This window comes from Dermochelys coriacea, chromosome 2 (genome assembly GCF_009764565.3).
Source record: "Dermochelys coriacea isolate rDerCor1 chromosome 2, rDerCor1.pri.v4, whole genome shotgun sequence".
In the NCBI taxonomy this organism is placed as follows: Eukaryota; Metazoa; Chordata; order Testudines; family Dermochelyidae; genus Dermochelys; species Dermochelys coriacea.
In genome coordinates this window covers 39,325,358-39,397,446 of record NC_050069.1, presented here as the reverse complement: position 1 = coordinate 39,397,446, position 72,089 = coordinate 39,325,358, and the positions used below count along the sequence as shown (strand labels likewise).

Genomic DNA, 72,089 nt, shown 5'->3' with positions numbered 1-72,089 from the left:
CTTGGTTGGGTCAGCAAAGATTGGGACTGGAGCATGAGTTAGGCAATTAATGATTTCTCGAAAAGCCCTTTCACATCTCTTGTTGCATCATGATCCAAAGGGCTCTAAGGGGCCATAGTGTCTCTGCTCAGGAGACCTTGGGGACCTCCCCTTACTCTTGGTCTTAGACTTGTTCTTGCTGGATAGGTATCCCCTGGTAAGATCATTGAGAAGTTTTACGATGGTAGCATAATTCTTCACAAGCCTGCTATAGTAGCCACTAAATCCAAGAACTAAAGTTCGGCTGTTTAGTCAATACACATCTGGATTTTCCCGTTCTTTTTACGGATCACCAAAAGGGGTGAGGTGTATGGGTTGTGGGATCTGTAATGATGCCATTCACAATCAGCTCCTGAAGATGATGTCACACATCTTCCATCCCTGAAAGAGCAATCTTCCTAGATCTCTCCCTGAAGGGTTGGGAGTCTTGTAGACTGCTGTTGTGTTCCACTCCTTTTGCATATTCCACGTCCCACTCATGCAGTGAGAATACCTTTCACAAAGCTTCTTACTCAGGCGATCCTTCCACTCCTCGGACAATGGCGAATCTCCAAAGTCAAACTTTGCAGGATCCACTGCCGGAACTTGAGTTTCACACTGGGGTCTCACAATGGTTTTGGGCTCAAAGAGGTCTACTATCTTCTGTCCTTGCTTCACAACAACATCACAGCTTGTTTCATTAGCAATCAGTATAATCACCTTTTCCTGGGCTTCAGAGGTAGGGTTATGACTCCACTAGGGACCAGCACTCCTTTAGAGAGCTCTCCATCAGCCAGCTGCTCTATCATTGCTAATGCCCCTTTACTGCCTTTCAGCCAGGTACTCATGACAAGCATTTCTCGCTCCATCCTTGCAGGCACTACTAAGGGCATACATCAGTGCTCCCATTGGTAGCTCAGAGATCTCCTTGTCAGTGCTCTTGATTTTTCTGTAGGCTTCAGCACAAAGTGTATGGATCATCGGGGTGTTAAGGTATTGGTCCCCATCTCGTTGTCTGCAGTAATCTGCGAGTACCTTGAAGAGACCGGAGTTGGTCCCTGTCAGCACAGACACATCAGAGATTCCTTTAGGGTTGGGGCATGTTAAGGCAGCTGTGTCTACCTCTTCTCTTACCCCGGCAACCTCCTCTGGAAATTCCAGGTGCACTATGATGTACCCTTGGTAGGGGTATTCATCCATGCTGAGGCCACACAGACCAAGGCTGGTCAGTGGCTGTATAGCAGGTGCCTAAGCATCCGTTGATAGAATGACTGAAATATAATAGTCACTTGAGATCCAGTGTCAAGCACTGCATTACATTCTGCCCTTTGAGCCTCACCGTGACGTCTGCTCAAGGCCCTATCAGTCCTGATGGGATCCCAGCTGGACAGTCTTTTCCAGGGGAGCCTTCAAGTCCTGTGGGCCTGTGTAGTAGTAGGATTTTATGTTTGTATTTTGGATAATTTAGAATGAAGGATATAATAATATAGCATGTATTAAGTGTATTGATGTATGATTTGATCATATCCTGCCAACCACCCTTTTTGAATAGCAGAAAGGAATGACCTAAGGGGCCATTGGTAGGAACGCATCAGACAGGCTGCCTGTGTCTGAATTGATGTTAAGGCAGGAACAAACCAGAACAGTCCTTATGGCTGATTATGATCACCTTTTGTTTTAGGATAAGTTTTAATTACAGTATTTGCTATAAGATCTTGTTTCTTATCTGCATTGCAAATGAAGTTGTGTAAGGATCCTTTGTAATCCCTTTAGTAACCATATAACTCTTTCTAAAATGTAATCCTGTCTGAAATTCTTTGTAAAATTGTTTGGTGTCAGTAAAGGATGTGCTCATGGTTAAGGCTGAGTGTGAAAGCCATCACAAATGTCCAGATGGTCAAGAAGAAGTGAGAGACTTGGAGAGACCACAGGAAACAATCAGAAAACATGCATTGTATCTGATACTAAGCGAGTTAGCAACATTGACAACCACTCCCTGTAGATGAGACAACAAATAAAAGATAACAGCGGAAAACCCCAAGATTAACACCATTTAAGGACTAACGATTACAAAATGACATTGCAAAATCCACAGACTAAAATGGGAATTTACAAGTATAAAGCTGGGGTGTTTTGCCATAGAACTTTGGGTTCAGTCCTGCAAAGCCTTAGAGTATCAAATCGTGACTGACAGAACCCAGCTCCTCACTCATGCTCAATCTAACTGGCCATTAGATTGACTCAAGCTACAACAGGCTGGTAACAATAAGACCGTCTGCAGGACTTGTGTGTGTGTGATTGAATGCATATGCTAGCTGTTGTATTTTCAATAAATGTGTCTTATTGCCTTTTCCCCTGAAAAGATCCTGTGTGCTTTTTATAAGCATAACACCGGGGTGGGTCCCCTTTGCAAGCCCTTTGGCAGTTCTTCGACCCCTCCCAACTGGCCTTCAGCTTTCCATACACTAAGGAGGGATTTTCTTCATTACAACTCTTGGCAGCACGGTGTCCATCCTGGTCACACCAGTAGCAGAAAAATGGTCCTTTCCCTCTTCACTCAGGTGGGATAGTGGCTCTAAATGCTGACTTCTCCATCGCCACAGCCAGAGGATCCTTATGCCTGGAAGTCTTAGCTTGGTCAATGGTGCTTTGCAGCTCAGCTATCTGTTCTGTCAAGATCTGCTCTTGTTGGGCAAATTCCTCTCTGGTGCTTACCATCAGTACACTGGCTGTTTGTAGGGGTGCTGTGCTGGCTGCCTCAGAGGGTTGGACTTCCCAAAACTCACTGGCAGCCTGCCTTTCTTCCTCCCCTCTGACCTCTTTTATCAGTTCGGAGTAACTTATAGGATTTTCCTGTCCTTCTCTTAACCAGAGATGAAGTATAATCGGGTTCTTAAAATTTGAGCCAGTCTGGTCTGATCCATCTGCTCAGCAGTCACTGCTCCCACAAAAGCTTATGCCCAAATAAATGTGTTAGTCTCTAAGGTGCCACATGGACTCCTCATTGTTTTTGCTGATACAGACTAACACGGCTACCACTCTGAAACCTGCTCCCCTCTTGACAGTTCTCTGTAGCAGTCTATCCAGCCTCTGTATATAATCGGAAACCTTCTCATCCCTTTGCTGACAGGAATTAAGGAACTGACAATAAATGTCCTCAGAGCCCTCTGCGTTCCCAAAGGTGTGCTCGAGGGCCTCTAGCAGTTGTTCACACTGACCCCAGGGTTAGTGAGCTTCAGGGCAAAGCACGTCTAATGCTGGGCCTCTTAGGCTCTCTAGTAGACAGCTTCGCTTTTCTGCATCAGGTACGGCCCACTCCTGCAGCATTTCAGTGGTGAGTTCCAACCAGGGTTCAAACTGCTCTTCCCCAGGTATTGGGATGGGACCCCCAGTAAATAACCTTAACTGACAATAAGAGCCTGACAAATAGGACAGCGCCACTTTTTCCAATACTTGCCCCAGTGCCTTTCCTCACTCATTGGTGGTGCTGAGTCAAGGCCCAAAAAACCCAGCATATTATACATTATACAAACTAAGATTTCCCCCAAAATATAAACAAAATTGTTTTCCCAACTTAGTGGATCACTCAAGATGTGCTTACAAGGGGTACTGATCCAGGATCCCAGACAAGCCCCCAAAATGTAATCCTTCTGCCAGGTGGAGTCGGCAGCAACCAGGGCCAGGTTCAGTATCTAACAATACAACACAGAACTGGCTCGAGCCCCCACTCAGTGACCTGGGACAATTACACACCACTCCTAGGCACCTCTAAGAGGCAATACTTCCCCACTCACAAGCACAGAGTCTGAGCGTAGAAAAGAAACTTTTAATGAAAGAAGGAAGTCACCTGACATTAGGGAAAATGCCGCAAGCAAGATTCATAACATAAAACTGCTCAGACCCCTTTAAAAATGTTAAACACCCACCCACCCCATTGGGCAGTGTCTTCTGCCTCAGGTTCTTGAGTTCTACAACCAAAAGGTCTTTTACAGTGTCCCTCTCTGCTTCCTCACCACACTCCACCCCACTCACAGCGGTTGTCCTTGGTCAGTGAGGACCCAGGGTTCAAAGGTGCATCAGTGTGAGTTCACCTCCTATCGGGGGGGGGGGGGCAGAAGGGGAGAGGAGGGAAGAGGCACCTAGATTGCTCTGCCATCTATGTGCTTGCTCTGGCATCTCCGCCCTGCCGGCCAGCTACTGTTCCACTCCATTGGCCGCCCCACCAGCCACTCGCTGCTCTGCTGCCACTCTCGCTCGCTGCTTGCCACTCCACTCAGCTGGCTGCCCTTTACTCATACAATAAAGATAACAACATTTCACTACCCCTGCATTCAGTACTACAGTGATTTCAACACCAGCCAAAGCTGATCATTGGCAACACAGCTCTGTCTGCCAAATACCCAGGCAGAGTGGGTGTATTCATGTAAATGCAGTCTGGTCCTGAAGCCTTTCCCCTCCCCAGCTAGCCGTCAGGGGAGAGCTCATTCAGACCCTGCATACATATATTACCCATAAGTGGTAACAGATGGGAACACCCACTAAGGATATTGGCCCATATAGAGTCCTGTGGCCAAGAGGTCTGACTTCCTAACAGAGTGATGCAGCTCTGTCTGCAAGAGGCAGAACAAAGGCCAGGAAACACTTAGGGGACCTCTCTCCAGAGAAGCCCGGAGTCTGGAATGGGTGTGGCAGAACACCTCTGCTCTGCAAGATCTGAGGAGCTGAAAGAGAGCTGTAGCCAGCAGCCCTGATATGAGGGTAACGGAGGAAAGAGCTGCAGGGAAGCTTCTTCTTCTTGGGGGTTGGACTAGATGACCTTCTGGGGTCCCTTCCAACCCTGATATTCTATGATTCTCTTCCAGGGTCAGAGAGGACGAAAGAAGCAGCTCTTTACACCAGCCAGATGCAAAGGCCTGGTTGGAGTAGCCTGCAGTGAGGGGCAAGAGTGGAAGCCTTAAGAAGAGCAACAACCTGAAGAGGGAAGAGGCTTGAGAAACACCAGGCAATAGGATCCAAGGTTTGGAAAGAACTGTTGAGCCCTGCAAAGGGCTCAAGAAAGTACGGAGTGGGGAAAAGATGTGTTTTGGTTTTAGTTGATATTTAACTGTGATGTTGTTCTAATAAACCAGACGCCAAGAAGAGGTGTTATTTTACATGCCCAAGTGTCAGGGGGCAGTTTTTGAGAACTCCAATGATCTGAAAACCAAACAAGAATCCTACAAAAAGCAGAAACATGGTCAAATTGCTAGGGGGGAGTATAAAAGAAGAGCACAACCATGTAGGGACAAAATCAGCAAGGGTAAGGCACACAATGAGCTACACCTAAGCAGGGACATTAAAGGTAAGAAGAAGAGGGTCTTTAAATACATTAAAAAGAAAAGGAGTACTTGTGGCACCTTAGAGACTAACAAATTTATTTGAGCATAAGCTTTCGTGAGCTACAGCTCACTTCATCGGATGTCGTGAGCTACAGCTCACTTCATCGGATGCGTCCGATGAAGTGGGCTGTAGCTCACGAAAGCTTATGCTCAAATAAATTTGTTAGTCTCTAAGGTGCCACAAGTCCTCCTTTTCTTTTTGCGAATACAGACTAACATGGCTGCTACTCTGAAACTTTTAAATACATTAGGAGCAAGATAACGATGATAGAAACCATGGGTCATCTACATAGTGGTGAAGGAGAGGTAATAACAGATGACATCAAGAAGTCTGAGGTGTTTAATGCCAATTTTGCTTTGCTTTCACTAAAAAGATTAGTGGTGACCGGAGACACGACACAGGGAAAGGACAGGCTAAGGAATATTTAGATAAATTCAGGGCCTGATGAAATCTATCCTAGGGTGCTTATGGAATTAGCTGGAGCAATTGCAGAACCATTAGCAATGATCTTTGAGAACTCCTGGAGGATGGGTGTGGTGCCGGAGGCCCAGAGAAGAGCAACTGTAGCACAGTACCTATCTTTAAAAAGGGGAACAAAGATGACTGGGGCCTTATAGACCAGTCAGCCTAATTTTGATACCTGGAAAGATACTGGAACAAATTACTTAGGAATCAGTTTGTAAGCACCTAGAGGATAATAGGGTTATAAGGACTAGCCAACATGGATTTGTTAAGAACAAATCATGCCAAACCAACCTAATTTCCTTCTTTGATGAGATTCCTGGCTTAGTGAATAGGGGAGAAACAATAGATGTGATATATCTTGATTTTAGTAAGACTTTTGACACATTCCCATGTGACATTCTCATCAGCAAACTAGAGAAATGCAATCTAGGTGAAATTACTATAAGGTGGCTGCATAACTGGTTGAAAGCCCTTACCCAAAGAGTAGTTATCAATGGTTTGCTACAAACTGAGAGGGCATATCCAATGGGTCCTGAAGGGATCAAGTCTTGGGTCAAAAATATTTTTATTAATGACTTGAATAATGGAGTGGAGCCCCTGGGAGCAGCACACGATGCGCCGCCCCTTCTCCTCGAGACCCTGCCCCACACCACCCCTTATCCCCAGTCCCCACGCTCACACTGCCTTTGTGACTGACACCAAACTGGGAGGGGTTGCAAGCACTTCAGAGGATAGGATTAGAATTCAAAAGGACCTTAACAAGTGGAGAATTGGTCTGAATTCAACAAGATGAAATTAAATAAAGTCAAGTGCAAAGTACTTCACTTAGGAGTGAAAAATGAAATGCACAACTACAAAGTGGGGAACAACTGGCTAGGCGGTAGTACTGGTGAAAAGGATCTGGGGGTTATAGTGGATCACAAACTGAATATGAGTCAACAATATGATGCAGTTGCAAAAAAGGCTAATCTCATTCTGAGGTGTATTAACACAAATGTTGTAAGAAAGACATGGGAAGTAATAGTCCCATTCTACACAGTACTGGTCAGGCCTCAGCAGGGGTAGTGTCCAATTCTGGGCACCACACTTTAGGAAAGATGTGGACAAATTGGAGAGAGACCAAAGGAGAATAACCAAAATGGTAAAAGGTTTAGAAAACCTCACCTCTGAGAAAAGATAAAAAAAACTGGGTATATTTATAGAGCCCTGCAAATTCGTGGATATCGACTTCATATCCGCAGATATCTGCATCCATGGATGTGGATGTGGATGTGGATATCCGTGGATCATTTTTCTGGATAGTGGATCGGATGCGGATACAACCATGCAGGGTTCTACTCATGGTGGCACCTGTCCCGCACCGTCTGGCTTGGGCAGCCTGGGGGCGTAGCACACTTGGGGCCGGCGATCAGCAGCCAGTGGCTGGGGCTGGGCGGCAGGCTGGAGTCAGGGCTGTCCAGCACCTGTTCGCCACATCGCTTCCTGTCAGGCAACTCGGGCCCCTCAGGCAGCGCCAACATCTCCACCATGGCTCGGCCGGCACCACTGCCTGTGCTCCCAGCTCATCGGCTCCTGGGCAGCGGGGCCCACCTCCGACTGTGGGGATTGGAGCAGGCAGGGCCGCAGCTCCCCACTCCTCTGCCCCGCTGTGATAACACATGCACTGCTGCTGTGGTCGCTCACAAGCCACCAGGAGCAGCACATGATGTGCCGCTCCTTCCCCCTCCCCCTTCTCCTAGAAACCCTACCCCCACCCCACCCTTTACCCCCGCTCCCTGCCCTCACACTGCCTTTTCCCAGCAAGACCCCACTCCCCCACTCGCTCATCTCCATCTCCTCCCCCCTCCATCACTAGCCCTTGTGAGATGGCTTGCTGCTGCTGGTGCAGATGCCAATACACATAAAAGACGGTTAGCGGATCGCGGGCTGAATGCACGTTGATTCTGGCTGATGCGGATCGGATGCCGATCCATGTTTTTGTATCCGCGCAGGAGTCTACATATTTAGTCTTGAGAAATGAAAACTGAGAGGTGACCTGTTAGCAATCTTCAAATATGTTGAGGGCTGTTATATAGAGGACTGTGATCAATTGTTCTCCATGGCTGCTGAAGGTAGGACAACAATTAATGGGCTTAATCTGCAGCAAGGGAGATTTAGGTTAGATACTGGGAAAAACTTTCTAACTATAAGGATAGTTTAGCTCTGGAATAGGCTTCCAAGGGAGGTTGTGGAATCCCTGTCATTGGAGATTTTTTAAAACAGGTTGAGCAAACACACATCAGCGATGGTCTAGATTTAGTTGGTGCTGCCCCAGCTCAGGGGGCTGGACTCAATGACTTCTTGTGGTTCCTTTCCACTCTACTTTTCTATAAGTCTATGAAAAAAGTTAGGTTTTTTTATGTAAACATTCTATATCCTACCTCTTAGGTAAGAGCTCAGAAAGTTTGCTTTGCACGTCTGAGAGTCATCCAAAAAGTCCTACAGCAAAATCAGAGAAAATAGGCCATGAAAGCAACCGGAAATTAATCTGCCTTCTTTATACATCATGAAGCACAAAAAGGGGCACAAATGCAATTTCTTTTCCCTCGCCAGCTGATCTCTTAATACCACATCACTACAAAGGCAATTTAGGTTGGCAGTTCTTTATTTATACCTCAAGTGAAATTTGGCCAGGAAACTTGAACTAACACCTTCCTGTTATAGAAAGTACAAAGTGCCTGGGTATCTTTGCTGGCCATATGCGATCAGGACCTTACTTTATATCTCATCTGAAAGCCTCCAGCAGCATAGTACTGTACAGAACCACACTAGACCAAAATGCAGGTGTCCTTTGGAGGTCAATCACCCTGGCACTGATCCTCTTTGCCTTGTGAGCTGTGACAGGATCACAGCAGCAATCCAGATGCCTGAGGCAGCAAATTCCTCAGGTTGACTATAGAATCATAGAATCATAGAATATCAGAGTTGGAAGGGACCTCAGGAGATCGTCTAGTCCAACCCCCTGCTCAAAGCAGGACCAATCCCCAATTTTTTTTTTTTTTTGCACCAGATCCCTAAATGGCCCCCTCAAGGATTGAACTTGCAACCCTGGGTTTAGCAGGCCAATGCTATACAGGATGTAAACAAGATTTTTTTCGTTCCCTGTTAATGACTGCTTTCACTTCCATCAAGCTGCCTCCTGGCACCAGGCTACCAGTTTACCCACCCCAAATATAATTGTTGGAGGTAGCTAGTACTTTCAAATGCTCAATGTACACACTTTGGATTTGCAAACACTCTCTTCTGTTCAGGCAGAAGTAGCACATTGGCTCCTAGATCTGATACCTGCGATATATGAAATGGTTCAGATCCCTTATGCCGTGCCACCAGCAGATTTTGGCCCTAAAGTCAGCATAACTGGCCATAGAAGGATCACTACAGTGTAGAGAGAGCTGCACTAGCAGATCCTACACCATTCATCCTGTTGCCAGCCTAAGGGGTGTGGCTAAGAGAAAGGAGGCATGGCAGGGGCCTCCTTATGCCCCTTAATCTCTGACTACTGCATTGGTCCTTTCAGGCTGCTCTAAGATACACAAGGAGCCCAAACTGGCACACAGTTAGCACAGGATCATGGGGATGTAAGGTTACCTATCAACCCCTATCTTGAGCTCTGCTGTGTACTTTGCCGTTGCTAAGGATCTGGGTCAGTATTTCTTTTCAGATGAATTACAGACAGGTTTGAAATATGGCTCAGCAGCTAGAGAATTACTATTTAGTATGTACAGCTATATACAAATAAATAATTGGTAGAAAAATGCATAAGGAGAACACTTAGAAACATAAAAAATAAAAGCAATGCTGTTACATTTAGATCTCTCTAGTTCTTAAAGGCTGAAACTGAACATTACAGCAATCATCCTCCCTCCTGAGCATACTTAGAAAGCCGACAGGAAAGAGGCAGGATCTGGAGTGCAGTTAGCATGCTAATAGTACTGATGGACTCTTCAAACTGCCATGCACAGGCTGGTCAGCTTTTTAAATTCACGGCTATCTGCTGACAAGTTAGGGTGATCTGTGCATTTCTTCTCTTCACCCTGTTTACTTACGAAATATCTCACAGGTCCACATACAACAAGAGGCAAAGTAACAGTGTCCTCTCTTAGCTATGTGCCTTCAAGATGCTGTGATGTCTGAATTTAAGATGATCTATTGATCATCACTTTGTCAGTACAGAGAACACATTAATTGTGCATCTCCCTGCTGGGTTGTAGATCAGGGTTGGCATCACATGGTGACTCAGCTTTTTGTTTTGAAATGTAAATTTGAGTACCATTTCCCCAACTGCATACATCAGCACCTCATAAGATGCCCACTCCAGCTCTCTTTGAAATCATTTGGAATTGGATTTGGCCCCAGATCACAAGATCACCACACCCTGATCACCCCACAGTAGGAGATCCACATTAGGATTTAATCATTATTTCATAGAGCTCAGTCATGCTCATCTTGCTCTTCTTCTCTGTAAGCTAAATAGCCCTGAATTTTAGAGCCTTTCATCCCATGTAAACCCCACAAGGTGGCTAACCAGGGGCGGCATGTGTAACTGACAAGTTGGGTGCAACATAGGGAACGGCTGTTTTGTGAATAATTTCTTATTCCCTACACCTGATAATTGTTCTGGGTTAGTGAGAAAATGCTGAACTTGTTTATAACCCCTCAGAATTGTGTATTTTAAATTATTGCCAAGGGTTTTGTTTTTAATATAGAATTTCTCATTGATTTCAGCTTAGCTGGATTTTTTTTTATTTGTGAACATTTTAGCCTGCTAATTAAGTAGACTAAATTAAGTATTGGTGAGATTAATTTAGTATAGCTCTCAGAGAGCAAGCGCATAGGTCAACAATATTATGATCACATTCTGTTCTACTTAACATGTTAATACTCACTACAGTTACCGAGCAACAATAGAATCATTTTAACATGAGCTTTAAAACATATTCAAGGTTTAACTTATTATGACATCGAAGTAGGAAAAAAAAGAACACAAACATATCCATTAGTCAAAATCAAACCCTAGATACATAAACAGAGAGGGCCACATGGCATAAACAGGTCATCTGGCATCAGTGTTTGTCATTAACTATGACCCAGAATGGAAAAAAAAGAAGGACAGAATAATTAATATTAAGATAATGTGTGTGGGATGGTTGAGTGGCACATGACCTTAGTGGTGGTAGGTATGAAAAGCCTTTTTCCTCTAGGTCAAAAGCAAACACATTGTTGCTTCTGCTTCCACTGCCTGCTTAGTAGTGCTGTCAAGAGTAAGAGAAGCAGAATGAAACTGACAAATACTGGCCAGTTTCATTCTGCTGCTCCTGCTGGGTCATGGAGAAAATGTACAGTGCAGCTGTTCAAGCATAGGAATAATGCTCTAGTTGCTGCTGGAGGTGCTCTAGGAATAGAGAGGTGAGATCAATTACCCTATTTAATGTCAGGAAAATTACAGACAAAAGACCCTCAGTTACACTTGTGAAACCCCATTGGCTTAGGTTAGGTTGCATGGGTATAATGAAGGCATCACTAGACTAAAGTACTTGTGACTATGCTGCTTAATGGCAAAACAAGGGGGATATGGCAAAATCCAAATGTCTTCAGTATGCTTCTCTCTAACTCATGTCAAAATTTAACTCATCTGGGAGTCAATCAGGAAAATCAGCTATCCTTACAGTACATTGAAATAATGAAAAACAGTAACTAGAGCAGATCATCCCCGACTATGTAGGATGGGTTTGACAAATTTAGCATCAGGAGGAGGATGGTGACAATTAGCTATTAAGGATGGTGATAGTTGGCTACTAAATATGTTTCAGTACTTTGGATACAAATAAATAGAGCCCTACCAAATTCATGGTCCATTTTGATTAATTTCACAGTCATAGGATTTTAAAAATCATAAATTTCATAATTTCAGATATTTAAATCTGAAATTTCAGTGTTGTGACTGTAGGGGTCCTGACCCAAAAGGGAGTTGGGGGGAGTCACAAGGTTATTGTAGGGGGGTCACGGTATTGCCACCTTTACTTCTGTGCTGCTGGTGGTGACAGTGCTGCCTTCATAGCTGGGTGGCCAGAGAGTGGCGGCTGCTGGCCAGGAGCCCAGCTCTGAAGGCAGCACTGCTACCAGGAGCAGCGCAGAAGTAGGGATGTCATGGTATGGTATTGCCACTCTTAATTCTGCACTGCTGCCATCAAAGCTGGGCCCTCGGCCAGCAGCTGCCACTCTTCATCCACCCAGCTCTGAAGGCAGCGCAGAAGTAAGGGTGGCAATACTGCCTGGTCCCCTTTTGGGTTGGGACCACCAGTTTGAGAAATGCTGGGCTCCCCCATGAAATCTCTATAGTATAGAGCAGTGGTTCTCAAACTATGGGTCAGGACCCCAATGTGGGTCACGACCCCATTTTAATGGGATCGCCAGGGCTGGTGTTACATTTGCTGGGGCCCGGGCCCAAATCCAAAGCCCGAGGACTTCAGCCCCAGGCAGGGGGGCCTGTAACCTGAGCCCTGCCACCCAGGGTTGAAGCCCTTGGGCTCGGGCTTTGGCCTGGGGCAATGGGATCGGGCTCCAGCCCTGGCAACCCCATTAAAACGGAGTCACGACCCATTTCTGGGTCCTGAAAATCGCTGCCCTAATCTTTTCTGTTGCCCTTCTCTGTAGCTTTTCTACTTCTAAAATATATTTTTTGAGTGGAGGCAACCAGAACTGCATACAATATTCAAGGTGTGAGTGTACCGAGGACATATATAGCGATATTTTCTGTGTTTTTATCTATCCCTTTCCTAACATTCTGTTAGCTTTTGTGACTGCCACTGCACATTGAGCAGATATTTTCAGAGAACTATCCATGATGACCACAAGATATTTCTTGAAAGGTAACAGCAAATTTAGACCCCATTAGTTTGTATGTATAGTTGGGATTGTGTGTTCCAATGTGTATTACTTTGCATTTATCAACATTGTATTTCATCTGCCATTTTTTTGCCCAGTCACCCAGTTTTATGACATCCCTTTGTAACTCTTCACAGTCTGCTTTGGACTTAACTGTCTTGAGTAATTTTATATTGTCTGCAACCTTTGTCACCTCTCTGTTTATTCCTTTTCCCTGGTAATTTATGAATATGTTTAACAGCACTTTTCCCCATACAGATTCCTGGGGAATTCCACTATTTATCTCTCTTCATTCTGAAAACTGACCATTTATTCCTACCCTTTGTTTCCTGTCTTTTAACCAGTTACTGATCCATGACAGGAGCTTCCCTCTTATTCCATGACAGCTCATTTTGCTTAAGAACCTTTGGTGAGGGACCTTGTCAAAGGCTTTCTGAAAGTTCAAGTACACTATATCATAGAATCATAGAATATCAGGGTTGGAAGGGACCTCAGGAGGTCATCTAGTCCAACTCCCTGCTCAAAGCAGGACCAATCCCCAACTAAATCATCCCAGCCAGGGCTTTATCAAGCCTGACCTTAAAAACCTCAAAGGAAGGAGATTCCACCACCTCCCTAGATAACGCATTCCAGTGCTTCACCACCCTCCTAGTGAAAAAGTTTTTCCTAATATCCAACCTAAACCTCCCCCACTGCAACTTGAGACCATCACTCCTTGTTCTGTCATCTGCTACCACTGAGAACAGTCTAGATCCATCCTCTTTGGAACCCCCTTTCAGGTAGTTGAAAGCAGCTATCAAATCCCCCCTCATTTTTCTCTTCTGCAGGCTAAACAATCCCAGTTCCCTCAGCCTCTCCTCATAAGTCATGTGTTCCAGTCCCTAATTGTTTTTGTTGCCCTCCGCTAGACGCTTTCCAATTTTTCCACATCCTTCTTGTAGTGTGGGGCCTAAAACTGGACACAATACTCCAGATGAGGCCTCACCAATGTCAAATAGAGGGGAATGATCACGTCTCTCAATCTGCTGGCAATGCCCCTACTTATACAGTACAAAATGCCATTGGCCTTCTTGGCAACAAGGGCACACTGTTGATTCATATCCAGCTTCTTGTCCACTGTAACCCCTAGGTCCTTTTCTGCAGAACTTCTGCCTAGCCATTTGGTCCTAGTCTGTAGCAGTGCATGGGATTCTTCCGTCCTAAGTGCAGGACTCTGCACTTGTCTTAGTTGAACCTCATCAGATTTGTTTTGGCCCAATCCTCTAATTTGTCTAGGTCCCTCTGTATCCTATCCCTACCCTCCAGCATATCTACCACTCCTCCCAGTTTAGTGTCGTCTGCAAACTTGCTGAGGGTGCAGTCCATGCCATCCTCCATATCATTAATGAAGATATTGAACAAAACCGGCCTCAGGACCGACCCTTGGGGCACTCCGCTTGATACCGGCTGCCAACTAGACATGGAGCCATTGATCACTACCCATTGAGACTAACCATCTAGCCAGCTTTCTATCCACCTTATAGTCCATTCATCCAGCCCATACTTCTTTAACTTGCTGGCAAGAATACTGTGGGAGACCGTATCAAAAGCTTTGCTAAAGTCAAGGAATAACACGTCCACTGCTTTCCCCTCATCCACAGAGCCAGTTATCTTGTCATAGAAGGCAATTAGATTAGATTAGTCAGGCATGACTTGCCCTTGGTGAATCCATGCTGACTGCTTTCCTCTCCTCTAAGTGCTTCAGAATTGATTCCTTGAGGACCTGCTCCATGATTTTTCCAGGGATTGAGGTGAGGCTGACTGGCCTGTAGTTCCCCGGATCCTCCTTCTTCCCATTTAAAAGATAAGCACTATGTTAGCCTTTTCCCAGTCATCCAGGACCTCCCCCGATCACCGTGAGTTTTCAAAGATAATGGCCAATGGCTCTGCAATCAGATCCGCCAACTCCTTTAGCACTCTTGTTCGCAGCACATCCGGCCCCATGGACTTGTGCTCGTCCAGCTTTTCTAAATAGTCCCGAACCACTTCTTTCTCCACAAAAGGCTGGTCACCTCCTCCCCATGCTTTGCTGCCCAGTGCAGGAGTCTGGGAGCTGACCTTGTTCGTGAAGACAGAGGCAAAAAAAGCATTGAGTACATTAGCTTTTTCCACATCCTCTGTGACTAGGTTGCCTCCCACATTCAGTAAGGGGCCCACACTTTCCATGACTTTCTTCTTGTTGCTAACATACCTGGAGAAACCCTTCTTGTTACTCTTAACATCTCTTGCTAGCTGCAACTCCAAGTGTGATTTGGCCTTGCTGATTTCACTCCTGCATGCCTGAGCAATATTTTTATATTCCTCCCTGGTCATTTGTCCAATCTTCCACTTTCAATATCCACCAGATTGCTCTTGTCCACATGTTTGTTGACCCCCTCAAAGAATTCTAATACATTAGAAGGCATGATTTCCCTTTACAAAAGCCGTGCTGACTCTTCCCCAACAAATTGTGTTTATCTCCATGTCTGATAATTGTGTTCTTTACTATAGTTTCAACCAATTTGCCTGGTACTGAAATTAGGCTTACCGGCCTGTAATTGCCAGGGTTGGCTCTGGAGCCTTTTTAAAAAAATTGACATTACATTAGCTACCCACCAGTCATCTGGTACAGAGGCTGATTTAAGTGAGTGTTACATACCAGTTTGTTCTTCAATTTCATATTTGAGTTCCTTCAGAGCTGTTGGGTGAATGCCATCTGGTCTTGGGGACTTATTACTGTTTATCAATTTATTACAAAACCTCCTCTACTGACATCTCAATCTGGGACAGTTCCTCAGATTTGTCACCTAAAAAGAATGGCTCATGAGTGGGAATCTTTCTCACATCCTCTGCAGTGAAGACTGATGCAAAGAATTCAATCAGCTTCCCTGCAACAGCCTTGTCTTCTTTGAGTGCTCTGTTTGCACCTCGATCCTCCAGTGGTCCCACTGATTGCTTGGAAGGCTTCCTGATTAAACATCTTTTTGCTATTAGTTTTTGTCTTCTACAGTTAATTCCTTCTGGAGTACCTGGCATTCACCACTGGTGAAAGACAGGATACTGGGCTAGATGGACCATTGGTCTGACCCAGTATAGCCATTCTTATGTAGTCTACAGAGGACAATGAAAGTATGAGCAGGGATGTTCCATGGTACAGCTGTTATCAATAGAAAACTACCAGTAAGTGTGCTGCCCACTCACCCCTTACTTCATACACCACAACTTTCTCTCAAGAATCCATGCTCCTCTCTGAATCCACAAGTGGAAAGAGCCTAAGCTTGCAAAATGGATGAGTTCTAACTATGTGGCATTCACCTCCTTTCTCCAGTCCTCATGGAAACCCCTTTATGGCAGGATTGGGACTTCAGGAGGGAAAGCACTGAGTTCCTCTGGATTCTCTCAGCCAAACCTACAGAGAAGCTGCACAAGTTAACACAGCTACAGACTATATTTATTCTGTTATTTTCTGGAAATCCCCTTTGAGGGAAGATGCATTAATTAAGAGAGGAGAGAATGGGCTCTTCGTTATTTATTATTAATGCTTTTCCTTGAATCGTCTGATTGGACTCTGACCTTGTTCTACCATTCACGTGTCTCTTTGCCCATCTTCCTCACTCTCAACTCTGTTCCTGACATTTTCCACTGTTTCCCAGCAACATGAATTTTTCAATAAAAGTAAATACAATTAATAAACTAATACTTGCACTGCAGCGACTTCAACCCAAGTTAAGTGAGAATTTGTAGAGCTCTCTACTTGCATGAACTGTTTCATTCATTTCGGTTTCTCATATTTATGTGATGTGGTCCTCAAACATGCATTTATTTTCTCCAGTTTGTAACATGAGTCCAGTTAATCCAGCCATTCCTTTGTGTGGGAGGGACGGCTGCATTCTGTTCCCTAGTTTCAAAGCTGTGAGCAAGAATAATCTGTGACATATTCCAACTGGAATGTCTTTTTTAAAAGGAGTTTTTGGCAACATTTCCAGCAAGTGCAGGATCAGGATCTGATTTCATTTCTAGTGCTGGAAATATCCCGCTATTATGGAGAGATGGCACCAAGAGTTAAGGTTTACCTAGTTTTCTGTTATAGTCTGATTTTCTCTCTCTCTCTCACACACACACACACACACACACACTTTTGCCAAAGATAAATTAATCGGCCTGCAATTTCTAATCTGTTTTCCTTTATCAGAGGAGAATTTTTTTAAAGGTTTGAGGGTGGTTAGACAACATGTTTATCAGATATGAAAGTTCACAAAAATTATATGTTTATATTTTGGAATTTTTCCCTACCACTTTTCTACCAGTTTCATCACTCCAAAATCTCCAGATGTGGGTTTTGTATTGTCCTGCCTGAGGAATAGGATACAATAGTATTTTGTGCAAGTTTGCTGGGATAAATTTTGGATTTATTTGCTACATTTGATCCAACCCAATGAGAAGTCCTGGCAGTTTGTAAAAGTCTGCAAATAGTACTGGATGCGCTTCAGAAAGAATGCAGCCCCAGACTGCCTATATCAGAGTTGGGCAGGTATTTTGGAGTTTGACATGTTTGTAGATGAAAGCACCTCAGAACTGCTGTGGGGATCCTGCTACTGTTGTGGAGTTTGCTACTTGGAATCCCTGTGGTAGTTATAAACCCTAGATGGATTCCTGAAGCGATTATAAACCTGCAAGGACCCATGAGGAGGTTTGCACTACAATAATAGCTCACAAATGTAAAGAGAAATTCTAATTTCATTCTAATACATTCTAATCTCAGCTTCCAGAAATGCTAATACACAAAAGAGTTATAGAACCATTCATAAAATGGGTTTTAAAGATCCCAAAGAGATTTCCAGATCAAAAAATTCTGAGGAACTGGAATTAAATTTGTAAATATGTATCAACAACTTCGGAGGAAAACTTAAAAAGAGTATCGTTAAGAAATCAGAAAGCGAGGAAATTCAAAGTTAAAGATACGCTTAAACCCTCTTCACCCAAAAGCTAAACATTTGGTAATATAGAAACACATGTTAAGGTAGCCTTACGTCTGCCCCTTCCTCACCATGTCCTGAGACCAATTCTTCTCAATGCAATTCAGGAGGAAGTCCAATGAAGTCAATAGGGTTACACAGTCATACAGCAGATGAGAGCAGAATGCTCTGTGTAAGGTACATGCTAGTGTATAAATATCTTAGCACATTCAACCACTAGCTAACAATAATATACCTTGGCAATTTGGAGGCTCACCCTGTCACATTGGCCATGGACAGTGAGAAGCCCTTGTCCTGTAGCTGCAGACATCTTAAATTGGGTCCACCATGGTTTAAACAAGTTGGTATGCGTAGCTGAATCGTGAGAGCATACGGGTTTTTTTTACAGCCATCGCCTCAGGCCAGCTGGACTTGTTTACAGTGGGATAAAAACTATTTATTAAGATTGAGATCTTAATGAGCAATCACCATTTTCCACATACTTTGCCATGACCTGTCACAAATGATTACTTTCTCAATATAAAGATTTATTAAAGTGAAAGCAGCAGCTGCAATACAGCCGGAAAGGAAAAATGATTACTAAATAAATAAGTGACTGAGTCAAAGGGTTTTATTTGAATACATCAGGCACTTGATTCTCTGTCAGTGCTTAAGGCAAGCAGAACTGGAATAGTTTTCTTTTGAGACTATTCATTCTGCCATTTGAATATAAACATTAGATAAAAGCTCTACTCCATTGCAGGATGATAATTTCACTTTGTTCTGCCAGAATCTTTCTGGCTAAACAAACACGTGTAAAGAGCAAATTCAGATGGCATACAATGGAAGCTTGCTTGCAACCATAACTGTACAGTCATGATTCTGCCCCCATAATGAGCTTGTCATGATTACAAAACTTCCTTTTAAATAAGACCTCTAATAAGCCCTAGAGCTCAAAGACATAACAACAGGCTTGGTTGAAAGTATTAATCAAAATAAGATGAAAATCTTTGTTATGTTCACGGCACAAACAGAGACGTTAGATAAAACTATAAATACTCTTGCCATAAGGCTGTAATGTAACACTATTATTTCTTAGCATTCAGAACAATAATGCACAAAAACCCCAAAGCAGAGAGACACACAAAGCAGGCTGCTCCCTAAAACAGAGAGGCACGACTCAGCGCACTTTACTCTAGACTCTCTCTCTGCAAACTGACTGCTGGTAGGCCCAAATTGCATGCTTTCTTACAGTGCACCTAACCTGCAAGCAGGACCAGGAAACCCTTCCCTGAGATTTAAAGTGACAGATTAAAATTGTAGCACAATTTTTATTCCACCACAATCTGCTTCTCCATAGTCTGGCTTGAATGATGACATTCTGGGAACTTTTTTCCATATTTTTGTATGTGTGAACTTAGCTCTGGTAAAAGGTGCTGGCCTATGTGAAATGCATGAAAACAGTGGAGCTCCAAAGGCACCTCCCTCACAATGTGGGGAAAGGACCACAAAAACAGGGGCTCGACTAGCTGACAGGTTTTCTCAGATATTGAGAAAATAGACACAGGAATGGGGTTAAAGGGTCAAAACAAGGAATCCAGAAGGGGGCATCCAGGAAGGAACCCCGGACAGAGCCCACGGTTCCAAGCAAGTAGTCAAACTGCTTCCTCTGCTTCTAGTTTGGATACTGAACAGTTCATATTCTTGATTAGTGCCAGAGCACCCTAATAAACTAGAGAACTGAACTGGTGGGACAGTATCAATAGGGCAGTGTGTCTACAGTAATGCATCCGATGAAGTGAGCTGTAGCTCATGAAAGCTTATGCTCAAATAAATTTGTTAGTCTCTAAGGTGCCACAAATACTCCTTTTCTTTTTGCGAATACAGACTAACACGGCTGCTACTCTGAAACCTACAATAACCATGTTGCTTAGGTTGTAGTTTTGCCCCATATCCTCACTTGTGCTGCACTAAACTGCTGTGGTTGCACTGGGTATCTATCCCACAGTTTCCAGCACAACTACAAGGTATGATGCAGTGGCTTGTGGGAGATTTCAAAAGGCTTTCTGGGAACCCAGCAGAAATGTGGGAGGTCAAGCTCCCATGGGCTCCTTGAAAATGTCTCTAAGTCCTAGTGACTAGGTAAGAGGCTTTACACCACTTTTGTGCTCCCACAAACCTGGGTCAGCTATCTCCCAGTCCAATTGTCCAGTCAATGCCCCTTTTACTCCAGTCATGGCCCCATATTGCTATGGCCTGGAGCGGTGTCACAGGAGCTGCTATGCTAGCTTTGTGCCACTGGAGGACCCCCTCCTATAGTTGGCTACACCAGCTTTTAGCTGCTTTGTCAAACAGTTTATTGATTGCTTTAACCCTAATGACTAAGGATACTACTTCATCACGAAGGTCACGGATTCCGTGACTTTAATGGACCTCCCTGATTTCTTTAGCTTCAGCTGCAGTAGAAGGGCTTCAGGCTGTCAGTCTGTTCTCTCCCCAAGCAGTCAAGCCCCACCCCCACATTAACAGACAGGTCACGGGCTTCCGTGAATTTTTGTTTATTGCTCGTGACCTGTCCATGACTTTTACCAAAAATAACCGTGACAAAATCTCGAACTTACTAATGACTCATACAAAAGTTGAAGTGGCTGCCACTGTTTTAATCTGCAGCTCAGCCAGAAGGCAGGCTAGAGTTCATGCATACTTTCCAGAATGCATATTAAAGAGTTAAGGAAATCCCACAATCCTCCTCTCACCTAAAAGCAGATCTTTTTTTATAGATTCAAGATCAGAAGGGACCACTGTGATCCTCTGCTTTGCCCTCTTATATATGCAGGTCATTGAATTGTCCACAGAAGCTGGAGTAAAGCATGTCTTTTAGAAAATGATCTCTTTGGCTTTTGTCCTAGAAATAAATGGTGTTGACCATTAAAACACTCTCTAGTGTGAAGTCTCCATATTTACCAAACAGTCTGGGTACTGGGCAAAAAGTCTTGATAACGTTCCAATAAAAACATTTATACACAGCAATGTAATGTGGTTCTTGCCATTTCCACAGCCCTTGGTCCTATGAACCTGCCTTCAGCACAAAGATCCTTTCCCAAAAAATTACTATTTCCCTTGGCATCCATTCTGTATTAGCCATCATTCACCATAACACAAATGGATGCATTTCTGGATGTTTATTGAAAATAATTGTACTACAGTGGTGCCTAGAGATCAGAAGCCCACTGTGCAATACTACATACTGTACAAACATATAACAGAGACAATCCCTTCCCTGAAGAGCTTACCACCTCCGTGTAAGACTACAGACAAAAGATGGATCAAATAGACAGATGAGAGAGACCAGGGAAACAATGAGATGATACTCATCAGCATGAAAAAGAGTAGTCATAGCAAACCACCTGCCTCGCCATTGTTGAGTTTTTTGTGGTCCTCAGAGCAGAGAAGGATTTTAAGGAGTACTCTGAAGGAAGGCATGGAGGTGGCTTTGCAGCTATCTACAGGGAGCTCCTCCCATGCATAAGGGGGTAGCATGGGAGAAGGCACCAAGGTACATGAAGGACAAATTAAAAAAATGGGCGATCACGACTGGCATCATGGAGTCTTCCTAACAAAGTGTAAATATGAATTAGTGGAAGGAAATTAGGTCATGTAACACAGTTCTACTTAGGACCTAAGGGATCTGTTCTCATCTTGCTATCCAGGGATTTATGCATGTAAAGTCCTGTGCATCAAGACACTTGTAAATTGCTTTGTGTTTCAAGCAAGTATCTTGCAAGTCCAAGGTCAGTCTTCTTTGACATCCTGTTCCCCTCACCATGATACAATGGGCCAGATTCTCTACTGAAATAGGACCCTTTGCAAGGCTCAGGCAGAACAAAGGAGATAGAATCTGGCTTTAAATTGCCAGCAGGAAATTCTCCTGACATAGAAGAACTCCCCACTAGTATAAACCTGGTGGGAGCCCTATGCCAGCTACTCCTCAAGCCCATCACCAGCAAAGGAATGTTTTAGAAGAAGGAAGGGAGCATGCTGGAGTGGTACTTTGCTACATCTATCCTCTAGGAGACTCAATACCACTGGTGTAAATGACAGCAGCTCCGCAGATCCTCCCACTCTCATTAGGACAAGAGCAGACCATCTTTCAAGCTCAGGGAGCCATAACCACCTTCCTGACCCACCCATGCACCACCCCCTCACATCTCTTCCCCATCTCCCTGCATGCTGAGCAAACATCAACCACAGGAGAGGCTCACTGTGTCCTCGGAGTCTGGGCTGAACATTCAGCTGAATCCAGACTTGACTCAGCTGAGGGGAAGAACCACAAAATTGCGGTTTGCAGTTCTTTAGTCCTGGGGCAGCTCTATGTCCCCAGATTATGATGATAACCCTCTGGATGTCATTATCCTGGAAGAAGCATAGGGTACTCTGGCTGTGTTCCCTTCCTCTCTGTAGTGCAAAAGGAGGTATAAGATGGAAGGAAATGGTGTAGAACCAGCTCTATAGCAGTCAATGATTCTTCAGGTCAACGTTCTGGGCAGCTTTAGGTCCCTGGCTCTGCTGGAATGGAGTAAAGGTGACTTAGCATGAGCCAGGATCCAGCCCATTGTATTCATTTTAATCTAGTAATCAGATGGTAAAGGCCACTGCAAAACTGTGTGGTTAAAATGCCACTTCCCACAAGAGCTATAGTGTCACCTGCACAAGACACATGGTCATTCATGGTCTGAGGGCCAGAAGCCTTAGTCTTGCTCTTGAATTCAGCAAAACTCTGGATAGATCAAATATATCACTACTACATGAGACACAAAACCAAGGGTCTGATCATTTATCGTCTTTAAATGTTTTAGGGAACACTATGCAGAGATGGGGGTGTTAATCCCAACATGCTGCCAAATTAAAGGTCCAGTAATTGGATGCTGCCTTTCCATCTTCCCCATGCAGGGTCAGTGGAATGCATTTGCAGCTGTGTTCTTTACTTTCTGTTCTCGACTGCTGTGTGGTTCTGCTAAGCAACATTAAACAGCTGCTGAGTTCCATGCCAGAGGTGGATCAGTTTCAGTTGTGGGTGAACTGATCCATTTCTATCCCTTAACCTTCTTCACAGAGATGTGGGTTCAGTAGGCAATTATATGACAATTTTTCAGCGAATGGACGAAATTACTGATGAATTTAGCAGAGGCTGTTTCTGGAAGAGGAGATGTCAATCGAGCTGTTTGAGAACTATTTTGAGCCAACAATGGCCACCAGATTTGCCCACAGAGTAACTGCACTATCAGCATCACTCAGTACACCGCAAAACAGCTTTGGATACCTGGAGAAGGAAGGGTGTTGCATACAAATAAAATCTAGTCTAAAATAGCAGACAATACAATCCAGACTGGCTGGCACAGTTTTCTATTGGATAACTCAGCTAGAAGGTGCACTATATTGCAGTGAGGAGATGATGACAGAGAGAACAAACCACACATAACAGATGTTAGCCATGTTGCTTAATACAAAACTGGAGGGTGCTCAGATGCTGTGGGGATGAGGCCGGTTTAAAAACTTACGCAGGACAGAATGCCTTTAAAAATTCATCAAAACTTTACATTCCAACTGGTGCATTTCAGGACGGGAAACAATTTCTTAGTCTGGTTCAGCTTTGACTTAGGGTTTACTACATGCTTCAGCTGAGGCATGTAGGTAAGACATGTCATGGAGGGGTTTCACCTTTCAATTAATGGCATTATCATGACAAACTGTATTTAAAAGCCATAAAACATGACTTGTGGTAGTTATTTAACATGCATGTAATTGCTCATGTAGGGTGTTAAAAAATGAAAAATAATAGTATTAATAAACAGTCTGATTGAGAAGAATTCCAAAGGTGCATTGCAAATTAGTTTCCTGGACAGGAATAATTTTCCTTGTCAATGAAACACAGCCACCTTTGGAATGGGAAGTGACAGCTGTCCAACTGTGCAAAGCAGCACTTCACAGCAGTTTGAGACAGGAAGTGAAGAATACCAAAGCCAGCTGAAACACAGCTTTTTCCCCCTTGCATATTTTCTAAAAAAGCTCCATGATCTATTAGGGCCTGATCCAAACCCTCTAAATCAGTAGGAAGACTCCCATTGAGTCCACTGGGCTATGGATCAGGCACCTCTTTCAGCACATTCAGGTGTCATTCAGCACATCTTTAGTAAAAGTGCATCTGTTTCCTGTGTTATACTTCACTTTACAGATATAAAATTATCTGTATTATTACTGATTCTAGCTATCAGCAAGTCCAAATTCTAGGGTAGTATGGTGACTAATGCTGGCAGTAATTTCAATTTTCTACTGAATTTACCTAGAGCATTAACAAGATTTTTATATTTCAGAGATCTTATGAGGAGCAGTATACCTACTTTACCTGCTTGTGGGGTGTCTACCACAATGGAGCTCTGACCTCAACTGGGGACTACTGCAATACACATGTGAAAGAACAACATCTATAATTCAGCATAAATAGGTGTATCGAATGCTATAGGGGTAGAAGGGCATGTTGTAGCAGGAAAACAACTGACAGAAGGACATAAAAAGTGTAAGTTAATTGCTCTTAGGCCAAATTCTGCTCCCAGTTACATATGTGTAGTAAATCTGAAGTATCTCCATTGAATTTTTAGTGGTTACTCCAGATTTACCTGGATTTAGTTCTGACTGCTTAGCTCTTCCTGCCAGACCCCATCTCCTTCCACCTTCTCTGAATGTAAGTTATCCCAGTTTACACGGATTTACCATTGTGTAATTTAGATGTCTATTTATATTCTCTCTGTATTTAGCCTTATAATTCATGAATATATAGTCATGAATTTCAAAGATAAATATGTTGACCACATCTTTTCTGGTGTTACAGTATCTAGCTGTGGTGACTTTATGGAATTTTAGGTAAACACACAAAAAGCTCTGTTGCCTTCAGCTAAAGAAGTCACTATCTCCTTTTGGTGGCAAAGTACTTGTCCTGCATCTGGAAGACGCTTGTGATGATAATTCCTAATTACAACTATTCTCTGGACATTTGTTAATGGCATCAGAGATGGCTAATTACTTTGAGGAGTCTGTGATGGACTTGGTCTTTCATTGTTACCATAGGCAGGAAGGCACCTGATGTAATGTATTTCCTATTTCAGCATCCATGAAGTTATCAGTGCAGGGTAATATTTCTGTCCCACAAAAGGGCCTTCAGCTTTACTGTTTGCCATACAAATTGCCATTAAATATAGAAAATAAAAATGAAACCACTGCAAATGTTTACCAGGATGACATTAAAATAGGGTTAAGAAGCTGTTAAAAATGTCAGTATTATAATTTTGTTTTTAAAATGAATTTGACTTCTCTATTCCCATGAAGTCAATGTTTCCTTGACTGAATCCTATGGCTAGTCAGTCATGCATTCAGTTTTGTGTAAATCATTCCTAATGTACAAGCAGAGCTGTTTATTGGCTAGAAGGAAATAAATGTGTAACTGGGGTTTTTATTCAGGTCTTTTGGCTTACATCCGGCTGAGATAGTAACCCTGCCCCGCTGGACTGTCTGCTTTCCCATCACTCACTTTCTTTATGCTACACATACTAATTTCCAGTTTCAGGTGGGTTTTGTTTTTGTTTTTTTTTTTACTATTTCATAATTAAAATGTCATGACACTTTTTTTTAAACATAAAAAAGAACCAATATGTATTCAGGCTTTAATCTAAGGCTGCTGCAATCAACTCCTGGCCAAGCATTTTAATGCTTATGTCTTTTGTCTCAGTGCTCAGCATCTAAATTGTGTGCATTAAGGAGAATCATCTTGCACCTCTTATGCACACAATTCTCACTTATACAAGCAATACTGCTGAATTCCGTCTGGACTGGTCACTTGGGTAAGGATTATATGCAGAATAAGGGCTGCAAGAGCAGGCTCTGGACCTACAATTTCCATCTACCATAGAAGTTTTTCTAAAAATTGCTTGAGAAATAATCAAAATCACCCAACTGTTAAATCCCTTTCAAAAAAACCATTTAGTGCAATTGTCAGTGACATCAAAAAAAAAAAAAAACCCAGACCTAACCTAAAGGAGCTATTCAGATGTTTCATTCTGGGAAATCAGCATCGTTCAACTGCAGCTCATAAAGTCACAAAACAGGCCCAGCATCTGATCTTAATAGGCCGGTTATGAAATACAGTTCTGAGAAAATAAAAAGTGCATCTCCAAATTGGGCTTTGCAGGCAGGTGACAGGGAATCACCCTATCCCTGAATGAAAAGCTGCTGGGCTCTTGATTTGCAACCAGTAAAAAGTTTGTCAGTTTATAAATTGCCACAAGACTAGGAATAGCTTATGGTGATTAAGAACAGAAAACCTTGCCTTTAAATGGGGATCGCAAGAATTCATAAGATTTTCAAAATGCTCTTTGACCGTTACGGGATTTGAACTGTATTATCCCCATTAAAAACAAACAAACAAACAACCCCCTGCCCGAAGAATTCACAAGATGCTCTAATTGAGACCCCTGGCCTTTCAGACTTTTTTTTATATATTGTAGCTATATATTTATATTCAAGGCCAACACAAAAAAGTTACTCCTAAGTTATTTGCTCTGCTAATGCACACAAATGTTTGTGGTAAATTGACAGGGAGCTCATCTTGGTGACTGCTCCAGAAATATTGCCTTAGTCTGTAAAGCAGTACCCTGCACATCTTACAGCTGGCAAGAGACAAGAGTTCAAGTGCCTTTAGCATACAATTTTGCTACATATTTACCTGATATTAGTATATACAATAGCGTGGGGACATTGTGGGTTCTGATCTCAGTCACATCAGTGTAAAACTGGAGTTAACACCATTGACCTTAGTGGATTTGGATTTACACTGGGGTAACTGAGGTTAGAACCTGGCATACAGATGATCACTTATTTTTCATTTTGTGAAAGAAAATTAGTTGAGGAATGATAGTCTCAAACCCCAAGCAAAACTGAGTGGATTCTTACTCACAGTTAACAACGCATACCCTGTTCTTGTGAAGAACAGGGAATTTCCATTTGGAAATCCCCTTGCACCAACGCCACATCCTTCTTCATAAGAAGCGCGTGCGCAGCCACATGCAAGAGAATTCTGACAGGCCCGTCTGCTACGAACATCAGGGGAGTCACTCCTTTAAACAATTAACTTAGCTGAAAAAACAAAAATATTTTCTGGAATAAGAATTTTTTTTAAAAAAATAGGTGCTGGGCTTACAAAATAGAGTCAAGGTGGACAAGGTAATATCTATTATGGACCAACTTCAGGCAATGGAAGGGACAAGCTTTTGACCAACAGGAGTTGGTCCAATAAAAGATATTACCTCACACATCTGGTCTCTCTCATATCCTATGACCAACACAGCTACAGCAACACTGCAAACAGTCTGTTATGTTCATATTTGCCCAGCTGAAAACTAAGATGTAAACACACACCTCAAGAGAGAGTTTTAATTCAAGCCATGCTCACCTTTCACCTCCCCTAAGCCTCACTAGGACATGGTTTGGGGTAGGGGTTTTCCGCTTAACAAAGCAAGAAAAAACAAGAATTCCGCAAGGAATGCCTCAGAGTGCATCTGAACCCAGCCATTTCCAGATTGGCAGCTCCACTGGGGCTAGTGAAAATGGGAGCTCTAATGTAGACAAGGCATAGTCGTCAAAATGCTGGCACCCTGTCTACACTAGAGCTTCCACCAGTGCGGTCACTGGTAAAGCTGCACTGGTGGTGGCAGTGGTGGAAAATGTTAGGGCAAAGAAGCCTCATAGAGCCATAGCACATAGTAAAATAGCAGTGAGCAATATTGACCCAGCACCTCTAATTCACTTTATTCCCTCTCTCTCTCTCTCTTTTAATTTCTTATTTCCTTCAATATTTCTCATTTTTTTCTGATTGCTGCATTTTGCTTACATAAAGCTTTCTTTACCTTCCTTTTCTAAAACCTGGAGAAGTGCTTCAATAGATGCTGAGAGCCACCTGCTCCTGCCTTCTTTAGAGAGAATGTAGTTCCTTCCTCCACAGCTGTGACAGGGCCTTGGCAGTGGAACTGGTGTACTTCTGCTACACAGGGACTGCATAATGGATGAACAAGTTCTGCACAACAGAGCCCTACTCTGTGTGAACTCCCACGCTGGCAGCACGTGAGGGGCAAAGGGGGTGAGATATGGGTGGGATGGGGAAAAGAATAAGTGGAGGCAATAAGGTCCATAACTAAGGTAATCCTCACCCTGGGGGATGGGCATAAAGGCCCTTGGAGGTTACTCCATTTCTTGGATTGGAATAACCTGTATAGAGTAGTTCTCACCTGCTCTGGCCTGGATGGAGAATATTTCCTTGCTTCTGTCAAATGCAAACTCAGCACTTAGCCTGATTACTCAGGATGGGTGCTGGGCTTACAATTTGGCCCTTCAAGCATTGCCGTTAAGAAGACAGTGACTTGCTAAGGGTATGTCTACATTACAGCAGTTACAGTGGCACAGTTGGGGGCTGCAGGAAGTAGCATAGATGCTTCCTACAACAACGGAAGGCATTTTTCTGTTGACATAGTTAATCCACATCTCTGAGAATTCTTCCATCAACCTACCTCCATTTTTAGCGGGGGTTAGGTTAACCTATTATCTCACTGGGCGTGAAATTTTTCAGAGTCCTGAGCGACGTAGGTCAATCTGATTTTTAGGTGTCCACTAGGCCTATGAATGGAGAAATGCCCAGAGAGATGTTTCAAAGCTGTATTCCATGCTGTGTGCATTCTGTGGGTGCAGTATTTGTCTCCAGCATGAAAGCTCTCTTCCTGCTCCACACAGCACCCCACCACAAAGAACCAGGACAGTGCACTATTCAGAATGCCTCTCACTCCCTAGGCTCAGCCAAAGCCAGGAGCACTGACCCCAGGAAGGGCTGCCCTCCCAGTACATAAATCCGGAACTACAAGACACATACTCAGCCTCCACAACACACGTTCATTTAATTTTATTCCCAATTCCTGTTGATAGTGTCTCATTTCAATATAAGGTCTCCTGGACAGGGAGCTTGCCTACCTGTTTTTGGCCCCAATCCTGTATCAGGGTCCATTAGTGTGGATCTGGCACCTGTGTCAAATCCCATTGAAGTCAATGGGACTCCACATGGGTACATGGGGGTTTAATATAGGAGAGTCTAATGCAGAATCAGGGCTTCTGTCTGCAAAGGTTCATACACGTGTGGTGTTGTGAGGCAGGGGGCAGCCCTCTCTACTCACATCCACCACAGAGCATTCCTTTCCTCTGCTCCATGGGACAAAGGTGTGACAAGAGCCTCCCTTGTGGGGCCCACTGCTCCAGCATGTGCATGTGCCTTAAAAGCCACGCCACTAGCAATGGCTGGGGAATGAAGGGCCTCACAAGCAGAAGCAACAGCAGCAGGCTATCCTCCCTCGGCTGCCTCGAAGATTGGGATCAGCAGCAGCCAGAGCTACCTTCCTCCCTGCCCAAAGATCAGCAGCAGTAGGGCCCCTGGCTGCAGGTACTTACCCTGGATCTGTAGGGACCTTTTGTGGAGGAGAGCTTCGTGCTGCTGGCAATCTGCTGCACATGCTCTCTCCTTCAGCTGCGTGTCATGATGTGGCCAGGTAACCCCAGAGCTGGGCATTGCTGTGCCTTGGGGTTAATCCACCCCTGCTGCTGGATTTGAGGAGCAACATAGATGCTTGCCTTTAAGGCATCCCCTCATCTGCCCTCCCAGCTAGAATACAAACACTGAGGGGACAAAGTTCAAGAACTGAATAAGGAGGAAAACAAAACACAAGTGGAGAATGAAGAGCTGAGTGGTCCTATTTGAACTTGGCTTAGGTTCAAGGTAAGCAGCTGACAGAGAGCTTCTGATCCAATATATTAATGTTAAAAAATGGAAGTGGAAATTATATATTGGGATACTTATTTATAGAATCTGACATCTTAAACTCTGTACATAGCAGGTCAGACCCAGAAAACTTTCCACCCCAACTTTCCATCTCAGTAGTGTCAAATTCAAGGTTTCAGTCCATTCTGTTTTAACAGCTGGAATGCTGTTACAAGAAGAGTGCACAATAAAATCTTATAAATCTTGGCAAAAAAAATCAGATTCTGTTTAGGTTTCCTGTTACAAAACTGAGCATGTTTTGCTCGTTGCAGCAGTAATAGCTTCAGTAAAGTGACATTTAAAGGCCTGCATCTGGAAGAATGAAAATGGAAAGATTTCCCAAGAAATCTATTCTTTTCTGCCAGCAACAGGTCTGAGCCTGTCCAGCTTGCTTCTTTGGAATGTCTGTAGCTTTTAAGGACATTGGCTAATCTCTCTTCAGCTTTTTGCTCACCACTTTTTGATCCTACTCTTCAGCATTCTTCTTTCATATGCCAAAGAGACATACTGGAGCTCAGATTCTATTACTGTTTTTATCACTGGAAACCAGAGTAAATTAATTTATATACAACACTTTTCAGGCAGAAAACATGCTCTATTTTGTGCATCAGTGATACTTGAACAGTGGTAGTGGTCCATGGACCACTTGCTGAGGGGCCACGCAGAGATGGCAGGCTAAATGGTGCAGATTACACCTCCTTTCTTACCAGCTTTTTCTTTGTGTGTCAACATGCATCATTACAGGGAAGAACCTGGCTGCCTGTAGAAGCAGCCACAGGAATGTTGTATGAATACAACTGAGAGAGGAAGTGGCCCATAGCAGTGAGAATAGAAGGGTAGGGCAAACCTCAGCAAACCTCCACCAAGATGGGGAGGGTGTGGGAGGGAGGGGGAAAGTTACATAGCAATGCCACTTGAAGGGCCTTTCAAAATTATGTAGAAGGGATCCATGCTTCAGCTTTCTTACTGTATCAGTATTGTTATTTCACTGTAGAGGACACCACACATACTGTGTGCTGCTGCTACACAAGGCATGGGATCCTTGGCTATTCATGGATTCATGGAACATAGCTGTAAAGAGTTCTAAAGCAGCATTTCAGCAAATAGTACAGACATATGTTCAGAAACTAAAATAAGGGCAGATAGGTTTTTACTAGTCCATTGCTCAGGGCATTTAAAACTACACTGGACAATACACTAGTAAACATACTGGCTCCAAATCTGGCTTCTACTGTGGGTCCTTTATGCTGTGTCTTAGGGTTGCCAGGTGTCCAGTTTTCTACTGGAATGCCTGGTTGAAAAGGGACCCTGGCAGCTCCGGTCGGCACCTAGGCCATTAAAAGTCAGTCGGCATCACAACAGGGGCCTGGGGCTAAGGCAGGCTCCCTATGTGCCCTGGCTCCATGCTGCTCCTGGAAGCAGCCGCCCTGTCTCTGCAGCCTGTAGGTGCTGGCCAAGGACTGGGAGGCTCTGTGTTCTGCCCCGCCCCGAGTACTGGCTCCGCAGCTTCTATTGGCTGAGAACCGCGACCAATGGGAGCTGTGAGGTGGGGGTTGCCTGCGGGTGCGAAGGCAGCATGCACTGTGCAGAGCCGCCTGGCTGCGCCTCTGCCTAGAGGCCACAGGGACCTGGTGGCTGCTTCCTCAGAACCGTGGTAAGCGCTGATGGGACCCACCCTGTCACCCCTCACTCTAACCCCCTCGCCCAGCCCGAAGTCCCCTCACACGCTCCAAACCTTTCATCCTCCCCCACCCCCACCTCAGCCAGAACCCTCACACACACCCTGCACCCCAAGCCCCTGGCCCAGCATGGAGCCCCCTCCTGCACCCTGAACCCCTCATCCCCAGCCCCACCCCCAGCTGGAACCTGCACCCCCCCACGCCCCAACCCCCTGCCCCAGCCTGGAGTCCCCTCCCACACCCCAAACCTCTCATCCCTGGCCCTACCCCAGAGCCCACACCCCCAGCCAGAGCCCTCACCCCCCTCCGCACCCCAACCCCCTGCCCCAGCCTGTTGAAAGTGAGTGAGGGTGGGGAAGAGTGAGCAACGGAGGAAGGAGGGAATGAAGTGAGAGGGGGAAGGGGGAAGGCCTCAGAGAAGAGGCAGGGCAGGGGATGGAGCAGGGGTGTTCAGTTTGTGTGATTTGAAAGTTGGCAGCCCTACTATTTCTGCTAGCAGAAAAATGGCTGTAAAGCCTGCTGAACTACCCACCAGGAATCCCCGCAGAGAAGGGGGATTTCTCAGATGACATAGAGCTGCTGTAGTGGCTCTATGCCACATGTACCCCTTGCAGCCCTGCAATGGGGGCCACTCTCCTCTTGTGAGCGCTTCCTGTCACTTGGGTACAAACCTGCCCTCTCTCTCTTTGTCCCAGCACCTCCTGTTGGCTGTTAACCTCATCAGGGGGTGTAATGACCTTGGGGTTCATTAAATAACAAACCAGTGAATGAGAAAGGAATAAAACAAACTTGAGAGTATCTCTGGTGACCTGCTGCACACAGCCATGTGGCATTCCACCTCCAGAGCACTTCTGCAAATTCCTATGTTCATATTTCTGTCCCTCTAAATTATCATATTTTACAAACATATCTCTACAGGTGGGTCTTCAGCGGCCCAGCCCTCCAGCCAAGTCCCACACGGTCAATATGCACAAACAAACCCTTTATGGGCTGAAAGGTCCAACAGGGCCTGTCTCTGTGCCCTTGTTAAAGTCTTTAGCTCTGTTTCTGGGCTCAGTCTTCAGCCCTTTGGGGCTAGCTTTAAGTTCGTGCCTGCCTTGGTGTAGAGCAGTGCCCCCAGCACTTCCTCTCTGGACATTCTTTGCCTTATCGGTTCTTATTGCCCCAGCTCTCCAGCCAGGCCACTCCTTCAAGTTCAGTCCCCTCCCGGGGTAACAAAGTTAAACAAATGGTTGGCCCTCTGCAGGGTCTTCAGACGTGTTCTTGAGCCCTTTAAATTCTAACCCAAAACTTGTCCCTTCTCAGAGCTTTGACTACTCTGCCAGTGACTGGTGGGAAGACCAGGTCCACCCAATACTCCAGGTCTCAACCCAGGGACCCTACAAATAGCAGCCATGTGCTGCTTCCTTTAATAATTGCTGCTGCTCTTCCCTAGGCTGCTTCCCAAGTAGCCCCTTCCTCTTCACTAGGGTTGCCAGGTGTCCTTTTTTGACCAGAATGCCCACTTGAAAAGGGACCCTGGCGGCTTCAGTCAGCACTGCTGACCAGGCCGCTAAAAGTCTGGTCGGTAGCGCAGTGGGGCTAAGGCAAGCTCCCTGCCTATCCTGGCTCCGTGTGGCTCCTGGAAGTAGCCGGCATGTCCAGCTCCTAGGCGCAGGGGTGGCCACACGGGCTCCGCCTGCTGCCCCCACCCCAATCATGGCCAATGGGAGCTGCAGGGACAGCACATGTGGGCATGGGCAGTGCCCACCACATGTGGGCAGAGTCCCTTGGCCCCTCTGCCTAGGAGCCGGACATGCCAGCCGCTTCCCATAGTCACCTGAGGTAAGCACCGCCCGGCTGAAGCCCGCAACCTGAACCCCTTTCACACCCCAACCCACTGCCCCAGGTTGGAATCCCCTCCCGCACTCCCAACCCCTCGGCTCCAGCCCTGAGCCCCCTCCCACACCCAAACTCCCTCCCAGAGCCTGCACCCCAACCCCCTGCCCCAGACCTAAGCCCCCTTCTGCACCCAAACTCCCTCCCAGAGCCCACATCTCTCCCCCTGCACCCCAACCTCCTGCCCCAGCCTTGAGCCCCCTCCCGCATTCCAAATCCCTCGGCTCCAGCCCTGAGCCCCCCCCACACCCAAACTCCCTCCCAGAGCCTGCACCACACCCTACCCTCCTGCACCCCAACTCTCTGCCTCAGCCCTAAGCCCCCTTCTGCACCCAAACTCCCTCCCAGAGCCCGCAACCACCTTCTGCCCCCAAATCCCTCATCCTTAGCCCCATCCTGGGGCCCACACCCCCAGCTGAAGCCTGCACCCCAACCCCCTGCCCTGGCCCAGTGAAAGTAAGGATGAGGGAGAGTAAGCGACGGATGGAGTGAGTGGGGGTGGGGCCTTAGAGAATGGGCAGGACAGGGGCTGGGGCCTCAGTGAAGGGGCAGGGCAAAGGTGTTCGGTTTTGTTCGATTAAAATATTGGCAACCCTACTCTTCACCCTAACCTCAGGGCTGAAGTTCTTCCTCACAGAATGCCAGTGCCACCAGAACCTGTCTTCTGTTTTTTCCTTGAGCTCCAGCAACAAGAAGCACCTTCAGTGCTTACACCTCCGGCCCTGCAACTCCTTTTATCTGAGCCTGCTGTGCAGTGATTGGCTGCTTTCCTGTAGCCTTTCTAGGCAGGCCTAGAGGACCCTCCTTCACTGCTCCTTTTCTGGGGTGGGATGTGGTAGGAACATGAGGCCTTCAATAGGGGGCCTCAAAGGACCTAATATACCCCATCACATACATCTCCCCGCAGAAAGGATTTGGGTGGAGGTACTATGGAGGGTAACGTCCCCTCCTATCTAGTCTTGCCCTGCTTTCATGGGGTCTACTTTCCCAGGCCTATTTGCCTGGAAAGATTTTTTAACTTCGCCTGGCTTGTCCTGGTCTTCTGTTTGCAGTGTCTGCCCTGGTTAGTCAAGGTCTTTCTACCTGGAAAGCTTTCACAATCTTTGCCCCCTTTAATCAGGGTTCTCTTTCCCAGACCTATCTGGAGAGTTTTTCCAGTTTCTGCCCTGCTTTGCTCAGGATCTTCTCCCTCTGGCCTCTTTACCTGGACAGCGTTTTTGTTGACCCCAGTTGCTCTATCAGCTAATCAGCCTTTAGAAGGGGGGCAATAAAACAGGCCCACACTACCACTTTCCCCATCCTGGGGTCCTATTGCCTACACAGCCCTCTTCTTGAGCCTGTCTCTGTTGGAGCAATCTTGTCTGAGTCCCCATGCTAGCTTGTTCAACGGGTAGTTCAGACTAGGTTCCCAGCTTCCTAAGCTGGTCTCTCAAACCTTAGGGAAAACCATGTTCTCAGTCCCCTTTGCCATCTTTACTCTGGCTCACAGCTCCTTTATTTCCTTTCCCAGTTGGTCCTGAACCCCCCATGTCCTCAGCTGCTGACCTAATCCCTCCTGCATGAGGGCTGAGAAACCCACCCAGTCTCTCCCCAAAACCATAGGTGCTGCCGCACCCCGTTGGCTTGAAATGGTTTCCATTATATACAGGCTCTCAGCACCTCCTCTACAAAATTTGTTCCAGCACCCCTGCCCAGAACTATGGTCCAAGGCAGACCCTCAACCACCTCAGCACAGTCAAGCTCCCCAGCTCTGCACTTCCAGCTCAACTTCTGCAGTGGGGTAGACACAGGTCTCGCCATGTATATAGGAGAAACGTACTGGGAGGTGTTGGTCCAGGCTATTTAACCTCACCTGCTTTTCCTGGACCAAGGTGCACCCACAACCTGAGTCTACAATACCCTTAACTATGGTCCCTCTCATCTTAACTGCTACTACCTATTGTGGGGCCACCCTGACTTTCGGAGTAGACCTGTGGATTATTTTTTACACTCCACCTTTTCCCATTTCTAGTATTTTTAAATTTCAGGTCTTCAAGAAACTCTTCTTTAAAAACACATTGACCATTTCACTTTCATTTCCGCAGGAATTATAGCTTGTTGCCCCTTAATTATGGTATCTCAGAGATTCCCAATCCTCCTTTCACTCTAATGGACTGTAATACTGCCATCTCACCATACTTATTAGGGGATCTGCTGTCTTTATAGGGAAGGCAGAAGCGTCTTTTAGCCTCCTGTTTCTTTCTGAGAGGAACCAAATCCCAACTGTCTTCCTAAAATTTCTTAGTTGCTTAATTCTTAGTTACTATGGTGATGGATACTCTATTAATATCTAAGCTAGACACATTTTTTAAATGGCTACTACAGATACACAAAATTCTTTTGATAAAAACATCAGCAGTGGTTCAGTACTACTGATATCACAGAAAATCACTATCAAGACTATGAGAAATCACAGTTTATCTCAGATTTCTGCTACACTTTGACTTTAGAAATCTGGGAGTGCCCCATTTCCTAGCTATAGATAATACTGATCTTACAGTTAATTGCATTTGTTCCCTTTCATCATGCATTTCTAAGTATCTTTTCATACGAGCATCTCTAGGAACTGCACAAAGACAGACACAAAACACAAATTCAGTTCAAGCACTGGAAAGGCTGAAGACAAAAATCTCTGGGACTTAACTGTAAGCAGAGATACTGAATTAGCTCTAATGTCATTAGGCAGGGAGTTTCATAACTTTAGGGCTCAACCAGCAAAGGCTCTTGCATCCTCAGTCTCAAATCTGTATGTAAACTCTGGTAATCAGTTTACAAGGGTATGTGCAGGATACAACACAGTGCAAGATGGTCAAATTTTTCTAGGAAGCCAGTATGGTGACAGAAGTGTGATAATTTGTTTAATCTCTGGGTAGCATTCTTGATCGCATAGGAGTTTTCACAGGGTATATTCTGGATGACCAGTCTATATGAATTGTTTATAACAAGGCAAAATCATAAAGGAGCACAGAGCTCTCCATAGTATAATAATTCACTAGTCATAAAAGGCTTTCTTAGTCACCTAATCAAAATATGTATCAAGGGATAATTTAGGTATATATTAACTCCTAAATTCCTTTGGAGGTGGGAGCTGGCTATAGAAATAAGAGTAGCACTTCAGGGGTTTTTGGGTTTTTTTGCCAGTGAGGAGAATGTCAGTTGTTATAATTAGGCTTCAGCTAACCTGCAGACAACCACCTGTAAACATATCTGATCACTATCTCTAAAATGCTTTATTGTGCTTAATTTTTACTATTAACCTTAGCAGTTAATATTAATTTTAAACATATAACAAGGCAAACAACAGTATTAATCCCTGCACGTTAGGCGTGTAGATGCCTTTGTCTGTGTACTATGTTTTCTAGACTTATTTTAAAGTATTGTATTTAATTTCTGGATAAATTACTGCCATCATTTGCCCTTCTATAATGCCTTATGACCAATGATCTCAAAGCATCATTGACATTAATTAGTTCACCGACTGCACCACTGTAAGGCAGGTGCTATTCCCAATTTGTGTGTGGGGAAACAGCCAGAGAGAGGTTAATTGACTTGCCCCAGTACTGAACTGCAAGTCAACAGAAGACCCATGAACAGTAGCTAGATCTTCTAAGAACCATACCATGCTCGCTCCCTCCCTCATATGACCATCCCATGACAAAACATCACAGAGTGCCAGATTACTTATAGTGCATCAGCTAGAAAATGTACTATACTGTACTGTTGTATACTGCCCAGAAACAGCACAGACTCCAGGAAAGTGAGACAATTAACTCTGTCTCACAAAACATAATGCCACTATAAGCTACAGAAAGCCTCCAGAACCACAAAATGCTTTTCTGGTATGACACTGGGAAAACTGTGTCACCTCTCTGTGCCTGTGTTTCCCCTCCCACTTTTCTCTCTGTGTTGTCTATTTAGCTTGGAAGCACTTCAAAGCAGGTACAGCCTCTCACCATGTGTCTGTACAGCGCTTTGCACAATGGGTCTCCATTATTAGCCAGATCCTCTTGGCACTACTGTAATACCAGTACATAATAAATATTAGTGGAATATATAAAATCCAGAATGGACTTTATGAAATGTCCAGATCCCTGGAACAACAGATTCAAGTACAGCAGGTTATACTTAGCTCTCCATCCTTGCAAGAGCGAAGGTTGAGTTCCATGCAGTTTGCTATGTGAGGGAGTCTGGGTCTGTTCTTTTGAATGGACCCCAGAAATTGAAGTCCTTCATGGTGTGTGGACATAGTAAAGATACAACTGCCCTCTTCATTGAAGGGGTTTGCCCTTGTGTACTTAGGCAAAACTTCTCCTCCCCACTCTTGCTGCCCAGTGCTGTCCTGGCTGATTCCCTCTACCCCACAGATGGCTACATTTCAGTGGTGTTCAGTATATACTGAGGTTCAAGGAGTGCTTTGGATTCCTTTGGGATGAAAGGTTTCAGAGTAGCAGCCGTGTTAGTCTGTATTCGCAAAAAGAAAAGGAGTATTTGTGGCACCTTAGAGACTAACAAATTTATTAGAGCATAAGCTTTCGTGAGCTACAGCTCACTTCATCGGATGCATTTAGTGGAAAAAGCAGAGGAGAGATTTATATACACACACACACACACACACAGAGAACATGAAACAATGGGTTTATCATACACACTGTAAGGAGAGTGATCACTTAAGATAAGCCATCACCAGCAGCAGGGGGGGGGGAAGGAGGAAAACCTTTCATGGTGACAAGCAAGGTAGGCTAATTCCAGCAGTTAACAAGAATATCAGAGGAACAGTGGGGGGGGGGGGGGAAGGGAGAAATACCATGGGGAAATAGTTTTACTTTGTGTAATGACTCATCCATTCCCAGTCTCTATTCAAGCCTAAGTTAATTGTATCCAGTTTGCAAATTAATTCCAATTCAGCAGTCTCTCGTTGGAGTCTGTTTTTGAAGCTTTTTTGTCGAAGTATAGCCACTCTTAGGTCTGTGATCGAGTGACCAGAGAGATTGAAGTGTTCTCCAATTGGTTTTTGAATGTTATAATTCTTGACGTCTGATTTGTGTCCATTCATTCTTTTACGTAGAGACTGTCCAGTTTGGCCAATGTACATGGCAGAGGGGCATTGCTGGCACATGATGGCATATATCACATTGGTAGATGCGCAGGTGAACGAGCCTCTGATATTGTGGCTGATGTGATTAGGCCCTATGATGGTATCCCCCGAATAGATATGTGGACAGAGTTGGCAACGGGCTTTGTTGCAAGGATAGGTTCCTGGGTTAGTGGTTCTGTTGTGTGGTGTGTGGTTGCTGGTGAGTATTTGCTTCAGAGTGGGGGGCTGTCTGTAAGCAAGGACTGGTCTGTCTCCCAAGATCTGAGAGAGCGATGGCTCGTCTTTCAGGATAGGTTGTAGATCCTTGATGATGCGTTGGAGAGGTTTTAGTTGGGGGCTGAAGGTGATGGCTAGTGGCGTTCCGTTGTTTTCTTTGTTGGGCCTGTCCTCTAGTAGGTGACTTCTGGGTACTCTTCTGGCTCTGTCAATCTGTTTCTTCACTTCAGCAGGTGGGTATTGTAGTTGTAGGAATGCATGATAGAGATCTTGTAGGTGTTTGTCTCTGTCTGAGGGTTGGAGCAAATGCGGTTATATCGTAGCGCTTGGCTGTAGACAATGGATCGAGTGGTATGATCTGGATGAAAGCTAGAGGCATGTAGGTAGGAATAGCGGTCAGTAGGTTTCCGATATAGGGTGGTGTTTATGTGACCATCGCTTATTAGCACCGTAGTGTCCAGGAAGTGGATCTCTTGTGTGGACTGGTCCAGGCTGAGGTTGATGGTGGGATGGAAATTGTTGAAATCATGGTGGAATTCCTCAAGAGCTTCTTTTCCATGGGTCCAGATGATGAAGATGTCATCAATGTAGCGCAAGTAGAGTAGGGGCATTAGGGGACGAGAGCTGAGGAAGCGTTGTTCTAAGTCAGCCATAAAAATGTTGGCATACTGTGGGGCCATGCGGGTACCCATCGCAGTGCCGCTGATTTGAAGGTATACATTGTCACCAAATGTGAAATAGTTATGGGTCAGGACAAAGTCACAAAGTTCTGCCACCAGGTTAGCCGTGACAGTATCGGGGATACTGTTCCTGACGGCTTGTAGTCCATCTTTGTGTGGAATGTTGGTGTAGAGGGCTTCTACATCCATAGTGGCTAGGATGGTGTTTTTAGGAAGATCACCAATGGACTGTAGTTTCCTCAGGAAATCGGTGGTGTCTCGAAGATACCTGGGAGTGCTGGTAACGAAGGGCCTGAGGAGGGAGTCTACATAGCCAGACAATCCTGCTGTCAGGGTGCCAATGCCTGAGATGATGGGGCGTCCAGGATTTCCAGGTTTATGGATCTTGGGTAGCAGATAGAATACCCCAGGTCGGGGCTCCAGGGGTGTGTCTGTGCGGATTTGTTCTTGTGCTTTTTCAGGGAGTCCACATATCTTTTCGGGGGATACCATCATAGGGCCTAATCACATCAGCCACAATATCAGAGGCTCGTTCACCTGCGCATCTACCAATGTGATATATGCCATCATGTGCCAGCAATGCCCCTCTGCCATGTACATTGGCCAAACTGGACAGTCTCTACGTAAAAGAATGAATGGACACAAATCAGACGTCAAGAATTATAACATTCAAAAACCAATTGGAGAACACTTCAATCTCTCTGGTCACTCGATCACAGACCTAAGAGTGGCTATACTTCGACAAAAAAGCTTCAAAAACAGACTCCAACGAGAGACTGCTGAATTGGAATTAATTTGCAAACTGGATACAATTAACTTAGGCTTGAATAGAGACTGGGAATGGATGAGTCATTACACAAAGTAAAACTATTTCCCCATGGTATTTCTCCCTTCCCCCCCCCCCCACTGTTCCTCTGATATTCTTGTTAACTGCTGGAATTAGCCTACCTTGCTTGTCACCATGAAAGGTTTTCCTCCTCCCCCCCCCTCCCCCCCGCTGCTGGTGATGGCTTATCTTAAGTGATCACTCTCCTTACAGTGTGTATGATAAACCCATTGTTTCATGTTCTCTGTGTGTGTGTATATAAATCTCTCCTCTGCTTTTTCCACCAAATGCATCCGATGAAGTGAGCTGTAGCTCACGAAAGCTTATGCTCTAATAAATTTGTTAGTCTCTAAGGTGCCACAAATACTCCTTTTCTTTTTGGGATGAAAGTGACTATATTAGACATTAGAGAAATAAACAACTGACCAAAATAACAGCAGTAAGAGGGAAAAAAACATGCAAGCCCCAAAAAATAATTATTCTCCAACACCATACATGTTAAAGATAGATTTTTCTAAAGTGGGAGGCCTCCAGCCCTGCATCATCACAAAACCCTCATGCCTCAACCCTTAAGAATGGGAAAAAATCCTCTTTTTTAATACACATTGTTTCAATATGGTCAGTGCAAAATGGAAAGAAATTAACATCGAATCACTAAAATGAAATAAAATCTTTAGTTCTGTTCTAAAATAGTAATAAAAGTAAAGTGTCTACTTATACATCTTTATTTATGACATTCATTCACACTCAAAATACATTTGCAAATTATACAGAGTGTGCATAATGCAAAATTTCATTACTGAATACAAGACAGTGTTCTTAACAGAAATGGACTTTCCTATACAAATGAATGTAGTTTATATGTAATAGCTTATGTTTCTCTATTTATAAACAGATAAACAACAAATTAAACTGTTTAGAAGAGAAGCTCATTTTTGGAGGCTTCCCTCTTTGCTGCATTTGTAGCATCTGGGAGAATAGCTTCTTAATGAAAAATAAGACTCAGAATTCTTCAGAAACTATTTAGAATGAAAGCTTCAGTGAAGCCTACGCAACATCACAAAGGCAAGATGCCTCCTCAGTCAATGATCACAAACTAGAGACAACAAATACGTATTAACACAATAATAAGATGTATGTATATCCACTATTATTTACCGTAATTTCTAACTTTGCATGTGTTCAGTTTATTTTGCGTGATTTAGGATCATTTTAGTAAAACAAATCCTTTTGCTGTTTATTATTAAAGTTTGCTGAATTCACTTAGATTGGGATTGTCAAAGCAACCTAAGGGAGTTAGGCACCTAACTGCCATGGAAATTGAGTGGGAGTTGGGCATCTTTGACAATCCCAACCTTACTGCAGATTTACCCAGTCTCCATAAAAGAGTATTAAATCATCAGGTATTATAATTTCAGATTAACAACAAAGACCTCACATTGGGCCAGATTTCAATTTATATAATATTCCCTAATATGAAGATACTCACTGCAATGTTGCATTGCATTGCATTAACTCAGAAAGTACCCTATCACATTTTGAGTGTCATTTGAAAACAGTTGAAACTGATAGTAACATAACAAAAAATATATCCCAATTAAATCATCGCACAAAATGCAAATAAAATGAACGAACTGTTTACTGTAGTGTCTGTGAAAACACTCAGTTATCCTGCATGACACGTTTCACAGCAACACAGAACAAAATGTTTGAATCGCTTTTCATCTACTTTACAAAGAAAATGTTTCCTTAAAGGTATTTCAAATGAAAAAGTTGCATTTTAAAGATGTTTGCGTCCAAAAGCACTTCAGATAATTTCACTTCAAAGGATTTATTCTCACACAAATATTAATATCACCACACTGACTGGAAAAAAACCTATGTTATATTAAGCTAATACATAAATACAAGACTGATCCAAGGATGTCAAAGGAAGTTTAACAAAGTTATAAAATTTGAAATGTTTCTTATTCTTTAAATGTATATCTAGTTTATAACCATACACGTGAACATGCTGAGTGCACTAAGAAAACTGCACATTTACAGTATTGTATAATGTAAATATCAGAATATATTAAAATTATTCCAATTTAATCTAGGTAGCTTTTTATAAGAATACTCCTCCTCAAAAGATGAAGCATAAGAAAAGTAGTTTCACTTTTTTTTTTTTCAAATGGAAAACAAAATGATTTGGTCCTGTACCAGAACACATTTTTTCATGCTCAAGGATTTGCTATTTATTTATGAAGGCCTTTTATAATCACCACATTTGATCAATAAAGACTGCTACCTATAAGTTTTGATTAGAAGTCAAGACATGTCAGAGGTAGCCTAGGAATGTTTTAGAATTTGGTGTTGTTAGTGGAAATTAATGCAGCTCTCTTCCAAAAGGGTTAGCAGTACATATAAAAGGCAAACAATATATACTGCTGCACTGAGAAAAAAATTATAAGACGCTCAAAAACAAAGATTAGAACTCAGGAAAAGAACATTATGCCTCTTTTCATTTGCTTTAATGCACCAATTCAGGCTGATTTTCCACAAAAGGAAGCACCCCACTAACATAGTATGCGATTCCAAGAGAGAGAAGGGCAATGACGATGATCAGGAGTAGCACCCTCCAGAAGCCCAGGTCCTCCACAAACTCTTGCCATGTTGTGCGGAAGCTGGAAAGAACCCCTTCACCTTGCTGCAGGTTCGGATTAAGGAGGGAATGGCTTTCCATTGCACTGTGAAGGATTAAAGTTATAAACGCATCAAGTAAAAGAATGCATCCTTAAGTATAAGAGTAATCCTACTAATACAACTAAAACATTCAAAATTAAACATTTTCAGATTTACAGTACTTATTCATGATCTCAAGACAGCAGATAAGAAAAGGACCCTCCCCGACCCCACCAACTCAATGTACAGTAGTTGACAAGCAATCCTTTGAAACAGATGACCTTATAATCTATTTTTTTCAAAAGAATTTTTGATTTGGGTATAGAGAAGTATTTAAAAAAATAAGCAAATGTATTTCCTCTACTGATGTATGAAGAAACCACACTAACAGCAAAAAAACTGACTAAAGTCTTGATCATACACTTATGCAGGTCTGTAACTTTACTCATTTGAGTAGTCCCACGACTTCCCAGATGAGCAAAGTTACGGATGAGCATAAGCATTTGCAGAATCAGGCTCTTACAGTGTAGAAAGAGAAACAGTGAAACTAGATATGAAGACAGTGATGTTAAGGCATAAAATATACAGAGTAAAAACAGATTCCTCCCCCCCCCCCCAATATCTCTTAAAATATAAAAAAGAAAAGGAGTCCTTGTGGCACCTTAGAGACTAACAAATTTATTTGAGCATAAGCTTTCGTGAGCTACAGCTCACTTCATCGATGAAGTGAGCTGTAGCTCATGAAAGCTTATGCTCAAATAAGCTTGTTAGTCTCTAAGGTGCCACAAGGACTCCTTTTCTTTTTTGCGAATACAGACTAACACGGCTGCTACTCTGAAACCTCTTAAATTATAGTAATCTTAGGCATATCCTGTAATATTAATAGGAACAAAATATTTCAGATAAAAGTAATTTGTGAGTTAACACTATCCGTTTAAATGCTCTTGCTTCTGATATGACTAAAGACGACAGTAACACATGCCTAGAAGGAAGATTCATTTGTAAACCTTTTTTCTAAAAATACACTCCTGATTAATATTAATGTTATTCATGTGACATTTTTCCTCATTATAAAGTACAACTACTGAATAATAATTAGACAAAGCTCCAGTAATTTACTGAACTACTACAGTGTCATGTGCAGAAATGTTCAGGCATTTCCAGTAAAGTAGCTTGTCTTTTTTGGTTTTTAAATATTTATTTGGCTGAAAACAGTGATAGATTAATGATTTTGACGCCCCTAGGCCCTGAAATAATTGCCACCCCCAGCCCCATATGAACTTGTTTTAGTTTTTGTATAAATTTATTTGAACCCACCGGCAGTTGCTTCCTGCGGCAAGCCTGGGAGGGAGGGGGTAGAAGCGGAGTGGTGGCGTGCTCGGGGCGGGGGAGGCGGCGGTGGAGCGGAGGTGAGCTGGGGCGGCGAGCGGTTCCTCTGCCCCACCCCCGGGTTACTTGCTGCGGCCCTCCCCACGCCCCAGCTCACCTCCGCTCCGCCTCCTCCCCTGAGCATGCCGCTGCTTCACTTCTCCCTCCCTCCCTCCCTCCCAGCGCTTTCATGCGGCAAGCCTGGGAGGGAGGGGAAACGCGGCATGCCCGCAGGAGGAGGCAGGGCCGAGGATTTGGGGGGCGGAGTTGGGGGGGGCACAAGCACCCACCGGCGCCACGTAAAGTCGGCGCCTATGGCTATTATAAATTTGCCGCCCTTGTCGGCTGAGGCGATAATACGCCGCTGGCTGCAAAGCTATGGTGGTGCCCGTAACTACAGAACTTAGTCATCTTCCCTGATTATTATCATTTCCTCACTAATTAAGAACCAACTAGTTAATACATAATCACTCCAGAGGTTAAAGAAAGGCACAATGCAATCTTAAATAAAAAAAAAAAGGGGGGGGGGGGATAAGTTCATTGTTAAGAAAAACCACCACAACAAAACCAAAGGTCCTCACTAATCTCAAAGAAGCCCCCTTTGGCATTTTCTATTGAAACCAAATTAAAAGCAACATTAATAAAGCAACAAGTGCCTCTATAAAACTATTCTGGAAAAATCTGTAAGTGACAAATCCTTAAATGTTCATTTTGCTTCGAACAAAACCATTCAATGTTGCTTCCTGTTATAGTTACAGGTCACTAGGTCTATGCATACAAGAAGATTCTCTATGTGAAAATAGAGAGGGAATGTTCTGCCCAGGCATAGCACAATATGATACCACATGGGGCGGGCAAGGGAAAAGAAGAAATCTGATTTGGGAACAGAGTTTTGTTTTGTCCTTTGCTTGTGAGTCAGAAGCAACTGAGTGTAATGAGGAGGAGGCAGCATTAAACTGAGCCAGGAAAGGAGTGAACACTTTTGCACTGATCTCTAGAAACTTCTGTCAGTTCAAAAGTGAAGTTCAGGGTCTCCAGAGGGAACATCGATTATCCTCCCTTGGCTTCATGCATAGTGGGAATGAGGGAGGAGAGAAACAAGTAGGGATTCTATTCTGAGAGTCTCTAGAATCAGGAAATAATACCAAAAGGTAGGAGTGAAACTAGAGGTTTGAAAAGCCAACCCCCAAACAGTGCTCTTACAAGGACAGAAACTATTTAATTACAAAGCACACATGTGCATTCATTTGCTTCTAATGCTGTCTGGATCTATTTTTATTATACAAAGTTATGTTACAAAAGGAGATACTTCAGATATTTTAAACTAGCTCACAAACAAACTGGGAGTAAACTGTAAGTCTGTAATTCCAAAAGGCAAGTTGCAGGTTTCCCTGCCAAATCAAACGAGAACATTAATGAAGGTTCCAAAAGGGAAAGGAAGTTACAGGTTTTAAAGGGACATTATCAGTTCAAAAATCACAGCTAAATCCAAGCCCCATTAAAGTGAATGGTAAAACTCCCATAGGAAACAGGACTTGCCACGCTGTATCAGATATGTGGTCTGTCTAGTCCAGTGTCCTGTCTCCAATAGCGGCCAGCACTAGATGCTTCAGAGGAAGATGCAAGAAACCCTAGAGCAGGCAGATGTGAGATAATCTTTCCTCCACATTAGGTCTCTCTCTAATTGTTAGAGATTGGTTTAACCCTTGACACATGAAATGAACATTTATTCCAAAATTTTTATCAGTAATTATTCTAACTTGTTAGTCTCTAAGGTGCCACAAGTACTCCTTTTCTTTTTGCAAATACAGACTAACATGGCTGCTACTCTGAAACCTATTCTAACTCTGGACATTCATCTTATCCATATAAATGTCCAACCCTTTGGAATCTTGTAAAATTTTAAGATATAAAATGTAAAGTGAGTAGGCTTGTTTTTAAAACATATGGGGTGACATATGTTTGGGTTCTGGCTGCAGCCCAGGCCCTGGGACCCTGTTAGGGAAAAAGTCCCAAAGCTCAGGCGCCAGCCCGAACGTCTACACCGCAGTTAAACAGCCTCTAAGTCCCAGCCCCGGGAGCCCGAGTCAGCTGGCATGGGCCAGTTGCGGGTGTCTAATTGCATTGTAGACATATCCTTAGTTTATAGAGCATAATGCTGCAGGATATTGAGGGACTTGCTTATAACCATTTTCGAGTGAATTTCATTTTCAGATTATCTTGCACCAGTAAAATGGTACAATATTTGGGTTGCAAACCCTGTAGTGGAATACTTAGCTGTTATAAAAACTTCTTTCATTAGAAATTTAAAAAAAAAAAATCACAAACTTTTCTATTTAACTTAGTTTTTATGAAAGGTAATTTTTATAAATCTTTTGTTCCATTTTGAGGAACAAACATGTCAACTCCTGTATCTAGCAGAAAACAATATGGATTTACCAACAAAGATATACTTTACACACATGCTTTTATTTTTTTCTAGTAAACACCTGTCTTGTAATACCTTTCACTTTCTGCAGTCTGCATGGTTTCCATCTTAGAGTGAGCTCCTCTGTTAAATCCTTTCACCTCCTGCTCCTCCAAAGACTCCAGCAATCGAATTACATCCTTATTTACTCCTCTTCGTTTTGCCAGAACAAGTGGTGTTGCACCTTGGTGATTGCTAAAATAGTCCCCTCAAGAAAGGGGGTGGGGGAAGATAACCCATAAAATGAGAATTCTAAGATAGGCTGAATCTGCATAAGTATGCAATGTAAAATGTACTAACCAATTAGTATTTAGGACTAGTCACTAGCTACACAAAATAGTTAACTACTCTTAGTTATAAAAAGTCCAAGAATAAAAGGCAATTGTATGAAAAATTCAGTACAGTTTATTTTTAAAGCACATAACCCTATAATATTTTACTCTTGGTACACAGTCAAAAAACCTAGTACAACGGGGTCTTATTCTGATTACAGCCTTTGGATGCTCCCGCAACAAATATAAACAAACTAACAACATATTTATATTAGTGTATAAGGCTTTGTATGATTACTGCTTGAAATCTAAGTTTCTTTCATAGCTCCTTATTGTATAAGAGTCACAGACTATTAAGCAATAAACGAAACACAAGATGTGTAAATCCCCCTACTTCTACCTTTGAGAAAACTAAACCAAGTAGGAGTGCATTTGTTGCCTTCAGATTAGAGGCTGCCAGCAAACAGGTGTTTAGGATAAAGGGAGGAAGGAAAAAAACACGATGATCCTGGGCTGGCCAATAATTAATACTGCGGATACGAGGAGATCATAGGCAGCTCCAATAATCAAAGATGAACAGAAGGCCCAAGGTCCTAAACTTATTGCCGGCTGCCATGTTTTCCTCTGTTGGGATGCATGTGCAGAAAGTTCTCAGAACAATGCGACCCTGGATAACCTAACTGTACTCAATAAAATAGCCAGTTATTTGGTATTCCGAATGCTTGTGTCTGAACACTAGCATCTGACAGCTGCTGGGAGCTAGAAAGAAAGAATATACCATATTTAAAAGAAGGATTTGCTTTGAAGAAGGGGGAGCATTGAAAGGTAGCAGAGTCTCCCAAAGAGTACCAGAGACCCGATACACATTTACTGTATAGTCTTTATTTGTTACAGTAGTCAGTTAAAGCATTAGGACTGTGGTACAGAAAATAGTAAAAAAATCACCCGTCATTCTAAATTATTCTGTGATGCCATCCACCCCCTCTTGGCTGTCTGGCCAAACCAGGATAGCAGAGCCATTAGCCAGTGAGAGACAGTGGCTATGCCAGGCCAGCCCAACAGCTCCTGCTTCTATTGCCTTTCATGATGTTCATGATCAGTTAGGAGTGGGCCCATGCTTTTGTTTTTCTTTTTTTTCCATAACTGGCATTTAAAAAAATTGAATTTCACTGAATTTACCATTAAAGCATTCGTATCAGGCAACTTATTCATACAAATTCTTCTGAGAGAGAGATTAATATACTATAAAGTGGTCAAAAAAGAGATGACAAACTTACCAAATATCAATTTTGAGTCCATTAGAGACTAGGAACTGGATGGTATCCACATGCCCACACAGGTGAAGGGCTGTGTTACCTTGGTAATCGGTGGCTAGTAGATCAGCACCAAATTTGTGCAACAGCTGACAGATGTCTACATTTCCTCTGGCTGCTGCAAGGTGGAGACCAGTTCGGCCACGACTGTCACGAATATTTGGGTCAAAGCCACTCTCCAGCAGCCGCTTGGAATAGTTAAAATCTCCATCAATGCACGCCTGCAACAGGGGCACATTTGTCTGGGAAGAATCATTTACAAAAACATAGGACATTGTTCCACTTCTGTCTGGAGTATGTGACAAACCTGCAGTTAAAAATGAGATGAAATGGTGAAGTGAAGTAAATAAATACAATGCAAACACCTCACAAATGCTTTCTCAAATAAAAATGCAAAGTAGTTTATGAATATAAGCTCTGAAATCATTGTATATTGTATATTATTTTAATATGCTGCAGTCTTTTCTGATACATAGACAATGCTCCTTTTAATCCTGGGCACACACATGCTGGAATAGAAATGCCTAGTCTTGTTACTTCAGATGACTGCATTAAAGCACCACCATGAATACAAGACACTAGGTAAACCCCACAGAGGAAGAGATCACACTCTGTAGATTTCATATTAAAAAGAAAAGTTTGATAGAATTAGCTCACAGGCTGGACCTATTTAGAAAGGGGGAAAGAGGGGGAGAAGAGTCATCTTTTATAACTCAGATTACAGGACTGAACAAACACACTGGGCTCTCAAAGTAATGGATATAGTAACACCAATCAGAGTTTTTACGTACTATAAATAAAGTCACTAATGGGATTTCCTCTCTCATTTATCTCTTCCTTATTTACATCTGAACTTCAATACACAGTAGTGACAGCTGCTGAAAAAATTCATTGTTACTGTGAACATTATCTCCTTCACTTTCTCCAGGAAATTACATTTTTCAGCCATCTCTGCAGAACATTTGTATACAGCACCATAGGTGAGCACAGTGTTTCACAAGCATCTATAAAGATAAGGTCCCTGCCTAGAGGAAGTTAACTTAGACAAAGGATGACACGATAGAATTTTTAGACAATGTGAAGACAACAATGATAAATCAGAGGGTCTAGAACTGTTGTGGGTGCAATTTCCACACCAGGAACCCCATCCAGCAAAGCAAGGGAATAGTCCCAAAGGTTTTAAAGATAAACATGTGCTTTGTTGTTTTGGGTCTAAAAATGCAAGGTAGAAATGCACCACAGATTTCTTACTAAATATTATTTGATTAAATATGATTCAATTGACTAACTAGAGATAATAGGTATTGTGAAAAAAGTGAGATTTGGATGGGGAGAGAGTGAATAAGTGATTAGAATTTTTCTGGGGGGGAATGGAGAAGAAATTACGAATCTTGGATACTTAGTACTCCATGCTCATGACATATCTCTAGCAGATTATAACCAGGATTCTGATTAGCTAGCTGAACCTTTTTGATAGGATACTTAAGTACTTTAATTCTCTTGCCTATATAAGGCATCTTCCCAGCCTAGTACACTCATTTTGCTGGAAGAATGGAAATATGGCCAGCAGCCAAAGAATTAGATTTAAGACTTCTCTTGCTTTTGGGGCGTTTACATTATTCATGCTTTATAGCTCCTCCCTAGTGTTTCAAATAATCATTTTCCAATACCTACACAACATGCAGCTTGGTTTTGAATGCTGCTCTGATTAAGGGACTGTAATATTTTAGTCTATTCAAATTAGCAAGTATTATTTATACCTCACAAGTTGGCATTTCTCATCTAGTCAAATTCCACTACCAAAAATGTATGTATCAACACTATTTACTTTGTCAGGGCAAGACACAAAACTGACTTTTCTTATCTCAGATTTGGAAGAGAAAGAGGTGGGGAATAGCCTTCTGGCCCTGAACAGCTACATAGAGAATGACTTAATAATTCAGCACCTATGCAGAATATATTCTTTTTAGTCTGCAAGTACTATTTATATAGGGGGTAATTTACTGCTTACATGAAAGCCCTCTCTTCCGCAATCATATCCAGCAACAGAAAGCCACAAGTTAGTTCACACAATATTGTTTCCCTTTAGGACACGAAATGCTTCCATTTTATCCAAATATGGACAGAGCAACTGAAAGAACAAAGAATTTATCGGTACTCCCAACTTAAATGCTACAAGAATTCTGGTGGGCTGCAAGGAAAGGACTCAACAGCAACAGGGTGGCTAAAAATCAATGATTTTTTAATATTAAAATTGGATTGTTTTGATAAAATGATTTTTGAAGAAAAATCCTATATCAAGATAGTTTTAATTAAGATACATTATAGTTCAAAGATATCTCATCATGGAATAGGGATTATAAATTCTAATTCTATAGTATGAGACAATATACTCATGTAATGTTTAAAAAAAGTTTCATGAATGAGTTCCAATAGTTCACAGATTAGGGACCAAATTTTATGAGGTTCCAGGGGCTTCTGTATAGATTATTTAGGTTAATCATTCTATCTACCCAATGGGACTTGGTGCTCAGTCTAGAAGATGCCATCAGAGATGCTTAGTTTTGCAGTTCTCAAACTGTGGATTTGTGTCTCCAGAGATAACATGCTTGTTAACAGTAAAAACAAACAAACAAACCAATCACCAGTAAAAACAAACATACAGAAGTGAGAAATAACAGACCTCAACCCTATTGTTCCTCAGCAAAGTTGTGTACACAGAGTCAATCCCTTACCTCTCTCTAAAAGTGCAAAGTTTCAAAAAGTTCAATGAATAGCAAATTATTGGGTCAGAATAGGTCTGGAGATAAATGTGAGAAGGGAGAGACAGGCAGGACAAACAAAAGTGAAACTCTTTGAGCAGCATATTCCAGAAGTCTTGAGGTCTTTCTGAGTGTAGCCTTCATTGAATTGAGATCTACCATGCCATTCTTTCACTAGAAGGGAAAACCTATAATGGCAGCAGGCCATAAAATAGATCCAGTTTGGGAATATTTTAATGAAGTTCCCCTACCTGTCGGTAAGACAGGCATGCGTGCAAAATGCAAACAGTGCAACAGAGAAATGCAAAGGCTGGTTGCCCGAATGAAACAATATCATGAGAAGTGTTCCTTCTCAGGAGAATGCTGCGTTGAAGATGATAACAGGAACATGTCTGAACATGCAGGATCTTCAGGGTGGTAAACTTTTTTATTTCATACTTCTTTCTTAAGGACTGCCTGTCTTCCTTCTGGACTATTCTTTAATTCTCATGTTTCAGCAAAAAATATAGTTGTTACTCTATTGTACTATCATTTTAGATGCAGTTATGATACAAAATAGTCAAAATAAATAAATAGCTAAAATACAATTTCACCTTTAAAGTAGTACAGAGTGTCAGTGAAAGCAATAAGTAATACTAAATGAGCAGTATGGTAATAATAATTAAATAATTGCATTGACTTATTTTGTTTAGGAAAATCCATCCTCAATACACAGGATTCTGAAGACTATCCACCTTCAAGATCACCATCACTTTCTACAGCTTCAGAGTTATCTGCCAATGATAGTGTTTCAGTCACATCATGTACAGGAACGCCACTTAAAGTCATCCCGGTTAACGTTGTTTCGTTGTTACATTGCTGATCAGTTAGGGAACATGCTGGTTTAAAGTTGCACAATGCTCCCTTATAACAACATTTGGCAACCGCCTGCTTTCAGGAAGAGCAGCCCATTGCAGCTAGCTGGTGGGGGCTTGGAACCAGGGTGGATCGGCAGCCCTCCTATCAGTTCCCCGTTCCCCTAAGTTGCCTGTGCGGCAGCCGCCCAGCAAGCTATCAACTGCAGGCAGTTCAGCTGTCCCTTCCCCCACTGCCATGTGCTGCTCCTGCCCTCTGCCTTGGAGCTGCTCCCGGGAGCCTCCTGCTTCCTGTGTGTGTATGTGGGGACGGGAGGAGCTAATGTCAGGGTGTCCCCTGCTCCTGCACCCTGCTTACCCCATATCTCCACAAAGCGGGGGTGGGGGGGGGATGCGACAAGGCTCAGGACAGAGGGAGATTCCTGGCAGCAGCTTCTGTCACAACTTGCTGATCTACTTAAAAAGGCAGTGTACTTAGCGTGGGGTCAGCGTACTTAAAGGGGCAATGCACATCTCTCTCTCAAACACATAGTGTGTCTCTCTGTCTGCCATGCTGTCTCCCCTCCCTCCATTCATGCTGCCTTGCAGAGTGTAAGGTTACATTAATAACAATGGGTTAACCCTTGAGGGCTCAGGTGATTGCTAGTTTATCATTTAGCAGTAAAGCATTCCCTGGGAAATATCCCACCCTCTGACTTCACCACCTCAACCAAGCTTCACAATCATCATCACTTTGTACCAGTATTAAATTGTTTGTTTAAAACTGATAGTGTATGTATAGTCTTTTGTTGTCTGGTGAAAAAAATTTCCCTGGAACCTAACCCCCCCCATTTACATTAATTCTTATGGGGAAACTGAATTTGCTTAATATTGTTTCGCTTAAAGTTGCATTTTTCAGAAACGTAACTACAATGTTAAGCAAAGAGTTACTGGTTTCAGAGTAGCAGCCGTGTTAGTCTGTATTCGCAAAAAGAAAAGGAGTACTTGTGGCACCTTAGAGACTAACAAATTTATTAGAGCATAAGCTTTCGTGAGCATCCGATGAAGTGAGCTGTAGCTCACGAAAGCTTATGCTCTAATAAATTTGTTAGTCTCTAAGGTGCCACAAGTATTCCTTTTCTTTTTGCAAAGAGTTACTGTGTGTCACATAGCCACAGTACATCATCTATAGCAAAAAGAAAAAAAACTATCATCCAGAAACAACCACAGATAAATTTGTGATAAGAACCAGCAAATTTCAAAAAGAGATAATTGATGAAAAAATTGCCCGGTTTGTTTATGCAACAAACTCTCCTTTTCGTATGATTGAGAACCCACACTTCATTAACATGGCTCGGTCATTAAGACCAGGATACAGTCCACCCAACAGAGCAGATGTTGCAGGTAAACTGCTGGGTAAAGTGTATGAAAGAGAAACTGAGCAGTGTGCAAAAGGTCTAAAGAGTGAAATTGTTATCCTGAGTGTTGATGGGTGGAGCAATGTCCACAATGATCTTGTTGTATGTGCCTGTATGACAACAGAAGAAGGGAATGTCTTCCTTACAGAAACAATTGATACACCAGGAAATGAACATACAGCAGAATACTTACAAGAAGTAGCAGTGAAAGCTATAACAAACTGTGAAAAAAAAAATTCAAATGTCTAGTATGCAGCTTGGTCACAGACAATCAGTGGATTTAGTGTACTTGGACTTTCAGAAAGTTTATGACAAGTTCCCTCACCAAAGGCTCTTAAGCAAAGTAAGCTGTCATGGGATATGAGAGAAGGTCCTCTCACAGATCAGTAACTGGTTAAGACAGGAAACAAAGGGTAGGAATAAATGGTGAGTTTTAACAGTGGAGAAAGGTAAATAGTGTGGGTCTCCCACTTGTACTGGAACCAGTGTTGTTCAACATACTCATAAATGATCTGGAAAAGGTGAACAGCGAGGTGGCAAAGTTTGCAGATGATACTAAATTATTCAAGATAGCGAAGTCCAAAGATGACTGTGAAGAGTTACAAAGGGTGACTGGGTGACAAAATGGCAGATGAAATTCAATGGTGTTGATAAATGCGAAGTGATGCACACTCGGAACATAAGCCTAACTGTACATATAAAATGACGGGGTCTAAATTAGCTGTTATCAGTCAAGAAAGAGCTTGGAGTCATTGTGGATAGTTCCCTGGAAACATCCACTCCCCCCCCCCCTTTTTTTTTGGGCCACTGAACACTAACAGAATATAGGGAACCATAAGAAAAGAGAGAGATTAGAAAATATCATAATGCCACGATGTAAATCCATGGTATGCCTACACCTTGAATACTGCAGTTCTGGCCTCCCCATTTCCTGCCGCTTCCCCCCCCCCCCAAAAAAAAACCCCAACAACATTAGAATTGGAAAAGGTGCAGAAAAGGGCAATAAAAATTATCGGGTAGGGAACAGCTTCCTTATAAGGACAAGTTTAAAAGCCTGGGACTGTTTGGTGTGGGGGAGATGAGAGGTCTATAAAGCTCGACGGTGTGGGGAAAGTGAACAGGGAAGTGTTATTTACCCCTGCACATATCACAAAAACTAGGGGTCACCCAGTGAAATTAACAGGCAGCAGGTTTAAAACAAACAAAAGGCAGTACTTCCCACAACGCACAGTCCACCTGTGGAACTCGTTGCCAGGGACTGTTGTGAAGACCAAAAGTATAACAGGGTTCAAAAGAGAACTAGATAAGTTCCTGGAGGACAGGTCCATCAGTGGCTATTAGCCTAGATGGTCAGAGATGCAACCCCATGCTCCGAGGGTCCTTAAACCTCCAACTGCCAGAACCTAGGAGAGGATGACAGGGATGGATCACTTGAAATTGCACTGTTCTGTTCATTCTATCTGAAACCGGCCATTGTCAGAGACAGGATGCTTGGCGAGATGGACCATTCGGGGGAGGGATAGCTCAGTGGTTTGAGCAATGGCTTGCTAAACCCAGGGTTGTGAGTTCAATCCTTGAGGGGGCCATTTAGGGATCTGGGGCAAAAATTGGGGATTGGTCCTGCTTTGAGCAGGGGGTTGGACTAGATGATCTCCTGAGGTCCCTTCCAACCCTGATATTCTATGATTCTATGATTCTATGAATGCTGCAAATGTATCCAAGATGAGAAGAAATTTAGAAGAGAGTTCCAAGCTAATAACATATGGTTGCAGGGCTCATCTGATGAACCGCCTAGCCAAAGACTTCAGTGTTCCAGAAATAAAGGTTAATGTTGTTGAAATTGCAAAACCCTTCTGTAACAAGCACTTTGCAGCAGCTGCTCTGAAAAAAGTGGGAGGAACCAAGCTAACTCTCCCACAAGACGTGCGATGGAACTCAGTAGTGGACTGTTTTGAGCACTATATCAAGACCTGACTTAATCTGATGACAGTTTGTGAACAAAACTGTGAAAAAATAGATGGCACTATTCTCAACATTGGGCCTAAGAGAAATGTTGAACACATGCTGAGTACCCTGAAGCCTATTTCTGTAGCCTTGAACAAAACTCAGGGAAATAGCTGTTTTATTGCTGATGCTGTTGAAATTTGGAAGGAACTGAATGAGATCTTAAAAAGAGAAATATGCAATGACAGAGTTAAATTACAAGCATTAAAAAAAACAAATGGGACAAGCACTATCTCCAGCTCATTTTCTTCCAAATATTCTCAATACTCGGTACCAGGGTCAAACTTTAACTGCTGAAGAAGAGGAGTTGGCTATGACATGGACATCCAGCAATCATCCCTCCATAATGCCAACTATAATAAAATTCAGAGCTAAGGGTGAACCATTCAAGAAATGTGTTTGCTGATGATATTTTAAAGAAAGTCACACCAGTGAACTGGTGGAAGTCACTTGGATTCAGAGACTGTTGAAATGATAATCTCACTTTTAACAGCAGTAGCTTCTTCTGCTGGTGTAGAAAGAGTATTTTCGTCCTTTGGACTAATTCATTCCAAATTGAGAAATCGTTCGGGACCTGAAAAAGCAGGAAAGCTTGTTTTTCTTTTCCAGATTATGAAAAAACAGGAAAATGAAGGTGAAGACGACTGAGGTATCTGCAGAAGCCAATATTTTAAGCTTCTCATGTTGACCTGGCTGACAGTCAATTTTTTTCTTAATTTCATTTAACTATTTTAGTTAAAAACAATTTTAACAAAAACAAACCTGATTTTAAAAAACTTGAATGTTTAACTAAATTCAAAAATTCATATGCTTGTTTTGTTAAAATATCATATGTTTACTGCTGAAGAAAAAAATCCAGAATACATAACGTTGTTGTTTTAGTTAAATAAAACAATTAAAATGTCTGTCTGGTGATGTTCTCCTCCTAATACAGCATGGCAAGAAAATCCTCCAAATATTAATGATTAACCTGTTGAACTGGAGATAGTTCACCTCCCAATGATTTCATAAATATCTGCTTCAACTACCTTTGGTAAATGAAATAACCAAACAATCATTCATTTTCTGATATAGTTGTAAAATTAATTTGAAAAAGTTTTCAAAATAAATCACTGTTTAAAAATGTATGTACCTTCTAAAAATGAAACCTACATCTATCTCTGAATTGTGAACAATATTTATTAAGGTTATAACACCCAACAAGAATGCACTTTTATATAGAAATCCATGATTAAATGAAGTCTTCCTGACTAGTGATTTAAATCAAATCCACTCTGTACAGCAATCTAAATTTTCTTGCCTATTTCCCTTCCAGAATTAAAGTGGCACAACGGTATCTTCTTCAACCCAAACATTCCCCATGAGCTGACAGGCCCAATCTCCAAAAGATGTAATTTTCACATGAGAGCTCTGTACTAGAAATACCTTAAATCATTTAAAAATCTTCAAGTAGCACAAACATACCAACAGTATAAAAACTCACTTGTTCTTAAGAAAATAAGATTTTTCCTTCAGATGTTGAAGGACTCTGGTGGGATCCTTAAGCTTGTTTAATAAAATGTCTTGTAGTATATCAACGCAAATCTGTAACAAACAGACTATTCCATTAGAAGAACAGTACAGAACCTTCCTGAAAAAGAATTGTGTGTTTTGTTAAGTGTATTTGTTTGTAAGTCTGGTAAACCCTCCTAGAGTTCTCCAGGTATTTCATGCAAATCCTGATGGAACAATCTAAACACCAGAAAAAACTCACTGGACTAAGTATGCCAAGGGGGTTGTGGTGTGTAGGTGTGTGAAGAAGCAGCTGTTTATCATGCAGCAAGACTGGAAGTATTCTGGTTTAGAACTAATACGAATTAGAATCTGCAGAGACATGCACAATGAAAGGCAGAAGAATTAGGATAAACCATTAGTGCTCCACAGTAAGTAAATAAACACAAGCAAAAATAAATCCCACTCGCCACTGTTTGAGGATTATGGAACATGCAACTGACATATTCCAGCCCACAAAACATATTTCCAGTATTCCAACATGCAGGCTACCAACCTCTGCCAGTGGTTCTACCTTTGTCACAAACTAGTGACGAAGGTAGAACAGTCCCTCCCAAAATTACCAGTCCCCTAATGTCAGAAATGTTAAACAAAAAATACACTAATATCTTGAACTGCATCGGGTTTAGTGAAGTTTTCCACCATCAAAATACAGCACAATTATGATGGTTTATTTGTTCAGATACCTTTGATAACTTTGGATAAATAAACTGTGGATTTAGCGCTCTGATCAGAAGTTGCAACCTTATCCAGGACGTATGCCAAACGGGTTACTTCTGCCATGATCAGTACTTGTTAAAAGGATTAGAAGAAATATTGAAGTACTAACCAACCTTCTTAAATTGTTTCAGAAAGGTAAATTTGATGGCACCTCTAAATATAAGCAAAACAGAGCATCATCTACCAGTTACCACAAATGTATGAGACAAACTAAAAAGAAAAGTATGTACTATAGTGTTGAGAAGCAAACATATTGTAAAACAAGCATTCTGAATATTTGTGAGAATTACCACTGTTGCACCTGGAACAAACGCATGTAATTTGAATCAGTGAATTACTCGTTCCAAAAATGTGGCACTATTTATTGAAATATGTATCTTCTAATAGACAAGCAGTATACTTGTGTAACAAAGATACGGTCATTGTCATTTTGTTGCAGTAATATGAAATGACTATTTTAAAATAATCAATTAAAGATATCATTTCAAATGAGAAAAGGTGTTAAGGGGACATCAATTTATTCTAAGTCTATGCAATACATACAGATTGAACACAGCAGTGTGATCACAGAGTGTATTTGTATTATTAATGGGAATTATGCAATAAATTGCTTTTTCAGTGCCGCAGGAGATTTAGTGCAGTGGGAATATCACACTAAAGGAAGAATCTAATGAAATTATTCTGTTTTCAAGAGGATCATAGGGGAAATGATTTACATTTTTTATTAGAAAAAATAATATCTGTAATTTTGCTTGTAATTCTGCTAATAAATCAAGCTTTTTTCTCTCTTACATTTTTTGTGCCCATTTAGACAAGACACGGCAGAAGCAGCAGGGGCGGAATTATCTTTAGCAAGTAAAATCACACTACTAGCCACAATTTGTCAAATCTTAAACAGCTTGTAAGTTTGGAATTTACCAACTCTGGGTAACTTTATTTTGCAGCAAGTGGATGTTCTCCTCTTTGTATTTCCCAACATTTAAAAGTCAGAGTAGCTAAGTAAAGCAGCTACCACTCAGTACCTTGAAGAGACAAAGAAATGTCTGGATCATTGATGAGACAAGATCACTCATGGGGAAAGATTCTCCCTCTCTCTCATATGCATCACAAAGATATTAGCTCTGATCAGGGATCCTAGAAATCCATTTCCACAAAAAATGCAAAATATGCATTTTTCAAGAATCTTTAGTTTTGACATTTTGTGAAAAAATAAAAACATATTAACTATTAACTAAATTTTACTGAAAGTACCAGTGTCACTTATTAAATGCGCACAACCTTCTCCTCTTGTTGTTGATTTTTGAATGCACTTTAAATTTACATACAGTAGAACCCCGTTTAGGCAAACCTCCATTACCCAGCTCTACATGTTAACTGAACCACCAGTCGCCCGGGGCTGACAGTGGCAGGGCTTGGGCGATCAACCCCAGGCAGCTGGTGGTTTGGTTAACACGGACAGCTGGATAATGGAGGCTCGGATAAATAGTGTTCTACTGTATACCAATAAAACATTGTGTTCAACTGATAGCTATACATATTGTGGCTTGGGAAACTAAAGTTCAGCGTCCATTCTAATTGCGGAAAAACACAGATTTTTATCGTTTTTTAATCAGAGAATTTGGGGTTTTTTTAATCACAGAAAACTAGGATCCCTGGTTACAACTGGCCAAAACCCTTTAGTCACCCAGTCAGTGCCACCCATAATGTATCAGTTCTGAAAGGCTGGGGGAAAAAACTAGGAACACTCATGCCATCTCCCAGAAAATGAGTAAGTGTAACCATTACTACTTTTGCCCTTTAAAAAAATAGATCAGTAGGATGCAATATGTTACCAGTGAATGAGACTTCCCAACATTAATGACTACTTCTGATTCCCTGAGCCAAAATGCCAGAGAGTTACCACTGGCAATATTCTGACTAGCAGCAACGGGATATTTAGAATATGTCAACAAGTCAAAGCTCTCTGATGCAGAACATGGAGAGGTTAATGTAAGAGGTAGACAGTTAACACAAAATCCACATTCATCAACTCCTTAATTGCATATAATCTTCTGCTCTTTTGTCATACACTTTTAGAGTATTTAATTGACAGTGGCTCGTATAGCCTCTCCTTTTTTTAAACTAACAAAGCATCCATCTTAAGCAGTTTGCCCACATCCTCTGAAAGTGAGGTTTCCTGTTCAACTGGGATTGCACGTAAAAATACAGCAAGACAAGAATAAGCCCTATTTACATGTGCATGCAAGATAAAAACAAAACTAAAATAATGTAATTTTATCCATGAGAGAAAAACACAAACACTCTCTAGGTACTTAAATGACTCCTCCTCCATCCCAGCTGTATATGAGTACTTCTCAAGTATTTAAAAATAGAAACAAATAGCTCCCTCTCCCCCTTCCTTCCTGGCATGTAGGAGAAATTGCTCAGTTTACAGGACGTGTTTGCATGTGGATTTCTTTGGTATGTGGAAAACGAGGGAAAGTTAAGTTGAATAAGTAAGTTTTGCATTTAGTTCTGAAAATGGTAAGGCCTATTGTCATTTTTGTTTAGGGAGAGAATTCCATAGTTTACATTCAGCTCCTTTGAAAGATCTCCTGCACTCACTCTCCCGCTCCCACACCGGATTACAGTTTCACTGTTCCAGTCAAACAGAACTGTTGTGGGAGGCAACCTCTCAGGTAGCCAGAACCAAGCCCACTGAGGGCTCTGAATACCTCTCAAACACAGAGTTCACAATATACAGATCTACACTTCACTAATGTACAGCACTTGGCATTTTCCCCTCCTCCTGCCTTTAGCTATTTTCCCAAGAGTTTCGTTTTCCAAGATGTTGGTACACTGTATCCAGGGGTAATAGAGATTACAATTTTTAATGGCCTAATATTTTGTGTTTTCTCAGATGGGACTTATGAATTGGTGGCAGTGCAAAAGCAGCGCTACCTACGTCATGTGCTGCACACTAAGGAGATTCAAGTGTTGAATCCTTTCCACTAACTGGGACCTGAAAATCCAGTTTTAGAGCTGGAATCTTCCAGTCAGCAAGATACCAAAGTTGGAGGTAATCATTCCCATTTTCCTTCAACAATATTAAACAGGGGTGGGTGAGATTTATAGCTATACTATACTAACTAAAAATAACCATACTCTGAGAAACTTTGCCATATAATAATATTACCTAGCTCTCATATAGCACTTTTCATCTATAGATTGCAATGTGCTTTACAAAAGAGGTAAGTATAATTACCCTATGTGGGTAAACAGAGGACAGTGAGTGGATGTGTCTTGGCCAAGCTCACTCAACATGTCAGTTAGTGGCAGAGCCAGGGAGAGAACCAGATTTCTTATTTCTATCTAGTGCTCTATCCACTAGATGACACTGCCTCCCAGTACAGTATAATGAATGTGCTGTCCCCCTCCCCCCAAAATAAATTTTCGGATCTTGCTCTGTTGCAGAAAAGAATGTTACTTTACACCACAGTTTTATTGATGAGATTCAAACATTTCCCCTACCAACCACATATATGCAAATCAGTTGCACCAAAGTATTTTTTACAGACAGAATTTGTTTCAAAATATTTCACTATTTAATAGATGCCTTTAAAAATCCTTTCTGAACCTTGCCCATTTTTATACTTTGGATTGGGAGCATTCAGTTAGGAGAATAATTTATAGCGATGTTGAACATACCTGTTCAAAATTACTTGCAGACTTAATTCACTGCAATTGTCTCACGCAAAGTAGACACAATAACTGAAGGAAACAGAATACATATATTTAATCTCAATATAGAAGTTGAAACAATATTTGCTGGCTAATGCCATAAGTTCTAATACTTTCATCTTTATGAGAAATTACTGAATCACACTTTTCATAAGTATAAATATCTTCCTGCTCAGAAACCTTCATGCACATTTTCTTTCCACTGGTATACTGGAGGAATGCTAAACAACAAGGACTTCCAGTAGTTAGGTTCAAGGTCAGTGCAACATTTTTTGTTTAAAAGCTACTGATAATTGTTTTTAGCTCTTGATGATACATTTCAGTTTGAATTTGCTGCAGCTCCTAAAAGATTCTTATTCAATAGGAGACAAGTTCCAGTGAGCAACTGTCCATCAGAAATCAATTCTTTAATAAGTGATTTATTCTCAAATTGCTGTTTGTATGTGGATGAATGGTGCCACCATACGACCTGCTGAATTCACATTCAACTGCAGCGAACAGCATATAACCCCTCACTATTTCTTCTTGCTTGTTTCTGTGGCTGTAGTATTCTTGAAAGAAAACTTGCAAGTAAGAGCTTAAATTATATGGGAGACAAAAGGGGATCCTGAAATCCAAAATAACTTGAAAAAGCTAAAGGAACTTTGGTCCTAAAACATCTCTCATCACTTATGCTAAAGGTGGTTATCCTGTCTGGTCTTTGATCCCTCCTATTTTACTGATATTAGAGGCTTGGACTTGGGCGGTGGGTCTCAAGATAAGATCACTTTCCTTCAAACCACCAAGATTATTTCTGCCTGTTTACAGAAGAACAGTTCACATACCGTCAACAGCTTCAGTACCTTGAGGTTACTAAAATGGAGAGACTTACTGCCTTTCAGGGACATAGAATTGAGTGTCATGGGTACGTCTGGCATAGTGCTGTTCAGCAAATTAAGATACACACATTACAAACCAGTCAGCCACATGAATTTTATATTAATATACTACCTTTTTCCCCCCTTTTTTGTCAGTTATCACTTGACATATTCTAGCTAGGGTTATGCCTTGCCATGAACCTCCCTTTGAACATTTGTGCTTACATTTTTTAGGTTAAGTCTCCTACCCATACATTTAACCTCCATGGGCTCTTTCATAAGGTTTCAGTAGGGTAACCATATGTCCTATTTTGGCCAGGACAGTCCCTTTTTTAAGCCCTGTCCCGGCTGTCCTGACTTTTTTTGAAAAAGTGGGACAAATGGGACAAACTTTCATAAAAAAATAAAATGAAAAAAATTAAAAAAAGGGCGGAGGTTACAAAGGAACATGTGGGAGGGTGGGCAGAAGTAGCGATGTCAACCCCGTTCAGGGGGAGGCAGGGCTCGGCAGAGGGCAGGCAGGGCTTGGGCAAGCACTGATGCCAGGCCCATCCAGGGAGTGGGGGGCAGGGCTTGTGTGAGCAGCTCAGGCCAGCCCCGCATGGGGAGGGCGCGGATAAGCAGCTCAGGCTAGCCTCATTTCCCTTTGGGAAATATGGTCACCCAAGGTTTCAGTGTTCTCACTGGCATATACAACGTTCAGTCCCATATAATGGCTAACGAACAGAGTCAGGTCAGCTTAGGGGAACTCTAGGTTAGCACAGCCATCTTAATTTTGTGCACTATACATCTATAGTGTTGTATGCTATTCAGTAAAAACTTTTAAAATATTAAAAAAACATTGCTGTGCTTGTTCACAATAGGTCCTTATTACTAATATGCTTATTTGCCAATATTGAAGATCGTGAAATTGACAACATCAGATTTATGACTCTTACTATGCAACAGGACAGACACACACATGATCATTTATTAGACTTCTGACAGTGAATCAGTTTATCGTAGCTAAGTATGTGATGGATTAAAATAGAACATCTATTAAGAAGAGGGTAAGTCTCTGTCAGTAAAATGTTATTTAAAATACTTTCACCACATCACGTTATGCAAGGACAATTTGTGACAATTGTTTCAATTACTTTTGTTTTCATCAGAGTGATGGTAGGAGAACTGATGTGGCATGAAATGATGCAATGCAGTGCCATACTATGTGGGCATCAGAGATGTGAATCTTCAACTCAGTCCCCTCATTCCTGGGCCAGCAAGTCTGGGAGTATGCTCAGGAGTCTCCTGGTCCTTCGTATCTGCTAATTCACTCTCCCTCCCCGACAAATTAATCCTTCTAGAAGCAATGTTGGCAGAACTGTTTGCTTGTGTACATGGGGAAAAAGACCAACCTAGCTGTAGCAAGTAATTATTCTAGAATAATGTCCACACGGGGGAGTTACAACAACATAGCTAGAGTAGTGTCTGTGTTGGTCAATTTCCCTGTGAATACAAGCACTATGTTAGCCAGAAGAGGCAGGATTCATAGTGGTAGTAGGAGAACTGATGTGGCATGAAATGATGCAATGCACAACATTTTTAGGGTACATTTCTAATGAGTACATACTGTTGCTAAGCACTGATCCTTTCTTGTGTCAAAATTTAAAAAATAGTAGCTAAAATCATAAAGCAATAATCTGGAATTTAAATTCCTTTTTCCTGATGTCAGTAATGATGTTTGCTGAAGAAATGTAAATGTCTTCTTCATTCAGAATTATTTTTGGTGGTTTTGTATTTTTCTAGAAAAATCAGCAAAGAAAAAAATTAAAAGCTAAAACAAAAAAACAATTCCTTCAGGCTAGAGGGACTCCCTCATAACCTGTTCAACAGAATTATAAACTATAGCTATTTGCCCAAGTTTCGCATCTGAACTGCTTCCAAAAGAATCATCCATCCAGGAAGTTGCTATGGAACACAAAACAAAATAAAAGTTTCCAGTTATCAGGTTACAGCAGGAGCACTCTGTATACACAGACCTTAACTAAACTGTTTACTGTATACTTTAATTTCTGCTAACTAAACTGCCTCCTTAAAATCTGTGCAAACCATGGATCCCAAAATTTGTGACAATTGTTTCAATTACTTTTGTCTTCATCAGAGAGTGTCTGTTGTTGCCCTCAGTTCTACCACCACCACCACCAATCCTGCCTCTTCTGGCTAACATAGTGCTTGTATTCACAGGGAATCTGACCAACACAGATACTATTCTAGCTATGTCGTTATAACTCCCCCGTGTGGACATTATTCTAGAATAATTACTTGCTACAGCTAGGTTGGTCTTTTTCTCCATGTAGACGAGCAAACAGTTCCTGCTATCGTCTGCCAACATTGCTTCTAGAAGGATTAATTTGTCAGGGAGGGAGAGTGAATCAGCAGATACGAAGGACCACGAGACTCCTGAGCATAATCCCAGACTTGCTGGCCCAGGAATGAGGGGACTGAGTTGAAGGTTCACATCTCTGATGCCCACATAGTAGGGCACTGCATCACTTCTAGACTACTGTGCTATCCCATGACATTTTAAAATAAACGTTATGATTCTAAAGTTTAAATAAAACTGTAGGGAATTCTTTTTTGTTTCCTTGTATTTATAGTTTATAACTCAGGGAAAGTGCCAAGCTGACCGAATTAAAACTAAAATCTACTTGTCCCCAAAACAGAAACAAGGCCAATTGCAGTAACAACTTCCCCACCCAACAGTATGCCTCAACTCTGAGTCAGGAGAGACAACCTGCAGGGATGAACAGACAGCTCAGTCTCTATGTACATTCAGTCCTTAGCCACTCTGCTGAGATTGCCAGTTAATGCATTTATACACCATAGTACCAGAGTCACAACAAGTGTGCCAATTAGTACGAGCTGTCATGATGTTTTTTGTGATGAGATACCCAGAACTCAAAAAGACATCTAAGAGCCAAAGGTAAATCAAAAAGACAAAGGGGTGGCCTTACTAATAAAGTCGAAGGGCCGGGCTCTGGTGAGAAGCCCCAGATGCTGGTGAGGGTGCAGGGATTTCTAACAAGATATTCCATCTTTTATAATCACCTGCTGAAGCTCCACCCCCTATATGCTGGAAGTTTGAAGGAATTTTGTCTCCTTCCCTGAAGAACCTCTGTGGCTATCAGAAGGGGTCTCTGCTACTCAACCCTTGGCCTAGCTTCTTCTTTCTTTTTTTTTTTTTTTGTTGCTTTCTCTGTCCTTGTGTGCGTCTGGTGACGATATAGCTTTTACAGGCAGGAGAAATATGAATTTGACATGATTCTTGAGAGTTACACTGCTGTTTACAAGATTTTGAATATTAACAATTAAACTGACAAGAGTCTTTTAATTCTACTCTGCTGCTTGGTAAATTTGTGAAAATTCAGGAAAACAATGTTGTGCATCAATCAGCTTACATTCAATTCACAATTGGATGGTTATGTTCACAACTGTAAGAGGCAGAAAATTCATTTTTTAAAAATAAAGCTTAATTCTTGAAAAATTGATATCTTTGGGCCCCACACTCACAAGCAAAAATGTCCCACTTGCCAGTGGATTGTGAATGCCCTGACTTTCAAATGTTTGTATTCATGATGGATTTTTAAAACACAAACAACACAATTGCATCCTGAGTTGCATCTATTAAAAAGTCAAATAAAAATGTAAAAAGTCAGAGCCTTTCTGGAAGAGCCTCACCATTCTTTACTAAACTGAAGTAATATTTTCTTCCATGGGAGTAAGAATATTTAATTCAGTAATTCAATTATACTTAAAAGTGAGCTGCAAGTTGTTTAATCAAAACTCACTCAACCAGTAATGAACCCAAAGGCAACATAATAGGGGCACTTAGCACATTATTTTAAAGTTAACATTTTTCTCTCTAAAAAGTAAATTTTCTCCTCTGCATTCATGGGCTAGCAGTTTTCATGATTAGTTTTTTTTTTTTTTCCCCTATCTAGTTACTCAACACATTCAGTAAGTTACATAAAAATCAAAGGTTCAGAAAGCACAGCAAATCCTGGCAAAACAAAAACACTAATCAAACTGCAGTATCTGCTGATGTGCAGTGTCAACTGCTATCAAAGCACTTCTGCCAAAATAGCAAAAAGGTCAGGCAATTAATGATGGTTAGACCAACAGGCAAATGGGGATAACTGATATTTTACCTGATCTTAAAAATAACTTTAAAAACTAGCATTTGTAAAAACATATATATATATATATATATATATATATATTTGATTGTGTCTTTCTCCCACCACATTTCACATGCAATTTGTCTTCTTAGGCCAGAGTTTGCCAACACTTACACACGTTTAACTGTACATATGAGTAGTCCTACTGACATAAAGGCATAAAGATAAGCACCTACATAAATGTATGCAGGATTCGGGGCTTGGACTGTAAGATTTTCAGGACAGGAACTGATATAAATAGCAGTTGCATCAGAAAAATGAAATTTTAAAACTAATTACACACTAAAATTGTAATTTTCACATTTTGCAAAACTGAAGCTTTCTTCAAATATCTTTTTTTCTTTCAATTCCATTATAGCTTTACTTGGTCTTATTACCAAGTGACTCTTCTCCAAAGCTAATTATTATTTAAAACACACTTTGTTTTTACAATGAAGGCTAATGCCCAAAAGAATGAACAGCAATACCCAGATTTCCTAAAAACATCTTGCGAGGCAATTCACAACATCAGGAGAAAGAGTGGTCAGAAACTATACAAAAAATAAAAAATATACAACACGTAGAGCTACTGTGACCACACACAGTCAGACTGCAATGTCAATAAGAATGTTGGTTGCTGAAATTTTTCCTTCAGGTTCTTTATTATACTTTTTAGAGCCTTCCGATAGTATCTCTTTTCCTTCCCATTGTGTTAGCCTCTTTTCTGTCTTTCAGGCTAAACAGCAGTGCTCATAGTAAGCAGCACTTATATACAAACTTTTATTTTATCCTTTTTGGCACTGCTGAACAAAAATATTAGACTTTCTCACAACGTGTTTTGATCTATTGCTAGTCCCTCACAATCCACACAAGATTTTAGAAAATGTTGGATGACAAGCTGCCAAAATATTCTAGTGAATAAAAATAGCATTAAATGGTAGGAAAACCACCCAAAACAAAATACAGCCATGTTGTTTATTTTGGTATTAAAATAGTTAAAAGGTGGAAGGCAGCTTTCCAGGGAAGAAATGGAAAAAAAGAAACTACAGTGAACTCACACTGTGTGAGATTTTGGACTTGTCTACATGGGGAAATTATTCCAAAATAAGGAAGAGCATGCATTTAAAGCACAATAGCTATTCTGGAATAGCTCTCTGTATGAACATTCTTATTCTGGAATAAGTGTCCCTACAGGGTCCTATTGCAGAATAACTTATTGTGGCCCATTTCCCTGTATAGACAACTCCTTAGCGATGCAAGGATAGTGCTCAAAGCTATTAAAATCATTGGGGCAGAAACTCCATTGCTCTTGAACTATAATTGCCAGAAGGTAGCTCTAAATTACTCTCAAATGCAACAGTACTTTAGGAGCTGCTCCACAACCAAGAAAAGCTTTAACTATACAATGTACTCTGGTCCCTTCCACTGCACTGGGGGCTGTGAGGAGGGAGCAGCATAGCTCTATTCTGGCAGGTCTGTGGCACCGAAGGAAAAAACCTTACACCAGGAGTATTCTCCGGTGGCTGAGGCTGCCCTTTATGTTACTCTGCCAGTGTAAAAGGGCTGCAGAATACAACAGAATTTAGCCCACTGAATTTACAAGTGAAAGACTTCTTCAATCATCTAATCATTCGTCTGCCAGTGCAGGACTGTTCCCTACTGTATGTATAAGATTATCAGATTAAAAACTATATTAAAAATCTATGCCTCTATAGCTAGCTAATATCATTTTAGGCTATTACAAACATTAAAAATCAAACCTTTCACCATTGGTATGGTTGGTTTTCTCCCCCAACACACCTTTCTCTTCAACTTACAAAGTGAGCGTCCAGTCATTTTCACTTTTTGATGCTCATGCACTAGCATGATTCTATATTTGGGCTGCAAACACTGCATTACTTTCATAGCTTATTAAAAATATAGAACATACAGTCCTGTTACTAAAACTTACTGGTTTGTAATTTATAATTTTAAAAACAACAAAACACAGAACTAAAACTATATTAGGTTTGGTCTACACCACAGACTTATGTCAGTATAACTACATCGCTCAGGAGTGTGGAAAATCCACAGCCCTGAGCGACAGTTATACCTACAGTCCTGCAAATTTGCTGATACCCGCTTTATATTGGCAGATATCTGCATCTGTTTGCGGATCACAGATGGATATGGATCCAAATTTTATATCTAGAGCCCTGCAAATCTGCAGATACCTGCTTTATATCCAATCCACAGATGCAGATATCTGCAGACCACATTTGCAGATTGGGGATTGGATGCGGATACAAATTTTGTATCTGTTCATGGCTTTAGTTATACCAACCGACCTCCTGGTGGAGACAGCTCTATGTTGATGGGAGATCGTCTCCTGTTGGCATAGTTACTGCCTCTTGAGGAGGTGGAATACCTATGCCCACGGGGACAAAGTAGCATCTTCATTAAGTGCTACACCTGGACTGCTACAGTGCTGTATGTGTAGACAATCCCTAATTAGTATGTAGCACAAGTGAACCCCAATCTCATCTGGTGCTTCTGGGTGCTACCACAGTACAAATCATAAATGGCAGTACCTTTTAAAATGAGATGTCTACCATTTCTTTTCAAAGACTATTTCAGTCTAACAGATCATCTCACTGTGAGAAAGTTTTTCCTGATAGACCACATTTTCTTAATTCTACCCCATTAGTCTTAGTTACATTTTTGGCAGAACAAAAAGGGAACTGCTCTGCCTCCTTACTGTTTACATGCTTAATGTTCTGGTACATCTTTACGTCTCTCACACTCCTCTTAGTATTTAGGCAAGCTGTACATGTTTATAGATTTGCTCACGTTCCTTTGTAAGTCCAAGTTGGACTGTAAGGTGGGGAATTTTTTTTCCTCACTCATTTTCTTTCTATTACTTCTAATTTTTCTACCCTTCATCGTTTCAAAGGGCCCCTCCCCTGCCTTCATAGTGACATTTCAAGTATTTGTAGACAGTTATATCACTCAGGCTATGCAGTTAGCTATTTTAGTCTTCTCACAGCTTCATGACAATTTTGTGGAGAGGGTCCAATTTGTCAGGGATGTTCTTGACACCGAGGTGCTAAAAACTAGTCAGTTATACCCCTGCCTACAGTAGCTCAACACAGCATTAATTCTGTGCGACCACATCACACTGGGAACCTACCTGGTTGCCAAGCCAGTAGCATCACAGCTGTTTTTCAACACACAAGGGAATGCACAACCCCTCTCCTCCTCCCCTGTACCTGGGATTAGTTTGCACCACACTATTTACACATTAACGCTTGTATTGGGCCAGGGGCGGCCACGGGGCTTTACAAAAGCCATCGCTTAGCCAGGCTTTGCCACAAGGCGATTACCAGCTAAAGGGCAGGAGGGTTTCTGGCCGGCATCTGCTGTAACTCCGCTAGCCTGGCCCTGGATGGGGCTAGGCCCGGCTCCCAGGACAGGCCCGGCCGCCTCCACCACGCTGGGGGTGGCAGCTCCCGCAGCAGCGAGCGGCGCCAGGGCCCAGTCTCGGCGCGCCGGGGTCAGGCTGCCCGCGAGGTGCCCAGGCAGGGGGGGCGGCGCCGGACCCCGGCCAGGTGCGGGGCCTGCGCCCTTCGGCAGCCCTCGCGGCTGGGCCCGGGCCTCGGCCTCTCCCCGACCCCCCCTCCCGCCGCCGCCGCCGCCGCCGCCGGGGCCAGCTCCTGCCGCTGCCCATCCCGGTACCTGAGTCCCTCAGCGCCGCGCTGACCGGCTTCTTGGGACGCACACGCAGCCGGGCCGGGAAGGAGGCCGCGCCGCCTGCTGGTCGGAGGCCGCCTGCACCGCTCACGGCGCCCCCTGGCCGCGCGGCGAGGCGCCTCGGCCCGTCCCGGGGCAGTCGGCGCGGGGGCCCCTGAGTACGGCGCTGCCCTAGGGCCAGCCTGCTGCGGCGCGGCGCGGCCCTGCGGGGAGACGGCGGCCCTGCACGGCAGCTGGAACTGGCGGGGCCGCCGCACCCCTTGCCTTGAGGCGGCTTCCATTAGGTACCGCAGTGGGCCCCCCTTATTCCTGTCCGCCGTGCCCTCCCCGCCCCCCCGGAGCCAGGGCCGAGGGCTGGGTCGCGGGAGCAGATCCCCCGCCACGGCCGGCGGTCGGGGGCCCTGGCGCGGGCCGGGAGTGGATCCCCGGGCGGGGAGCCCGGGGCCGGGCCAGGAACCGAGCTGGGCGGTGCGCCCTCCCTCCCCACCCCCTGTGGGGGGCTGTCCTGGGCCCCAGCCGTGCCCCCTTAGGGGGGACACCCCACAGTTGGGGGATCGCTGATGTACAGGGTTTAGTTTAAAGAACAGGAGGACTTGTGGCACCTTAGAGACTAACAAATTTATTAGAGCATAAGCTTTCGTGAGCTACAGCTCACTTCATCGGTGGCTTGCAGCACCCCCCACTATAAACCTTGTTCTAGCAGCCCTGGGGCCAATCCCTGCGAGCTTTGATCGGGCAGCGAAGCCTGGCTGCAGGTGCGGGGACCAGGGCAGGGAGCTAAGCTAGCACATGCCGCCCCACACGCCTTACTCCAACTCACACCTTGCTCAGGTAGGGCGTCTAGGGGTGCTTCAGTCACAGCTCCTGTCTGCAGTGTTCATGGACAACTTCAGGGGTTCGGGTACCAAGGCAATGCCTGCCTTAAAATAACAGAAATAGCTCATCAGTCTTGAAGTGATAGCAACTAGCCGTTAGCATAGGAACATAGAAACTGCCACACTGGATCAGAGCAGACCTCCATCCAACGCAGCAGCCCGTCTCCAACAGTGGCCAGCACCAGATGCCTCAGTGGAAGGGGTAAGAACCCCACAGTCAGTGGATGTGGGATGGTGTGCATCCCCACATTAGGTCCATCCTGATCTCTAATAGTTAGAAAAATGCACCAGCATTTAACATAAAGGTTTGTTTCAGCTCAGTAACGCCTAAAGAAGTGGTTATACACTTAAAACTCTTGCATCTACAACCGCCTTTGCTATATTAGAAGAAATTATTTCCATGTGGGCAAGGTTTGTAAATTAACTTGGTAAACTTGCTAATTAATGAGCATGCAGCTCTTTAACCCTCAGCTTTTTAAAATCTCCTAACGGAAAAGAAATATCCTCTTTACAACATGGCTGCCTTTAAAGAAAATAAAAGTGGCACCGATACTGAATTTGCTTGTAAAAGCAGGCTAGTTTGCTCATAGCAGCATGCTAGAAATTAACATGAGGGGAAAAGTATTTCACCAGTATGCTGAAGAGTGACATTGGGACTGTTCAGGGCTGCTGTCAGAAGCTACAAACTAGTTTTATAAGAACGTAAGAATGACCATACTGGATCAGACCAAAGGTCTATCTAGCCCAGTATCCTGTCTTCTGACTATGGCCAATGCCAAGTGCTTCAGAGGGAATGAACAGAACAAGTAATCATCAAGTGATCCATCTTCTGTCCCCCATTCCCAGCATTATGCCTGCTTTAATAGTGCCTTATAATTAAGGCTAAGATTTTGTCATGGATATTTTAGTAAAAGTCAGGGATAGATCCCGGGCTTCCATGAATTTTTCTTTATTGTCCGTGACTTGTCTGTGACTTTTACTAAAAATATCCATGATAAAATGGGAAAGGACTGGGCAGCTGCAGGTGGCTGGGAGCCCTGGGGCCCCACCACACTTGGGGGCTCAGAGCTCCAGGGTCCCTCTTCCCCGCCCCCTGCAGTGGAAAGCTACAGTGTCCCCCTCCACAGCAGTGGAGAGTTGCGGGAATCCCCCTGATGACGCAGTGGGGAATAGTAGGGATCTCCCTGCCCCCCCATGGTGGCTAGGGGCTCTGGGGGTCCCCCTGCCTGCTCCCCAGCAATGGGGAGCTGCAGGAATCCCCCTGAT

At 42.8% G+C, this 72,089-nt stretch overlaps 1 protein-coding gene and 2 long non-coding RNA genes across 9 annotated transcripts; all 3 read right to left on the bottom strand.

The window, feature by feature from the left end:
- Window positions 1-36,468: 36,468 nt before the first annotated feature.
- LOC122458621 lies at window positions 36,469-37,687 on the bottom strand. The gene is made up of 2 exons (XR_006278692.1): window positions 36,914-37,687; window positions 36,469-36,880 (listed from the first exon to the last, which is right to left on the bottom strand). It is a non-coding gene; the product is annotated as an uncharacterized LOC122458621 (long non-coding RNA).
- Window positions 37,688-40,783: 3,096 nt separating this feature from the next.
- ANKRD46 (ankyrin repeat domain 46) lies at window positions 40,784-70,065 on the bottom strand. Of its 7 annotated transcripts, none has more exons than XM_043507509.1 (6): window positions 69,934-70,064; window positions 56,659-56,759; window positions 50,170-50,289; window positions 48,123-48,465; window positions 46,610-46,768; window positions 40,784-42,803 (listed from the first exon to the last, which is right to left on the bottom strand). In XM_043507509.1, the coding sequence occupies exons 4-6, from the start codon at window positions 48,431-48,433 to the stop codon at window positions 42,587-42,589; spliced, it is 687 nt and encodes a 228-aa protein (XP_043363444.1). In that variant the 5' UTR covers window positions 48,434-48,465; window positions 50,170-50,289; window positions 56,659-56,759; window positions 69,934-70,064; the 3' UTR covers window positions 40,784-42,586. The 7 variants fall into 7 exon arrangements, with proteins under 7 accessions (XP_043363444.1, XP_043363443.1, XP_038246369.1 ...); XM_043507508.1 differs by lacking the exon at window positions 69,934-70,064 and adding an exon at window positions 69,389-69,552; XM_038390441.2 differs by lacking the exon at window positions 50,170-50,289 and having other exon boundaries at window positions 69,934-70,061.
- On the bottom strand, window positions 42,986-44,323 carry LOC122458620. Its single transcript, XR_006278691.1, has 2 exons — window positions 43,580-44,323; window positions 42,986-43,360 (listed from the first exon to the last, which is right to left on the bottom strand). It is a non-coding gene; the product is annotated as an uncharacterized LOC122458620 (long non-coding RNA).
- Window positions 70,066-72,089: the final 2,024 nt, after the last annotated feature.

What these genes read in the sequence shown, in the direction of transcription:
- ANKRD46 (XM_038390432.2), bottom strand. Translation starts at nt 69,410, where the DNA reads ATGCTACTGGCTTGGCAACCAG. An exon ending in GCTACTGGCTTGGCAACCAG is followed by an intron (nt 48,466 to 69,388) that starts GTAGGTTCCCAG and finishes TTTTAACTGCAG; the next exon opens with GTTTGTCACATACTCCAGAC. An exon ending in GGACTCAAAATTGATATTTG is followed by an intron (nt 46,769 to 48,122) that starts GTAAGTTTGTCA and finishes GGACTATTTTAG; the next exon opens with CAATCACCAAGGTGCAACAC.